General features: G+C 46.0%; 2 protein-coding genes and 1 long non-coding RNA gene across 5 annotated transcripts; 1 reads left to right on the forward strand and 2 right to left on the reverse strand.

Moving 5' to 3' along the window:
- Positions 1–24,363: 24,363 nt before the first annotated feature.
- LOC127317212 (uncharacterized) lies at positions 24,364–32,793 on the reverse strand. Its single transcript, XM_051347738.1, has 2 exons — positions 31,353–32,793; positions 24,364–27,334 (listed from the first exon to the last, which is right to left on the reverse strand). The coding sequence occupies exons 1-2, from the start codon at positions 32,791–32,793 to the stop codon at positions 27,270–27,272; spliced, it is 1,506 nt and encodes a 501-aa protein (XP_051203698.1). The 3' UTR covers positions 24,364–27,269.
- Positions 32,794–34,853: 2,060 nt separating this feature from the next.
- LOC127317197 (beta-glucosidase 22) lies at positions 34,854–40,715 on the reverse strand. 2 transcript variants are annotated; one of them, XM_051347722.2, is made up of 12 exons: positions 40,513–40,715; positions 40,340–40,403; positions 37,813–37,871; positions 37,306–37,381; positions 37,147–37,218; positions 36,920–37,007; positions 36,461–36,832; positions 36,122–36,342; positions 36,008–36,036; positions 35,812–35,914; positions 35,398–35,488; positions 34,854–35,231 (listed from the first exon to the last, which is right to left on the reverse strand). In XM_051347722.2, the coding sequence occupies exons 1-12, from the start codon at positions 40,660–40,662 to the stop codon at positions 35,000–35,002; spliced, it is 1,557 nt and encodes a 518-aa protein (XP_051203682.1). In that variant the 5' UTR covers positions 40,663–40,715; the 3' UTR covers positions 34,854–34,999. The 2 variants fall into 2 exon arrangements, with proteins under 2 accessions (XP_051203682.1, XP_051203686.1); XM_051347726.2 differs by lacking the exon at positions 37,813–37,871 and having other exon boundaries at positions 40,513–40,648.
- Positions 40,716–69,530: 28,815 nt separating this feature from the next.
- On the forward strand, positions 69,531–70,707 carry LOC127309936 (uncharacterized). 2 transcript variants are annotated; one of them, XR_007857334.2, is made up of 2 exons: positions 69,531–69,876; positions 70,264–70,707. It is a non-coding gene; the product is annotated as an uncharacterized lncRNA (long non-coding RNA). The 2 variants fall into 2 exon arrangements; XR_007857333.2 differs by having other exon boundaries at positions 70,288–70,707.
- Positions 70,708–72,089: the final 1,382 nt, after the last annotated feature.

The following is a 72,089-nucleotide window of genomic DNA, read 5'->3' on the forward strand; positions in this document are numbered from 1 at the left end:
GCCACCTATGGGTGCGGCCAAGCTATGGGCTTGTGGTAGTCAGCCCCCTCTCCTATGCCCCTCATTATATAGGTGGAAGCCCCAAGTGTTGGACTACAAGTCTTCGAATAAGACCCGAACCAAAAACCTTCCATGTGTAGGGAAACCTACCCAAGGTGGGAATCCCACTTGGGGTGGGATTCCCCCCTTCCATGAGGGGGGTTGGCCGGCCACCCTTGGGGAGTCCACCTTGGACTCCTCCCCTTTAGGGTTGGCTGGCCATGCAAGGTGGAGTCCCTCCGGGACTCTACTTTCCATGGTGATTTCTTCCGGACTTTTCTAGAACCTTCTAGAACCTGCCATAAATGCACCGGATCATTTCCAAACTTGGATTATGACTTCCTATATATGAATCTTATTCTCCGGACCATTCCGGAACTCCTCGTGATGTCCGGGATCTCATCCGGGACTCCGAACAAATATTCGAACTCCATTCCATATTCAAGTTCTACCATTTCAACATCAAACCTTAAGTGTGTCACCCTACGGTTCGCGAACTATGCGGACATAGTTGAGTACTCACTCCGACCAATAACCAATAGCGGGATCTGGAGATCCATAATGGCTCCCACATATTCAATGATGACTTCAGTGATCGAATGAACCATTCACATACGATACCAATTCCCTTTGTCACGCGATATTTTACTTGTCCGAGGTTTGATCATCGGTATCACTCTATACCCTGTTCAACCTCGTCTCCTGACAAGTACTCTTTACTCGTACCGTAGTATGTGGTCTCTTATGAACTTATTCATATGCTTGCAAGACATTAGACGACATTCCACCGAGAGGGCCCAGAGTATATCTATCCGTCATCGGGATGGACAAATCCCACTGTTGATCTATATGCCTCAACTCATACTTTCCAGATACTTAATCCCACCTTTATAACCACCCATTTACGCAGTGGCGTTTGGTGTAATCAAAGTACCTTTCCGGTATAAGTGATTTACATGATCTCATGGTCATAAGGACTAGGTAACTATGTATCGAAAGCTTATAGCAAATAACTCAATGACGTGATCTTATGCTATGCTTAATTGGGTGTGTGCATTACATCATTCATATAATGATATAACCTTGTTATTAATAACATCCAATGTTCATGATTATGAAACTAATCATCCATTGATCAACAAGCTAGTTAAGAGGCATACTAGGGACTCTTTGTTGTCTACATATCACACATGTACTAATGTTTCGGTTAATACAATTATAGCATGATATATAAACATTTATCATAAACATAAAGATATATAATAACCACTTTTATTATTGCCTCTTGGGCATATCTCCTTCAGCAAATAGCAAGGATCATGAAGCAACAGGGACCTTTCTCTTTTCCTTTGCTATAGATGCCTCAAAGAGTGCCGCAGATAGCAAGGATCATGAAACACGTATGAAAACGACCCACGGTCAAGACTTACAATCGGTTGAAAGCAAAGTTGCGCATACAACAGGTTTAGCAAAACCTGCAACACGAGCTGATCACTCATAATGATTTGCTGACCAACTAGTATACATACATCTAACGGGCAATTAAGATTTGCTCCTTCAAAATTTGCCAACGGCATTAACACGGTAAAAGTACATATACATGTATCTACCGAACAAAAGGTCTCGACTACGCAATCCAAACACTTGGATGAAGTAGCCAAAACACCTATTTCGACTTGAGTTTATTCACGGTTGCAAGCATCAGTGCCCACACTCGGGGGCTACTTCCATCGGGAGCGCTGGACGCGCACCCGATAAAAATCATCGGCTCCTATGGGCCATCATCTGAATCATCGGCTCCTATGGGCCATCATCCCAATCATCGGTTCTTCTGGGCTATCATCTGAATCATCGGCTCCTATGGGCCATCATCACAATCATCGGCTCTTCTGGGCTATCATCTAAATCATCGGCTCCTATAGGCCATCATCCCAATCATCGGCTCTTCTGGGCTATCATCTGAATCATCGGCTCCTATGGGCCAAATCATCAACCCCTCTATCGATGACATCATCAGAATCATCAGCATCATGTTCTCGGAACTCGAGGACGTGTACGGTATTTAACTTAGCATTTTTTACACCCTATACATAACTATTTCATATTTATCTACAGGCTCGGGGGCTACTCCCATCGGGAGCGCTAGTCGCGCACCCGATAAAAAAATATGGCAACCTCGCCAACAAAGAAGAATAAACTTGAAGACGTCGGCATCAACAATCAAGATCTTCAAGTAGTACAACTTGAGTCTATGCGTGGCTGCAGCACCCGCCCATAGACTCGGGGGCTACTCCCATCGGGAGCGCTTCGCGCACCCGACAGAAAGGAACTTCGACTCTACATCAAGCACAAGATTCAACAGATGATCAAGACATTCGGCGAATGCAACTTGAGTCCCTGCCCGAAGCTTCACTTCGGCCAGACACTCGGGGGCTACTGACGTGGGCATAACCCTTCGGGTACTCGACATTGCCATACCCGATACAAACTATGAAGCTGGATCAGCACAAGGACTCGACAAGATGGACCTGCACGCACCTCAACTTGGACTACAAGGAAAGAAGACTCCAACACGAATCCTACTAGGACTCTTGTAAACCCTAGCTTGGCTGATATATAAAGCCAGGCAGGGGCACCCCTTAGGGACACACAATCAGAAACATAAATCATAGAGGCGACACGCCTAGAAACCGCAACCCGCGGATTAGAACTAGACTAGATCCAACAACTCCACCTATGGCGGCCCCCTGTACCCATATATTCATATACTGGATTGCTAGCAGGACGTAGCGATCCTCCACCGCGGGGACGTGAACCTGGGTACGTCGTGTACCGCCTCGCTCCCGGAACTTCCGTCGTCGCCTTTCTCTAAAACCCAAGCCCCTCATGGTGGGCATTGCCGAGGAACCGCCTCGACAGTCCTCGATCAGCGTTGTCCCCTTTTTTGACGTTATGACGACATCGTCAATGTACACTTGTACGTTTTTCACAATCTGTGTTGCTAAACACTTCTGCATCATCCGCTGATATGTTGCTCCCGCATTTTTCAGACCAAAAGGCATTGTTTTGTAGCAAAACACGCCGTAAGGTGTAATGAACGCTGTTTTGACCTCATCCTCTTCTTTCAACCTGATCTGGTTATAACCAGAGTATGCGTCCAGGAAGGAAAGACGTTCACATCCTGCCGTGGAGTCGATAATTTGATCGATCCTTGGGAGGGGAAAGTGATCCTTTGGACAGTGCTTGTTAAGACACGTAAAGTCGACACACATGCGAAGGACTTTAGTGTTTTTCTTCGGGACCAGCACTGGGTTTGCTACCCACGTGGCCTCTGTATGCAGCTCTTTAATAAAACCAGCTTCTCTGAGTCGATCAATCTCTGACAGCATAGCTTTGCGGTTTGGTTCCGAAAAACGCCGCAAAGGTTGTTTAATTGGTCTCGCTATTGGATCCAAGTTTAGGTGGTGCTCGGCAAGTTCCCTGGGTACTCCTAGCATGTCAGCTGGACACCATGCGAAGATTTTCCAGTGCTCACGGAGGAACTCGACGAGCGCACTTTCCTACGAGAGGTCCATGTCTGTCGCGATGGACGTCGTTTTCTTCGGATCTGTCGGGTGAATCTGCACCTCCTTGGAATCTTTCGCAGTGTTAAAGGTTGGTTCTTTGTTAGGCCTCCCTACATCTGGCGGCACATCATAATCAGTCGTGAGCCTTGACGCCATGTATTCTGCTTGCATCCCGAAAGTTTCTGACAGTCGATGAAAATCCTTGTCACATTTATCGGCTAACGCGAAGCTTCCTTTGACTGTGATTGGTCCCTTAGGTCCAGGTAACCTCCATAACAAGTATGTGTAATGTGGTACCGCCATAAACCTGGCATATGCTGGTCGTCCCAACAAGGCGTGATATTGCGACAGGAAATCCACGACTTCAAACTCCAGCCTTTCTATTCTATAATTTTCTCGGGTCCCAAACTGAACGTCGAGATTGATCTTCCCCAACGGATAACTCGGGTTCTCTGGCGTGATACCATGGAAACGTGTGTCGGTTGGTTTCAGATTTGCTAGAGATATGTTCATCTTCCTTAGTGTATCTGCATACATAAGGTTTAGACTGCTGCCTCCATCTATGAATACTCGAGATACGTCGAATCCACGCAATTACTTTGGTAAGATAAGTCTTGGCCGACTTGCCCTGGTCGAGGAACTTGCTGCGGGTGATCCGCTATTGTGAAGCCAATGTCCTGTCCCGACCAATTGAGGTACTCAATCGTTGGTGGAGGCATCTTTTCTGCCATAAACACCTGTCGCGAGATTACTTTCTGAGCTCTATTGGACGGCCTAGCCTTCTGAATCATCGAGACCGCACCGTTGGAATTGGGATCAACATATGGAGGTGGGTGTGGCGCTGCCGCTATTCTGAGCTGATGCCGATTTTTGAGACCGCACCGACTGAATTGGGATCAGTCGTGAGCCTTGACGCCATGTATTCTGCTTGCATCCCGAAAGTTTCTGACAGTCGATGAAAATCCTTGTCACATTTATCGGCTAACGCGAAGCTTCCTTTGACTGTGATTGGTCCCTTAGGTCCAGGTAACCTCCATAACAAGTATGTGTACCTGGGCCCTTGGGGATTTCTATTTGTTGCTTGAGCATTGGCTTGCCCCGCAAATCTCAACATTGCTTGAAAATTTCGACAATCCTTCTGCAGATGTCCTGACTGTCTCTTCCCATTGCTGTCGAGATAAAAATGCATCTGACACGGCCCATTCATCATATCCTCGGGAGACACGAAAGGTCTCTGGAACCTTGGCCCACTATTTTGCCTGTTATTTCGGGAGTCATCTCTATTGTCGCCTCGCTGCTCGCTACTCCTTTGATATTCATCTCTATTGCTTCCTCCAGTATTTCCTCGGAAACCAGCCAATATTTGGCCAGGAGCGTCATAGCTTGAGTACTGCCAAGGGAATCTTCGTCTATTTTGGAAATTTTGACTGCGGTCCTCTTCAGGCGACCTGTGCCGCTTATTGTGAACAACATCTTCTCCATCTGCCCACCTGTTTGCTATGTCCATCAATGTTGATACTGTCTTTGGGTTGGTTCTCCCCAAGTGACATAGGCATCCCCAATGGGCCTGCCGAAGATAGTACCCGGGGTTTACTGAAGGCCCACTGCCCGAAGAATAAGAAGATTCGGAAGCCCAAGATATTATTAAGGAAAGCTAGAAGTTGTAATAGGAAGCATTATTTGTAATCTTGCGGGATGAGTTAGAAACCGTCCCGGACTCTGTAACTTGTACAACACGAATCCCTCGGCTCCGCCTCCTATATAAGGGGGAGTCGAGGGACGAAGAAAGCATCGAATCATTGTCTCTCAAACCCTAATTTTCATAATCGTCGAGTACTTTTCGGCTGAAACCTTCGAGATCTACTTGCCCTCTACTTCCAACTAAACCCTAGTCTACAGCCCGTAGGCATTGACAAGTTGATACCTTGTCAATTGGTGCCGTCTGTGGGAACTAGAGGCGTCAAGGATCTGATCTCGATGGCACGTTCAAGATCGTCGACTTCATCAACCGCAAGATCGTCGACTTCATCAACCGCAAGCAACGCGATGGATCGAGGTAAACAGATCGCAACTGGTCTTGTTGATTTTGTTCCTAACCCGCCCTCCCGTTTGGATGCATATGCGTATCTGGAGGAGCCTATGGAGATGACGTTCGGAAGATTTCACTTTCGCGTCGAGAAAGAGGGATCGTATCGTGTCGAAATTCCGATTTCGTCGGGATCGTCGGCGGTCGATTCCGATTTTTCAAGCTATACATCGTCAACCGAATCAGGAGAGGAAGAAACTTCGTCATCACACTTCATCAGCACCAGGGCAAGAGAAAAACTTGCCAAGATCTTCAGCGATATGTCGCTTGAGTCATCTGCGGACTCCTATATAAGCGATGGCTCAAGCAGTGGCGACAGCTACGACTTCATCGACAAATCTACTACAGTGGGCAAGGTCTTCGCCAATCTTCATGATGGTGTCACCAAACCCAACATAGATCTGAATGCAAAGTATCATCAGATTTATGTCATCGGAGAGCCAAGTCATGATCAGGAAGAAACATCTGAGGCTTTCGACGATTTGGGAAATCCATACGTTGATCCCTCTGATTTGTGACGAGGCCTAGGCAATAAATATATCGGGCCACAGCCGCGAGACAGAGTCCGACTCCCACAAGCAGCATGGGATAGAGCCGCAAGAGCTATGGATGGCTCAGAACCAATGGCTACCACAGCCACGCCTGAAGAATTACAAGCATATCAATATAGGCTCGCACGAGCCGCAAGGAAATTGGAAAAACAGACAGCGGAGTTAAACAGAAGAAAGGAGGCAGCCTCTGCATCAAGTAGGCGAAGGGTAGAACTGAGTCGACAATCTAGAACTTCGGGTGATAGCCACCGGGAGGCTCGAAACAGAGCAAGATCAAGGTTACAACACATACCTGAAGGAGAAAGAGAGCACTTGGTTCAAAACCTCGACATGTCTTTTATGTCGATAGACACGAGAGGGAATATCATCCCCAAGACACCAGAAGCTGGGTATATGGCGACACAAGCTTTCATTCTTGCATCCAGGCCACCCCCAGGAGATCCAAGGGAAGCACTGTACAACATGGCGATGGCAGGAGTTGGAGCCATGGGGACGGCGTTTGTGTCGACACCTCCCGAAGGAACAGCAAGGCAAAATAGTCCACGACCTGCGGCAGCAGCAGCAGCTCCCGAAGGACCAAGTGGAGCAAGGGACACGACAGCACAAGCAAGGGTCGACAGAGCGCGACAAAGCAGAAGGGAACATCGGCAGTCCCCATAGCTAAACGACGAGGATATGTGTGGCTTGCCGTGCTTCACGAGGAGAGTTCGAAAAACTCGAGTTCCTTCAGGATTCAAGTTACCTGATAACTTCAAGAAATTCGACGGCCTTCAAGATCCAGAGGATTGGCTGGTGGATTATCTCGAGACAGTGAAGCTCACAGGAGGAACCAGAGCAACAGCTATGCAAAGCATCTAGGTACATTTGAGTGGAGCCGCACGATCGTGGATAAAGAAACTTCCTCCAGGATCTATCGACAGCCGGGAGAGCTTCGAGGACGTGTTCGTCAAGAACTTCTGGTCCACGTGCAAGAAACCTGCGTCGTTAGAGGAGTTGCGAGCGTGCCGACAAAAGCCAGACGAGCCAATGAGAAAATATATCCAAAGGTGGAACATCATCAAAAACTCGGCAGAAAATATATCTGACGAGAGAGCGATAGATGCGTTTGTCGCAGGAATCAGGCGTGGAGATTTTGTCGAGGGTTTGGGGAGGACCAATCCAAAAACAGTATCTGCTTTAATGGAAATAGCAAACAGATGGGCAGATGGAGAAGATGTTGTTCACAACAAACGGCATAGGTCGCCAGAGGAAGACCGCGGTCGAAACTATCAACCAAGGCGACGATTTCCTCGGCAGTACCCGAGCTATGATGCTCCATGTCAAATTTCGGCAGGCTTCCGAGCAAACACCGGAGGAAACAACAGAGATGATTATCAGAGAAGCAATGAGCAACGAGGCGACAATAGAGATGACTCTCGAAACAATAGGCAAAATAGTGGGCCAAGGTTCCAGAGGCCTTTCGTGTCTCCCGAAGAGATGATGAACGGGCCGTGTCAGATGCATTTTTTCCTCGATAGCAACGGAAAAAGACAGTCAGGACATCTGCAGAAAGATTGTCGCAATTTCAAGGCAATGTTAAGGTGGGCAGGGCATGCTAATGCTCAGGCAGCACAGAGAAATCCTCGAGAACCCATGAGTGAGATTCACTTGCCACCTCCTCCCGCGATTACGGACGACAATCGACATCAGCTCAGAATAGCGGCAGCACCTCCACCACCGCCCTACGTTGATCCTAACTCTAACGGAGCGGTCTCGATGATTCAGAAGGGAAGGCCATCCAATAGAACTCAGAAAGTAATCTCGCGATAGGTGTTTATGGCAGAAAAAATGCCTCCACCAACAGTCGAGTACCTTAACTGGTCCGGGCAAGACATTGGCTTCACTATAGCGGACCATCCACAGCAAGTTCCTCGACCAGGGCAGTCAGCACTCATACTACCAGCGGTTATCGCAGGATTTGACGTATCTCGCGTGTTTATAGACGGCGGCAGCAGCTTAAACCTTATGTATGCAGATACACTAAGAAAGATGAACATATCCCTAGCAAACCTGAAGCCAACAGACACGAGATTCCATGGTATCACACCGGAGAAGCCAAGTTATCCGCTGGGGAAGATCAATCTCGACGTTCAGTTTGGGACCCGAGAAAATTACAGAATCGAGAAGTTGGAGTTTGAAGTCGTAGATTTCCCGTCACAGTACCACGCTTTGTTGGGACGACCAGCATATGCTAGATTTATGGCGGTACCGCACTACACGTACTTATTGTGGAGGATGCCTGGACCTAAGGGACCAATCACAGTCAAAGGAAGCTTCGCCCTAGTCGATAAATGTGATAAGGATTTTCATCGAATATCAGAAACTTTCGGGATGCAAGCTGAGTATTTGGCGTCAAGGCTCATGACTGACTACGACGTGCTGCCAGACGTTGGAAGGCCAAATAAAGAATCAACTTTCAATACTGAGAAAAATTCTAAGGAGGTGCAGATTCACCCGACAGACCCGAAAAAGACGACATCCATCGCAAACGACATGGACCTCGCATAGGAAAGCGCGCTCATCGAGTTCCTCCGTGAGAACTGGAAAATCTTCGCATGGTGTCCAGCTGACATGCTAGGAGTACCCAGGGAACTTGCCGAGCACCACCTAAACTTGGATCCATTAGCGAGACCAATCAAACAACCTTTGCGGCGTTTTTCGGAACCAAACCGCAAGGCTATACTGCCAGAAATTGATCGACTAAGAGAAGCTGGCTTTATCAAGGAGCTGCATACAGAGGCCACATGGGTCGCAAACCCAGTGTTGGTACCGAAGAAAAACACTAAGGTCCTTCGCATGTGCGTCGACTTTACATGTCTCAATAAACATTGTCCAAAGGATCACTTTCCCCTCCCGAGGATCGACCAAATTATCGACTCCACGGCAGGATGTGAACGTCTTTCCTTCCTGGACGCATATTCTGGTTATAACCAGATCAGATTAAAAGAAGAAGATGAAGTAAAAACAGCGTTCATCACACCTTACGGCGTGTTTTGCTATAGAACAATGCCCTTTGGTCTGAAAAACGCGGGAGGAACATATCAGAGGATGATGCAAAAGTGTTTGGCGACACAGATTGGGAAAAATGTGCAAGTATACATCGACGATGTCATCATAACATCAAAAAAGGGGACGACGCTAATCGAGGATCTCAAGGAAACCTTTGACAACCTCGACAAATTCTGTCTCAAGCTGAACCCGACGAAGTGCTCCTTCGGCGTTCCAGCAGGAGAACTTCTTGGGTTTCTAGTTTCAGCAAGAGGGATTGAAGAAAATCCCGACAAAATACAAGCTATCGTAACAATGAGGAAGCCAACAAAGTTGAAAGAAATACAGCAACTAACTGGGCGAGTCGCAGCTTTGAGCAGATTCATCGCCAGGCTGGGAGAAAAAGCGTTACCGTTCTACGCTTTGATAAAGCAAGGGGAGAAATTCCAGTGGAACGAAGAAGCCGATAGAGCTTTCGAGGATCTGAAACGCACAATCTCGACACCACCAATCTTGGTGGCGCCGAAGGAAAAGGAACCTCTCCTGCTGTACATTGCAGCCACACCCCAGGTGGTTAGCACGGTGCTAGTCGTCGAAAGAGAAGAAGAAGGGAAACTCCATGGAGTGCAAAGGCCGGTATATTTCATCAGTGAAGTTTTATCGCCTTCCAAACAGAGGTACCCGCAGTACCAGAAACTAGCATATGGAGTGATTACAACGGCAAGAAAGTTGCGCCACTATTTTTTGGCACACCCGATAATAGTAGTCAATGAAGCACCTCTCTCAAATATACTGAACAATCCAGAAGCTACAGGACGTGTCTCCCTTTGGGGAATAGAACTTTCCCCTCGGGACATCACGTACGAAAAAAGAAAGGCAATCAAGTCGCAAGTTTTGCCAGATTTCATTGCAGAGTGGATGGAGCTGCAAAACACGGGACCTCCAGATTTGTCGAGAACTTGGACTATGAACTTTGATGGATCCAAGAGAGTAGAAGGAGCTGGCGCAGGAGTGATACTTATATCACCTGAAGGCGACAAGTTAAAATATGTCCTACGGATGACGTTCCCAAACGCGTCCAATAATGAAGCAGAATACGAAGCCCTCATACACGGGATGAAGATGGCGAAAGCTTGCGGCACAACTCGACTAAAAATCTTTGGCGACTCACAATTGGTGGCTCAGCAAGTTATGAACCAATGTGATGCAGTCAATGATAGCATGATAGCATACAAGGAGGTGTACAATGAGCTTGAGAAGCTGTTTGATGGATGCGAGGTAAATCACATCAGTAGGTTGAGCAATGATGAAGCCGATGTTCTCGCAAACATCGGGTCGCAGTGCCTCCCAATCCCGCCAGGTGTATTTTGGGAAGAAATAGCGGAGAGATCCACAAAGCCGAAGAAGGCGCAGAAAAAAGCAAAGGAAGAAAAAACTTCGACGCCCCTCAAAGAAGTCGTGGAGGACGAAGAGGACCAAGAGCTTGTGATGATAGTAGAAGTTCCCTCGATGCAAGCCTACATATCGTATATCCTTCGGAAAGAAATACCCGACGATCCAGTTGAGGCAAGGCGAGTTATTCGACGGTCCAAAGCTTTCACAGTGGTCAAAGGGGAGTTATACAAGCGAAGTATTTCAGGCGTCCTGCAAAGGTGCGTCACACCCGAAGAAGGAAGGATAATCTTAAAAGATGTGCATGAAGGAATATGTGGTCACCACGCGAGCAGTCGAGCTATTGCGGCCAAGGTCTTTCGGGCAGGATTTTACTGGTTAACAGCAATCGAGGATGCGAAAGAAATAGTACGAACCTGCGACGCGTGCCAGAGATTTGCCGCAAAACCTCATTCTCCAGTGGCAGAACTGATGCCAATACCATTGTCATGGCCCTTTGCCCAATGGGGACTCGATATGGTGGGCAAATTACACAAAGCCTCGCCAGGAGGTTATGAGTACTTGTTCGTCGCTGTCGACAAATTCACCAAGTGGGTAGAAGCGAAGCCAATAAATTCGCCAGACGCAGCGTCGGCAATAAAGTTTGTGAAGGGCCTCTTTTTTCGGTTCGGAGTGCCTCATAGCATCGTCACAGACAATGGTACTAACTTTACGTCCAAGGAATTCAAGGAGTACTGCGCAGAAGTAGGCATTAAATTGCACTTTGCGTCCGTTGGACACCCGCAAACCAATGGCCAAGTCAAGAAATCCAATGGCATCATCTAAAACGGTATCAAAAAGCGCTTGCTAGGACCGCTTGAAAAGGCTCGACATACCTGGCCAGAAGAATTGCCAAGTGTTTTATGGAGCATCCGAACAACACCAAATACGGCGACACAAGAAACTCCGTTCTTCCTCGTCCACGGAGCTGAGGCAGTACTACCAATTGAGATAGAGCATGATTCTCCAAGAGTAACAGAGTATGACGAGGAAACATCACGAAAAGCTCGGGAGGATGATATGGACGCACTCGATGAAGCTCGAGATGAAGTACTGTCACGAGTCACCAAATACCAGCAGGACCTCAAAAACTACCACAGTCGACGGTTAAGGCCAAGATCTTTTCAGGTCGGAGATTTGGTCTTAAGGTTGAATCAAAAAAGTACTGAAAAGCTCGAATCGCCATGGCTAGGCCCTTACATCGTCACAGAAGTAATCGAAGGAGGTGCATACAGGATCAAGGACAAGAAGACAGGGGTTCCCGAGAAAAACCCCTGGAACGTGGCGCAGCTCAGGCGGTTCTATGCCTAGAGTCGAAATATAGTTCTCCTCTGTAAAATACAATGTACTGAAACGCCCGCGAGTTTTCAGACGCACTCTTTTCCTTTTCGGGGCACCGAGTGGGGCCGGAAAGGTTTTTAATGAGGCGGGCTCGCGGTGCTGCAATATAATAAAGATAGTGGAGATATACTTCTTATTCTTCGACACGCTCGGGGGCTCAACGCCTTCAAGTTACAAAATATATACAATATAGATAAACTAGACTTACCGAAATATTTCGCCTTGGTACAATAATACCTCGCCAAATAGAACATCGGAAGCTAACAATTATAAATACAGCATACTCGTCAAAATCTTATTGCTTTGGTCTGAAAACCTCGCAACAAAAATATAGAACTTCGACACCAAGACACTCGGGGGCTCGTAACCCATCGATGGAAAAATAAACATATCTTCTTGCAACAAGAAGACGAATCTTTGAGATAGCAAAACAGTATAAGCTCTAGCCAGAGGCTCGGGGGCTCCAACAATATAAGCTGCTTTACAATATAGACAAATTCTTCGGAACCAAAGAGATCGACAAGATATAGACATAATTTCTCACAATATAGTACAGTTCAGTTCAGGCCTAATATACTATCTATGGATAAACCTCTGGTTGTGTTGTGCTCAGCATAGGTCCCTTTGATGAAGAATTCTGAATCCATCCGAAGAAGTTCATCCATCATCGCCTCAGCCACAGGAGTAACCATCTCATTGATTGAGTCAATGTTATTTTTCCGCCGCGATTTCTTGGCCAAGCAATCAGCAACAATCTTCGTCAGGTCCAACTTGGGATGGCAAATGTGTATCATAATCATGGCAAACCTTGCGCCAGCAGTCAATTGAGCTCGCACAAAGTTATGTATACGAGGAGCATCTCTAAATTTCTCCATCAGTCCAAGAAGAGTTTCGGGAGCCTCATCTCGAGGAAATAAAGTCTTGTAAACAAGGGTTAAGGTTCTCGTGCAAAAATTGAGAAATTCGCGCACCTGACAAGCGCGATCTTGGAACCTGACAATTTGTTGGGTTCGTTCAGGAGTGGCCCAGAAAAGACAGCCATGGTTAAGAGAAAGATTGACGAGGAGATTCGTCCTGACATTCACTCTTTCGTCTTCAGCGGCAGCGTGGAGAACTGAGCCTATTAAGTGACAAAGCAAGAAATCTAAGGGGAGGCACAGTAACAAAAAGAAAGAAGCAGTGTGAGGTTGGAAAAACATACCTAGCATATCCGCGCTAGCTTCAATCATTAGCTCGAGCATGCTATTTTCTCGAGTAGTTGCTTTCTCAGCTTCCGACACAGCAGCATCCTTGGCAGCTATGGCCTCTTTGGCTTGTTGGAGAGCGATTTTCTCTCTCTCAGATGCTTTTCGAGATTGTTCCATCATCGCCAGAGTCTGTTTTTTCATGGATTGAAGTTGCTGTCGAAGTTCTTGCAAATCTTGCGACAGATGTTTGCTTGAAGAACCTTCGATGGGATTATCATCGACTAGTGTTTTCTTCGAGAAGGAAGAAGCAGGAGAAGTATCGGCAGCACGAGGACTGACAGAGTAGTTATCAAAAATCAACTGGAAAAGAAAATTTCAATATCAAATGATCGCGCAAGACGGAATTCCATTGATCTTCAGGAAATTTACATAGATATTACAGAAGGAGTTCTTCAAAAGGACTACTAAGGTAATTGTCGCCAAAGCTAATATGGCGACAATAGCTAAAGAAACAGAAAAATAAAAAGAAGAGGCATTCAACTAGACCTCCGGCCTTGATGAGCTAGGAGTTGCAGATGGCTTGATCCCGAGATAGGCCAAGATTTTCTTCGTTTTGGGCTTGGCTGCCTTGATCAAAGATCGCCATTTTGTTTGCTCTATCTGGTCTGTGTCGCCTACTTTCGCCCAGTCGATAGTTTGTTGGCTGTCAGCGACCAAGGCAACAGTGCTTTCGACAGCAATCTTCATGTTCTCCTGGCGCATCTTCAGTCCAAGATCTTCTGGTGGATTGAAGTCCTTGGCAAGAGCAAGGAAAGTCTTAGGCTCCTCTTTCTACGGGAAGAAGTAGGGGAACAGCCTTGATAATCCTGCGTCAGCATGCTCCATGCCTTCACGAACTTCGGTTCCATGAAACTCCAGGAAAGATAGTGCGTCAAGGAGAGGATCATTGTCGGGATCTTCAAGCTCAAATTCTTGGTTTGTTTTACCTGCCGCAGAAAATATATGTTGGTCGACAGCAGGCAAGGAAAAGCAAGTCTAAGAAAGATAGAAGGGATCGACAAAATTACCGAGGAAGCGCCGATTCTGCGTGTTCAAGCGCTTGATGATCGCCTGTTCACGAGTAGCCTGGGCGGCCTTGTGCTCATTCAAAGCAGTTTCGGCGTCATCAAGTCTTTTTTGCAGATCTTCGACACCAGCAGCTTTTGCCTTGGCCTTCTCAGCCTCTGCTTTAGCTTGGCTAGCGTCAAGTTCAGCTTTCTTGCGAGCCATTTCACTTTGCTCCAGTTTCTGAGCAAGAGTGTCGACAAGCTTGTTGGCTTCTGCAAGTTTCTCTGCCCAAATAGTAAATAATCGTCAAAATTGCGACAAAACAGGAGCAAGAAGTTATAAACAAGGGTCATCAAAAAGTCATTACCTTCAGTCTTGCTGGCATATTCACGGTACCCAATAAATTGGGCACCGATACGAACAAGCTCTTTGATCATAGGCTGTCAAAGAAGGACAAACAAAGAAAACGTCGGTATGGGAAAAATATGAAGGCATAAAGAAGCAAACAGAGGAAATATAGATAGTGACAAGCAAATTAAGAACTTACATCATCCAAGAGAGGATTGGAGGAGCTACCCACTTGGAGGGTAGGCTCCACGATCGTTTCCACCCTTGTCCTTTTTGGTGAAGGGACAAGAGGGCTCGAAGGAGGAGTGGGAGCGCCAACGTTTTGTTGAGGAGGCGAGGATTCCTCTCCTTCAACTGGCGTCTCCGAAACAATTAAAGTATGTGACGTACTCGTTCGAGCAGCCACATCAAGAGTTGGTATTTCTTCCTCATCATCACTGCGATTAAAAGTCGACAGCATAAAAAGCAAGATAGACGAAAATCTTCGAGTACAAAAATAAGGAAAAATAAAGCTGACTTACGAGCTGATGAGGGATTCAAGATATGGATCATAAGTTGCCTTCTGACGTGAAGGACCAACTTCTTCGGCTTTGGAGGTGCCGGAATCTTCGGCATCATTCCTTTTCCTCTTGTTCCTTGGGGAAACAGCAGGAGGAGGAGATTGTGCCGATGCAGTGCCTTCAGAGGCAGCCTCCTTTTCAGAAGATCCCGCAGATTTTAGAGAATCCACGGGTTCATTCACAAAAGAGGGAGCATCTTGGTTGTCGTCGGTGACAACGGCCCTTTCCTCGACTTCTCCACCTTCAGGAAGGGGAGGAAGCGAGATAAGATTTGGGTGGTTCTGTAAAAAAAAACAGGGGAAGATGTCAATAAAGGAATTACAAAAAACAAGGAGATAGCAAAGCAATAACAAATCAAGCGACAAGGTTTACCTTGGGAAGTGGATTGGTGGCGCTGAATGGTTTTACACGGCAAGAAGAAGGGACAGGATCTTTTTTGCTGAGAGACGAGATTTTTCGGACAAGCTTTTCTAAATCCTTGACCTCTAAATCCGCTGACAACCGATCTGCGTCCTTGTCGCCAGCATATTTCCAGAGAGGGTATTTGCGAGCTTGAAGAGGCTGCACCCTGGTTCTAAGAAAATACGCGGTGATCTGAATACCTAACAGCTCCTTTCCGCGAGTATTTTGCAACTCATGGATACGAGTCATCAGGGCCTCTGTCGACATTTTTTCTTCTTCGGTAGCCTCTGCGTCCCAGGAGCGGCGGCGAAGGATTTTCTCGGCACCATCGAAGGGAGGGATGTTGTCTTCAGCACATCCATGGTTTTCTTCCTGAATGTACAACCACTTCTTGCGCCACCCCTGGACTGAGTCAGGGAGTTTGACGTCGAAGTAGTCGACTGTGGGGCGAACGGAAATAACAACGCCGCCTATATTATAGGTGACATTGGGAGAGCCATTACAGCGACAAAAGAAAATGCGCTTCCATAGCGCCCAGTTAGGCTGGACGCCAAGGAAGGCCTCGCAGAGGGTGATGAAAATGGAGATGTGGAGGATAGAATTTGGCGTGAGGTGGTGAAGTTGCAGACCATAAACGAAAAGCAATCCGCGGAGGAAAGGATGAATGGGGGCGGAGAGACCGCGGATGAGATGGTCGATGAAACTTACCCGATACCCCATTGGAGGGGTTGGGTAGCTTTCCTCACTAGGGAAGCTCAGCGCTTTGGGCTTCTTGCTGATCCCTAGCTTCTTCAACAGATTGATGTCCTGGGTGGAAATCTTGGACCTTTCCCATTCCGCGGTTCCCAGATCCACGGCAGCCATTGATGATTCCGGCGTGCTGTGCTTGATCAAACGCCGCAGTGGCATTAACAATGGCGCAGGAATGCAGCTTGGAGAATATGAGCTTAGGGAATTGTGGAGCGCAGGAGGAGGTTTCGCAGAGGAGAGCAGGAGAACGGCGCGAGCGGAAGTGCTCGAGGAAGAAGAAGGAGATCTTATATAGAGGTGCGGCGAAGCGGCGGACCGTTGGATGGAAAAAGTGTGCGGTAGATGATAACCACAAGGAAACAAGGGCAAAAAAGTATTTTAACATTGAGAAGTTACGGTACGTGCGCCAGGAAAAGCAGAGGACGTGTGTCTCCCACCTGCACGACGTGTCAAGATAATGGTTATTTTGGGCCCGCAAGGCAGCGGGAGAATAATTCTCGCAATTTTCGGACTCGAAATCGTGGCTATCATCAGCAATAACGTCACCTTTGCAGGAAAAAATTCGCCTCAACAGTTTCATAAAAAAGGCGACATGGAAAAATATTGGTGAGCCTTTGATCAAATACAAGTTTTTGATCAAATGCTCGGGGGCTACTTTGAAAACATGAAAAGATCAAGACAGACAAAATAGAAATGGCATGAGCCTATGATCAAATACAAATATTTGTTCATAGCCTCGGGGGCTACTCCCACCGGGAGCGCTGTTCGCGCACCCGAGAAAATTGTAAAACTTCGGGAGAGAAAGAAAATATAGCGGCATAAGACGTGGAGCCTACACCCCAGCACAAGTCCTTGGCTGTAGCCTCGGGGGCTACTCCCATCGGGAACGCTGTTCGCGTGCCCGATGAAGTTATAAAAAAGAAAGAAACAATGAAAAGAAGAAAGATAGAAGAGTAAAAGAGTATATTTCGAGTTATAAATAACTCTGCATATACTCCCATCGGGAGAGCAATATAAGTCATCTTTGACTCAATAAAATGTGCCATTCCAACAGCCGAATAAGCACTCGACAATATATTCTCAGAACGCCAAAGTTGCGATCAATTTCTGAATGCCACAAATTTGCGAAGGTAAGACCCCAGATCCGTTCTGTGTGGCGTGGCGCCGTCTCTGACGTCGGTTTGCTACTTTTATCCGTATCAACAGATACGAAGAAAAATCCTAACGGACGCATTAGGTACCCGATAAATTTGACTGGGACTCGACAGAATGGTAAGACCTTAAGCGGCACCTGTCGAAGTTTACACCAGTATCCCGAGATCATGTCTAGGGACGTGATTTTGAAGTAGGTTTTTGCGGATTGCCACTAGAGCAGTTAACTAGTACCTGATCCGTCAGATGAACTAGCCCCAACTACCATTATCCCTGTACAATATAGAAATTTATGTGAAGAAATATAGAAAGGTTTTAAGTTGTTGAGTAAAAATAAACAGTTGAGATTTTCCCTGACTCTACGATTCAAGCAAAATCTCGGGGGCTACTGACATAGGCATCCCCAATGGGCCTGCCGAAGATAGTACCCGGGGTTTACTGAAGGCCCACTGCCCGAAGAATAAGAAGATTCGGAAGCCCAAGATATTATTAAGGAAAGCTAGAAGTTGTAATAGGAAGCATTATTTGTAATCTTGCGGGATGAGTTAGAAACCGTCCCGGACTCTGTAACTTGTACAACACGAATCCCTCGGCTCCGCCTCCTATATAAGGGGGAGTCGAGGGACGAAGAAAGCATCGAATCATTGTCTCTCAAATCCTAATTTTCATAATCGTCGAGTACTTTTTGGCTGAAACCTTCGAGATCTACTTGCCCTCTACTTCCAACTAAACCCTAGTCTACAACCCGTAGGCATTGACAAGTTGATACCTTGTCACCAAGTCTTCGACAAAATCTCCTCGTCGGATTCCTGCTACAAACGCATCTATCGCTCTCTCGTCAGATATGTTCTCTGCCGAGTTTTTAATGATATTCCACCTTTGGATGTACTTTCTCATTGATTCATCATGCTTTTGCCGACACGCTCTCAACTCTTCTAGTGATGCGGGTTTTTTGCAGGTGGATCGGAAGTTCTTGATGAACACATCCTCGAAACTGTCCCAGCTGTCGATGGAACCCGGAGGAAGCTTCTTTATCCAAGATCGCGCGGCTCCACTTAGATGTACTTGGATGCTCTGCATGGCTGTTGCTCTGGTTCCTCCTATCAGCTTCACCGTCTTGAGATAATCGATTAGCCAATCCTCTGGGTCTTGCAAGCCATCAATTTTTTTGAAATTATCGGGTAATTTAAACCCTGAAGGAACTCGAGTTTTCCGGACCCTCCTTGTAAAGCACGGCAGCCCACACATATCCTCGTCATCTATCTCTGGGGAATGCCGATGTTCCCTTCTATTTTGTCGTGCTCTGTCCACCCGTGCCTGTGCTGCTGTGTCTCTTGCTCCACTTGTTCTCTCGGGACCTGGTGCTGCTGCAATAGGTCGTGGACTATTTTGCCTTGCTGATCCTTCGGGAGGTGAATTTACGAACGCAGTTCCCATGGCTCCAACTCCTACCATAGCCATGTTGTACAATGCTTCTCTTGGATCTCCGGGAGGTGGCTTGGATGCGAGGATGAACGCTTGCGTCGCCATGTATCCAGCTTCTGGTGTCTTAGGGATGATATTCCCCCTCGTGTCTATCGACATAAAGGACATGTCGAGGTTTTGAACCAGATTCTCCCTATCTGCCTCAGGTATATTTTGCAGCCGAGATCTCGCTCTATTTCGAGCTGCTCTGTGACTATCTCCCGAAGTACCAGAATGTTGACTCAAGTTAGCTCTTCGCCTGCTTGACGCAGAGGCTGCTTCCTGCCTTCTATCCAACCCGATTTTCTGCTTCTCGAGCTCCCGCCTGGTACGTGCAAGCCTATATTGATATGCTTGTAACTCCTCAGGTGTCGCCGTTACGGTCATTGGCTCTGTACCATTAATAGCTCTTGCGACTCGATCCCATACTTCCTGCGGAAATCGCACCATCTCTCTTGGATCTCGTTAGATCTGCAGGATCGACATATGGATTTCCCGCCTCGTTGAAGTTCTCTGATGTCTCCTCTTGTGGGCGACTCGGATCTCCGATTGTATAGATCTGATGATATTTTGGATACTGAACCATGTTGGGTTTGGTGGCACCATCATAGAGGTTGGTGAAGACCTCTCCAACAATAGTGGATCTGTCGATGAAGTTGAAGCTGTCGATGTTGCTTGAGTCATTGCTTATATCGGAGTCCGCAGATGACTCGAAAGACATGTCGCTGAAGAGATTGACGAGTTTTTCGCTTTCCATGGTGCTGATGAAGCGTGGCGACGAAATCTCCTCGTCGCCTGACTCGATTGACGATGTAGAACTTGAAAAATCGGCATCGACCGCTGATAATCCCGATGAGATTGGAATTTCGAGATGATACGCCCCTTCTTTCTCGATGCGAAAGTGAAACCTTCCGAACGTCATCTCCATAGGCTCCTCCAGATACGCATATGCATCCAAACGGGAGGGCGGGTGAGGAACAAAATCGACTAGACCAGTTTTGATCTGTTTACCTCTGTCCATCGCGTTGCTTGCAGTTGACGAAGTCGACGATCTTGAACGTGCCATCGAGATCAGATCCTTGACGCCTCTAATTCCCACAGACGGCGCCAATTGACAAGGGATTAACTTATCAATGCCTACAAGTTGTAGACTAGGGTTTTAGTCGGAAGTAGAGGACAAGTAGATCTCGAAGGTTTCAGCCGAAAAGTGCTCGACGATGTGAAAACTAGGGTTTTTTGAGACAATGAATCGATGGTTTCTTTGTCCCTCGACTCCCCCTTATATAAGAGGCGGAGCCGAGGGATTCATAATACACAAGTTACAGAGTCCGGGAGGGTTTCCAACCCATCCCGCAAGATTACAAGCATTATTTCCTAATACAACTCTAGCTTTCCTTAATAATAACTTGGGCTTCCGATTCTTCTTATTCTTCAAGTCGTGGGCCTTCAGTAAACCCCTGGTACCATCTTCGGCAGGCCCATTAGGGATGCCTATGTCACCGGCCCCCTCCCCTTGTCCCTCTTTTTATAGGTGGAACCCCCAAGAGTTGGTCTACAAGTCTTCGAATAAGACCCCAAACCAAAACCTTCCATATGACATGAAACCTACCCAAGGTGGGATTCCCACTCTAGGTGGGATTCCCACCTTTCCTTGGGAGGGGGTGGCCGGCCACCTTTGGTGGAGTCCACCTGGGACTCCACCCCTTATGGTTGGCCGGCCATGCTAGGTGGAGTCCCTCCGGGACTCCGCCTTCCATAGTGATTTCTTCCGGACTTTTCTAGAACCTTCTAGAACCTTCCATAAATGCACCGGATCATTTTCGAACTTATAAAATGACTTCCTATATATGAATCTTATTCTCCGGACCATTCCGGAACTCCTCGTGATGTCCTGGATCCTATCCGAGACTCCGAACAAAACTTCGAACTCCATTCCATATTCAATATCTACTAATACGACATCAAACCTTAAGTGTGTCACCCTACAGTTCACGAACTATGTAGACATGGTTGAGACCTCACTCCGACCAATAACCAATAGCGGGATCTACAGATCCATAATGGCTCCCACATATTCAACGATGACTTAGTGATCGAATGAACCATTCACATACGATACCGATTCCCTTTGTCACGCAATATTTTACTTGTCCGAGGTTTGATCATCGGTATCTCTATACCTTGTTCAACCTCATCTCCTGACAAGTACTCTTTACTCGTACTGTGGTATGTGGTCTCTTATGAACCATTCATATGCTTGCAAGCTAATTAGACGACATTCCACCGAGAGGGCCCAGAGTATCTATCCGTCATCGGGATGGACAAATCCCACTGTTGATCCATATGCCTCAACTCATACTTTCCGGATACTTAATCCCACCTTTATAACCACCCATTTATGCAGTGGCGTTTGATGTAATCAAAGTACCTTTCCGGTATAAGTGATTTACATGATCTCATGGTCGAAAGGACTAGGTAACTATGTATCGAAAGCTTATAGCAAATAACTTAATGACGTGATCTTATGCTACGCTTAATTGGGTGTGTCCATTACATCATTCACATAATGACATAACCTTGTTATTAATAACATCCAATGTTCATGATCATGAAACTATGATCATCTATTAATAAACAAGCTAGTTATACAAGAGGGTTACTAGGGACTCATTGTTGTTTACATAACACACATGTATCAATGTTTGGGTTAATACAATTATAGCATGGTATATAAACATTTATCATAAACACAAAGATATATAATAACCACTTTTATTATTGCCTCTTGGGCATATCTCCAACACGAGCCTCTCAAGGCCTCCTTCGCCTTGGCCCAAGCCTCCAGAGGGATATTGACGTTGGTCCAGTCTCCTATTTTGGGGTTCCCATCGTCGAATCCGGTGATGGGGTCGATAATCGCACAGAGGAAATGTGTCGGGTACACACCACTGTTGCAGATCTCGTGGTCAGTGGAACTGCCGCTGCGGTCCCCGATGAAGTCGTTCGGACCCACGACATGTAGGAGTCGCAATCGACGCAGAATATTGATGTTGGGATCGATTTTGGATCGCTGGAGGAGATGGCGGTTGATGGTGAAGTATGCGTTACGGTGGTTGGTGACGAGGTTGACTCCCCAAATTCGAATAAATTGGGTCCGCGAGGCAAAGGGTGCCCATCGTGTTGATGTGGAGATGCACATCTCCAAGTGCCACATCGATTCCCTCATGGAATGAGTTGAAGGCCGGACGCGAGGCCGGTGGGTGCGGGATGAACATGAGGGAGGCGAAGTAGACATGCTCATCGGAAATAGGCGAGTCGTAGACCATTGAGGTTGGAGCCTCCAAAGCGGTGACTCCAGTGTATAGGTTCCCCTCAGACGTTGCCAATTGACGTGGTGTATCCACGACAATGTCCATGTGGATGGACCTGGGATTTAGGGAGATAGATGTTCGTTGGCGAGTTTGTCGGCTAACAAGCAAAGATAAAGGCAAAATTTACCCATGTTCAGGCCCCTGGAGGGTAATACCCTACTTCCTGCTTGTCTTATCTTGTCGATGAAAGTTACAATGTTATTGTGATGGCTATGGTGGCGTAGATTGCGATCTATGTGTCCTCTCTTTGATGACCCCTCCTAGCCTTTATATAGGAGGCTAGGTCGTATCCTGTCCAGATCGATTATAAGTTGAAGATGGCCTCTAGGGTTCCTTGTCTTGGGCATGTCCTTGTTTTGCACACCATGAACATGGGCCTTGAATGCTTCATAGTTGCTAGATCATCTTGGCTTCATGGTCCTTAGCAGGTCATCAGGCGGGCCTCCGGTTATGTCGCACCAGGTATGTTAAAAGTGGGCACCCGAAGGGTCATGCCCATGTTATCAGACTCCTCTTTGATGGCGAGGAGCACAGATTCATGGTCTTCACTGTCTTTGGAAGAACCCGAGTCAACATCAACATGGACCACAAAGTGGTGCTAAACGTAGTCAGGACTCTCAACTGGGAGGACAGATGTAGATCCAGCTGCGACCATGATCTCCTCCTCAAGAGTGGAGAGGGTATGAGTAGAGTTTTTTTTCCGATCTGGAACTCGGCTGGATCAACACAGAGAGTAGATCTAGATCTGATTTCCACTACGGTTTCCGCATCTAGGGAGGGCCAGGTGGGGATTGCTTCGTATGCCGTCTGCACTGAGGTGAAGCCTAAAAATATGTCGATGCCGCTGATCGGGATGACCGTGTAGGCGGCGATGTTGTGGGAAGCTAACATGAAGGTTTTTGCCGTGATGAATTAAGTGCCGCCGAATAAGACAACCCGACCGACCACCATGGTATCGCCGATGCCTCCAAGTGCTTTCGCTCGATACTCAACTCCTGATGTTACTTGCCCCATGGTGGGCGCTAACTGTCATTGCTTTGATAATGGTAGTGCCATGAAGGGGTACTCACGACTTAGGGTTACTAGCGGAGCTAGACGGCGGAATGCTCGGTATAGTGTAACTCAACGGTTTACCCAGGTTCATGTTTTCTCGATGGAGGATCGCTACGTCCTGCTATAATTCACTGTAACAACAAAGTACATGCTACAATGATGTTTGTCTTGTGTCATCTCCTATTGTATCGTTCCCAAAAGGTTGTCCCTAGGCCGGCTTATAATGGCGACACGACCTAGAGTTTGATGGAGGTAAACGATGACCCACAAGTATAGGGGATCACAACAGTCTTCGAGGGAAGTAAAACCCAAATTTATTGATTCGACACAAGGGGAGCCAAAGAATATTTATAAGCTTTAACAGATGAGTTGTCAATTCAGCTGCACCTGAAAATAGACTTGCTCGCAATAATTTATCAATAGTAACAGTTTTATAGAAGTGGTAGTAGGGAAGTAACAACAATAATGAAATAAAAACAACACTAGCGATGATTGTAGTAGACATCATGATTAAAATACTATAGGCACATGGATGGCTGAACGGGCGCTGCATGGATAAGATAATTTATATAATAAGCAAGACATGAGCAGTGCAAGTAATGATGATAAAAGCATCCTAGTGTTAAATAACCATAGGCGTGTGTTCCTGTTTAGTCGTGCGTGCTCGCAAGGAGAAACTTGCACGACATCTTTTGTCCTACCAGCCCGTTTGCAGCGGGGCCTCAAGGGAATCTAGTGACAATTAATGTACTCCTTTTAATAGAGTACCGGAACAAAACATTAACACTCCGTGAACACACGTGATCCTCACATCATAGCCATCCCCTATGGTTATCCCAATTATTGTCACTTTGGGGCCGGGTTCCGGACAACGAAATGTGTATACAACTTGCAGATATGATAAAAAACAATAATTATCCTCATGAATCAATAACATGTTCAGATCTGAGATCATGACACTCGGGCCCAAAGTGACAAGCATTAAGCATAAAAAGTTGCAACAATGTCAAAAATACTAACAACGGATAGTAGACACTATGCCCCTAACAATCTTATTGCTATTACATGAACAATCTCATCCGATCCCTACCATCCCCTACAACGTACATCGGGGAATTACTCACACATGGATGGAGGAATCATGGATGGTTGATGGAGAGGCGTCGGTGATGGCGATGATCTCCTCCAATTCCCCGTCCCGGCAGGGTGCCAGAACGGAGTTTCTGGTTCCCGGATTGGGGTTTTTGGTGGCGGAGCAGCGGAACTCTTTCTAGAAAAACATCGAACCCCCCTCTGTTTTTTAGGGTCAGAGGCTTCATATAGTTCGGAGGAGAGGTCGAGGGGGTGGCCTAGGTGGCCACACCAACCCTAGGCGCGACCAGGGCTGGCCCGTGCCTAGGCCAGGTGTGGGCCCCTCGTGGCCTTTCTCTGTCTCGTCTTCTGGCTCCGTGAGTCTTCGGGTGAGATAAAGACTTTGCGATATTTTCTAGGAATTTTCTTGAAAGTTGGTTTTATGCACAAAAATGAGACATCAGAGCAATTCTGCTGAAAACAACGTTAGTCCGTGTTAGTTGTAGTCAAAACACGCAAATTAGAGGGCAAACAACAACAAAAGTGTTCGGAAAAGTAGATACGATTTGGACGTATCAGTAAACACCTAACCCGCTATGGAATCCTAGTCTATTTCGGCAATTATTCCATGACTTACACTACAAGTATTCCTTCTCGAACCTTCTGGAATCCGGCTTGGAATTTCCTTAGTCAACTTGGGCCTCCATCTTCTAGCAACTGGGCCGTCCGGCTACCTTGAAGTCTTCACCACCAAAGTGGGCCACCCAGGTTTGCTAGGTTAAGCATCTGCCATGGTACATCCTATTCGTCATAACGCCAACTCATAGTGATTGGTACTTTGCATCAGAGGGCTTTGGTGGCGGAGGAATCATTCAGGGACTTCACTTTTGGTGGTGCTCTTTGAGTGCCGGGACTCGACATTCATGGTGAAAATCCAAGGTCCTACCTTAATTATTTGTAACTGGCAGTGGCCTTGTTGAAGATATTGTTTGGAGAGTTCGGATCTTTTATTGAGTGAAAACCTACAATCTATGATTGAGCAATGACGACGCTTGTGCACTGTTCCTTTTTTGAAGACATTAGTTTTGTAGAACCTCTCCTGTAGTCATGGGTGTTGTACTGATAGTTTGGGTCGAGCCATGGCGAGTGATTGATCTTTGTGGCGTGATCCCTTTTTATTTTTCTTTATTTTTCCTTTTTGGTTGTCTGTGTCCTTGATGTCTCAACTAGTTCTTGACATTATGCTGGCAATTAATATCTTCTTGATATTAATATATTTCTTTTATACAAAAATCCGTTTGAGCTCTTCATTCTTGAACACGTGGTTCTAGGTAGTATACTTCGCACAAAGTGATAAAGGTCACCACCAAAACTAAGGAATGACTCCATTTCTTTCTGTTCGATTCCATCTACATTGTTGCTTTGTTTTATTGGATGTTAGACCCATAGGGCGAAGAATCTTAGAAAAACCTTTTAGACCTCATCTATGTTGATGCTTACCAGAAGATCTATTCAATCTAAACCAAAGGGCATTTGTACCGATGTCTTAAAACTTCCACTCCTCCAAATTCATAATAAATATCGAAGATTTAGTTCTTGCTTAGAATTTCGGGACAAACTCTTAACTTGAACTTTTTTTCTGTTCCTTCTAGTACCCCGAACGGTCACTGCTAGGTACTAAAATTCAAGCTTAGCTTCAACAAACGTTTTCAAGCTTTGACAACGTTATGCGACGTCAGCCGAGAATGGACTTTTGTAGCTGGGGCAACATGTAGGCCATTTTTTGAACCTATAAAAATTTCATTTCAAACATGTTAAAATAATTCAAAACAAATTCTGTGATGTAGATAATATTGTTATCTTCAAGTGTGTAAATTTTTAGATTGAAATATGTTGTATTTTGGGCTCAGCAAAAATAACAAATCTTGATTTCAGCATTGGTGAACAGTACACCACAATCTAGATTTTATTATTTTGTGAGACTTTGTTATTTTTACAGAGGGCAATATATGATATATTTCAATCTGAAAATTTACACACCCATGAATTTCAACATCCTCTGTGTCTACATGCTTTTTTCGAAATTTTCTGATATTTTAAAATCAAAAGTTTTGAAGTTTAAAAAAAGAAAAAGAAAACCGGACTACATTTGAGGTTTTCCTACGTCAGCCCCGGCTTTTAAAAAATTTGTTTAAGAGTGCTGTTGGATATTATGAGTTTTCCTCACCCCGTATAACCAGGCAATGCCAAAGTTCAATACTAGGTAGTACTATCTTGAACAACCTGCGATAACACCCCATATTGAACTTTGCTCTGCCGATTCCAAGTCGGCCATATCCCCGCCGATGGGATCCTCCCACCATCATTGCTCCGGGAAGTTAGCGCAAATAACGACCAGGTCGTCATTCTTCAGTTCCTCCGGCCAGATTGTTGAAATTAAAGGTCAAATCCCCCTTTCAAATCCTTTTCAAACCATTTTTTAGAAGGATTTCCTTAGATCTGACCGTCAAATTTCTAGGGTTTTTTTTTGGGGGGGTTAGCTCTGTAGTTATAGTTAGTTTTTTTTAAACATAAGGCCCTACGGCCCGGCTTTATATATAAAGCCATACGGCAACCACGAAGTTCAGCAAGTACATGATATAACCACCGGCTTCCTCAAGCCCCATAACCCATACAGAGACGAAAATCCGAACCCTACAGTACCAAATTACATCACACTAGGTCCAATACGGCTAAACAAGAGAAAACATCGAGGATAGGGCAGCATCGTCCTCCGCTGCGTCCGGGTGTCAGGCTCCTGCTCGAAGTCTCGTCTGTAGGCCCCTAAGCTCGCCCATCAGCACGTCCAGCATCTCTCGGTCCCTTGGCCTTACAAGGACCCTCCACCTCTGCATGTACGTAATCATGTGGAAGAAAGCATCAGCGGGGTTGTTAATTGTTTTCCCTTCCATAGCTAATTTGTTCCTAATGTTCCACAGCGCCCAACACTGAGCCGCAAATGTGAACCAGGCTAGCCTACGTAAGGACCCCGATAGATTCTGGACGATACCAATGAAGTGTCCAGCCCCCGCCGGATTCCAATCGCAGTGCAAGAGCTCCCTAGCTCCCGCCCACATCAGCTTTGCAAGGTGACAAGAAAAGAAGATGTGGTCGCAGTCCTCCTGTTCCCCACATAGGGCACAAGCCCCGTTGGTAGGACCATTACGTTTGGCCACCTGAACCCCAGATGGCAGTCTGCTCCTGATGAGTTGCCACAGGAAGATCTTAATCCTTGGTGGTACCCTCGTCTTCCAGACCTCCTTGAAGTGGGTCACTACCGCTCCCTGCGTTAGTCGTCCATAGATGGACCTGGTGGAGAAATCCCCCGATGCCTCCAAGGACCATTTGACCTCATCTTCCCCTGCAGAGTAAGGGTGGAGGTCGAAGATCCTGCATAGGTTCTCCCACTCCACCGTTTCCGCGAGACCAAAAGTCCTCCTAAAGCGGATACGCCACCCGTTGGCCTCCCGCACCCCCGCCACCGTGGCAAAGGGGTTATCGCAGCACTGGAAGAGGCGAGGGAACATGTCCCTAAGGGGACCCCTCCCCGTCCACCAGTCCAACCAAAAGTAAGTGCGCCTCCCGTCTGCGACTTTGTGTCTTGCTCCCAGTTTGAAATACCACTTTATCTTTTGTATGGCATTCCAAAATTGGGAACCTTTGGTTGGCACCAGCGGGGAGAAGAGATCATTATCTCCCAGGTACTTGGCTCTAATTAGATCTGCCCAAAGACCCTATGCCCCCTGGTAGAGTTTCCAGATCCATTTAAGCATCAAGGAAATATTCATGAGTCGCGTGTTAATGACTCCCAATCCCCCGAATTCCCTGGGCTTACAGACTGTGGCCCAGTCAACCATATGGTATTTCCTCTTGTTGCCCACTCCTTCCCATAGGAATCGAGCTCTGGACTTATTCATTTCCCGGTGTGTCGTCTCATGGAGGAGGTAAATCCCCATTGCGAACATCGGGAGGCTCGAGAGGCATGAGTTAGTCAGTTCAAGCCTCCCAGCTGAAGCCAGAAACAGCCCCTGCCATGGGTCAACCCTATGTCCCACCTTCTCCGTCAGGAAGTGCCACTCGGCTACCGACAGTGTCTTATCCGACACAGGAAGGCCGAGGTACTTCATCGGGAGGGAGCCCAAATTGCAGTTTAGCGAGTCAGCTACCCTTAGCTTCTCAGTGTCATCAACCCCCGTGACGACCGCCTCGCTCTTGTTAAAGTTGATCTTTAACCCAGACATGTTCTCAAAACATAGAAGCAGAAGTTTCAGGTTCGCAACCCCGAGGTGTGAGGGTTCAATCATAACCATCGTATCATCCGCGTACTGTAGATGGGTGACCCCCCCGGGGATCAAGTGTGGCACCACTCCTTGGATGTGGCCATTTTCTTTAGCCCTGGTTAGGATGGCTGCTAATGCATCGACCATGAAGTCGAATAGGATGGGTGAGAGTGGGTCGCCCTGACGCACCCCCCTGGCGTTCCTAAAATAGGGGCCGACCTCACCATTGATGTTAATCGCCGTCTGTCCTCCCGAGACAAGTTGCATCAGCCTGTGTACCACACCCGCTGAGAAGCCCTTCCTCAGCAGCACCTCTCGAAGGAACTCCCAGTTCACCCTGTCATATGCTTTCTCGAAGTCCAGCTTAAGAAGCAAGCCCTTTAGCTTCTTACAGCGTAACTCATGAGCAATCTCGTGCAGGGCTAGCACTCCCTCGTGCAGACAGCGCCCTTTGATGAAGGCAGTCTGGCTCCTGTCTATCGTCCTATGAGCTATCGGGGTCAGTCTAGTCGCATAAGCTTTCGCTATGAACTTGAAAATGACATTAATAAGGGCAATAGGTCGATATTGTTTGATGGAGTCTGCCCCTTTAACCTTTGGGATGAGAGAAATGATGCCATAATTCAGGCGCGCAATATCCACTCTCCCTAGAGCGAAGTCATTCAGAATAGCCAAAATGGGGCCTTTAAGAATTTCCCAAAAATTCTTGAAGAATGCCACCGGCAATCCATCGGGGCCTGGAGCCGAGTCCGGTTTCATGCTAGCTAGCACCAGATCCAGCTCCTCGGCGGTAAAGGTGAGTTCAAGGTCCGTGTTATCCCCTTCCGAGACCCTCTCCTCAACTGTCCACAAGTCAGGCGCGAGGGAGAAAACCCTCTCCTCCCCGGCCGCCCCCATGAGCCCCTTGTAGAAACCGTAAATGTGGTCTACCAAGTCCTGTTGAACGGTGACTTCCCCGTCCTCCGTCAACAGTCGTGGAATCATGCACTTCCTCCGCCTCCCATTAGCGAAGGCGTGAAAGTAAGCCGTACATGCATCCCCCTTCAGAGTCCATTGGACCCTGCTCCTCTGTCTCCAATACTCCTCCTCCAGGCTATCAAAGGCAATAATCTGATCTTCTAGGTTATACCGGAGAGCCCAGCCCTCTTCATCTAGCCCATCAGCATCAGCCGTCACATCAAGCTGTTCAATGCGCTTAACCAGCTCCTCCCTGTGAGCCCGCCGCTCCTTGCCTAGATTGGCACCCCATCCCTTGAGGAATTGTCTCAAACATCGGGCAATGATTTGCCAGGTGTCGATGCTGGAGCAGTGAGTGCCCGCCTTCCCTAAGGCAAGCAGAAGCTTCCCTCGTACCAGCTCCCCAAAGCCAGGTACCCCGAACCACCACGTCTGGAAGAAGAAACGTGGGGATCGTTTGAGACCCTTTTCCCCGTTGTCCAGGATGAGAGGGCAATGGTCCGAGCCAATCCTGGTCACCGCCGTTAGGGTGCATAGAGGGAACCTCATTTCCCAGGAGGGGGAGACGAAGACCCTATCAAGCACCGACCTAATCGGCGAGGATTGGTTATTCGTCCAAGTGAACCGAGCCCCCGCTCGAGCGATTTCCCTTAAGGATAAGTTAGCCAGGACGTCATTGAATCGTCGCACCCTAGGCCAGTTGACCACCCCGTTACTTTTGTCCTCCGCCCTCCGGACGAGGTTGAAGTCCCCTCCCACCACTATAGGAAGGGAGCAGTTTGCTACTTCCTGTTCAAGTTCCCCCAGGAATTCCGCTGTTCTCGCATGGTCAGCCGGACCGTAGACGAGCATAAACCGCCATTTCATATTATTGTTACGTTGAAGAATGTCTGCGCTAATGAAAAAGGAGCCCTTCCTCCAGAATCCGACTTCGAAACATTCATCTCTAACCCCAAGGAGGAGCCCACCCGAGTGCCCCGCCGCCGGAACCCAATTCCAGTTAAATTGGCCCCCATGTTCCAGCCATCGCAGTTCCTGTGTGGAGAAGTCCTGCTTGATGGTTTCTTGCAGGCCAATAATGTCTACCCTACCCTCCCTGAAAGTATCCTTAAGTTGTGTGCGCCTCCCTGGCGCATTCCAGCCCCGGATATTTTGGATCAAGAACCTCATTGAGGACCTTTCCTTTTGCTCGCCCCTTTCCTGACCGTAAGGGAAGATTTCTTCCTCCTTTTCTTTGGAGCCTTTCTGCGAGAGTTATCGGCTATCCCCGCCGCGTCCTCCTGCACATCCCGCTCAGCCAGGTCACCTTCCTCCCCGGAAGGAACCGGTCCCGTCTTCTCCTCCGTGCGAGTCAGCTCCCCCCCCGGGACGGTCGCGCACTCATCAGGGTTCCCTAACCCCTCCCTCGGCATCGGACTAGCGGAGGCTCCCGCAGCCTTCCTAGCCTCGGCTTCGAGTTTAAGCCGTCGAGCCGTGGCCGCCAGCGCCGCTTGCACCTTCTCCTTAGCTCTGATAATGGAAAGGGCCTCCCCTGGGCTCCCCATCGTAGGAGAGAAGATAACACAGCTCTCCTTGACCACAGACGAAAGATGGGAATCGGGAAAAAGATCAAGGACAGAGAAATCCGTACCTTTCTCGGCGACCTTGGCGTTCTCCTTGGCGTTCTCCAGGTTCTTGTCCGCGGTAAGAAGTTGCGCCCGCTCCAGGATCGACACAGCCGACGCTCCGCCGGTGTTCCGCGCGCTCTTGCGGACGACGGACGTGGTTGCCGGCGTCGCCTTCCGCACGTAGGGGATGGCCATGGAGCGCGGCCCACGAGCCATCGGCGTCCCCACCTGCGCCTCCTTCTGCAGGTCTTGGAGCACCGGCCCCTGCAGTCGCTGCCCCCCACCCGTCTCAACATCCGACATCACCAGTTTCCCTTCCACCTCCATGCCTTGCGCCTCCCCAGCCAGCTCCTTCCCCTTTGGCTGCGGCTCCGACACAAGCTCCAGCCTTGCCAGCTTGGCCGGTGGGCCCTGGGAAGATGGGCTATCCACTGACCAGGAGGGAAGCGGGTCAGACACGGTCGAGACAGAGGACCCTTCCAGTCCCGGCAGCCCAGCCTCGTCACCCTCCGCCCCCAGCAGCACCTTTCCTCCTCCATGCCCCTCGAGCGCGGGGAAGGAGAACGGCAGAGTGTCCTTCCGCAGATTGGACCCATATTGGTCGAACGAGGAAGGGCCATCTACCCTCCCTTTCCCTGGCGGCGGCGCCGACATGGCCCCTTGCCCACCCGTGGTCGTCCCCTTGGAGCCCTTCCCCGCGGTAGTCGACGCCGGGCCCTTATCTTTCTCTTGTCCCTTGTCCTTGTCATTGGAGTTGTCCTTGTTCCGCCTCCGCCGTCCGTGCTTGTTCCACTCGCTGTCAGTCGAGAATTCATCTGAATCCTCCTCGTCCTCCTCACGAGGCGGAGGCGGTGGCGCACCACCACCCGACCCTCCCGCACCCCCATGGGGCGGCGCTTCGGCCTGCACCCCCACGGTGAAACCCTCACCGTTAACGAACACTTGGACCGATCCCTTGATCCTCTCTGGATAGCGGCAATGGAAACGCATCCTTATTGGCTCCGTGTCCCTCTTCAGCAAGGACAATTCGTCCACATCAAAAGGTCTCCCTATCATCACGAAAGCAGCCATGAGTCTCTCCTTAGTCATGAGGTCCTCAGGGACTCCAGTCAGCCTAACCCAGGTGGATGGAAGAACCACCGAGGGTCTAGGTGCGAGGAAGGCCTCCCGGATCGCCGTCTCAGTCTTGCTCAACGGCAGATATAGCTTGCCGCTGCCAGTGCTCAGCCTCAAGGTCTCACGCGACGGGAAGGCCACGGAGAACTCCACTTCCGACAGCTTGCGGACTTGCCAATCCCACAGTTCGTCCACCAGGTGTTTGAGTTCATCCGAGAGCTGCTCCTCCGACAAAGGCTTCCCCTTGAAGGTGATGATCGCTGCAAACACCTCCCCCGGTGTCTGACCACCACGAAGAGGTTCCACCTCAATGTTGTAGAAGCCTCCTCCGGTGATGGCGTGCCCCATGGACTGCAGCCTCAGTATCTTCCCCCTGGACGGGCAACTCGCCGAACTGTGCCCCTCCCCACTGCAGATCACGCAGAGCGGCTCAAAAGTGCACTCGGATTGGAAGTGGCCAGCTCTCCCGCACTTGAAGCACTCGCCGCCGATTGGCGCTCCAGCCTTGGCTGTGCCCGCCTTGCTCTTGCCTTTAGCCAGCGGTTGCGCCGCCCCTGCCGCAGCGCCCTGAGCCTTCTTGAAAGGCTTGTTCTTGGCCAGCTGCTGCCGGTGGGCAGCACCCCCTCGGTCCCCCTAACCTGAGTTGGCCGCGCGGTCTCCCTGACCTTTGGCGCGCAACTGCTCCTGTTGTTTCTGCCAACGCTCCTCCTCCTTCCTCTGTTGTTCTTCCCTGCGTTGCTGCTCCTCCCACCAAGGGGGAGGCGGCCCCCAATCCCCTCGCTCCCTTTCCAGGTACCGATACTCCTCGCCATGGCGGCGGTAGTCACCCTCCTGGCTTCCACCTGCACTGAACCTGCCACCTCCTCCCTCCTGCCGAAAACCATCACCACGCCCGGCGCCGCGCCCCACATCGCGACCGCCGCCGTCCGCCCGCCAGCTGCTTCCCTCCCCGTCGTACCGCCTCTTCCGCCCGTCGTCGAAGCCCCTCTCCATCACCGCCTCGGCAAAGGAGCGCGAGAGCGGCGGCGGCGGCGGGATCTTGCGTAGCAAGCGGTGCGGCGGCGCTGTCGGGTCGTTGAGGTGTTTCCTCACCTCACTCTGTCGAACTGGGAACCCTAAGTCCGGCTGCGTGCATCCTTTCGGGAGCCACAACCATCTAAAACGTCTGGCCAAAGGCCTGGGCCGCACCCAGCCCACTGGGCCAGCCCCAGCTTCGCCACTGTTCACAAAGCCCACCGAAACGTGGAGGTCATCCTCCTCCGCACCCCCCGCACAGACACCCCCAAGTCCCTCCGGGATGCTGCACAGGGCCAGGCAATCCAAGCCCAACAGCCCGTGTGCTGGGCCACCACTTGGGCCAGCTTCGGCCCAACTCGGGGCGCCCGGCGTAGCCTCCACTTCCACCCGCAGCGGCGGCGCCGACACAGGGGAAGCAGGCGGCTCCGGTCGTGGCTCCCCGCCGGCGCGTTCCCCCACCGGCGCAGACCTCGGGCTGAGGATCTGAAGAACTCCCCGTTCCTCCCCCCTCGCCGACCTGCGCCGCCCAGGTCCCGCCGCGTCTCCCAACCTGCGAAACCTTGGCGCCGAGCTCTGCCGGAACAGAGAACCCCTGCCGCCGGGGGCAAACGCCGCTCTCCGGCCAAGACGGAGCGAGCCGCCCAGCTCCTCCGCTCGGCTGATGAAGCTGGCCAGCCCCACCGCCGGAGAGGGCCGCCTCGGAGGATCCCGCTCCTCCTCCGCAGAAAGCTCCTCCCCCGCATCCAACTCCAGATCCGCCGCCGACGAGAACTCCCCGTCCTCGTCCGACAGCACCCAGAACCTCCCACGGCAGCCTTCCGCCACCATGGGCGGGCGAGCCCTGCCCAGCTCGCCGCCGTTCCCCACCGCCGGCGTCGCCGGATTCAAATTCAAATCGCCTCTTGCATCGCCAGCGCGTTCCTGTACGGACATCCACTCACCACTCTCTCGTCCTGCCTCGAGTTCCATTCGTAGTTATAGTTAGTTATGGACGCTTTTGCTCGGTGCTTCCAGAACAACAATCGCTGGTATGTTTTCCTCGAAACTGCCGGGTATTGCTATCTCGGAACCTCCGGGTTGTTCCCAGCAGTGCCCAGACACACCTCTCTCTATTGCTCTCGGTACTACCAGGGAACACACTCTCGGAACTACCTGACTAGTACAAAATACTGTATTTTTTTGCTTTCTATTTCAAAGATGTCTGGCCCTTTGTGTCCTTATACCAACAATCCTTTTGCAATCACATATTCACATGATTATTTATAGAGTATGTATTTCTTTATTTATCTCTGATTACCTAGGCTGGTGTAATGGGCCATGACAACAAGAACAGTATACACCTATAACCTATTGCTCATCAAAGAAACACCTGATGGTGAGCCACGATCAAGTAAGATGGTGAGCCATGATCAAGAAAGACGAACAAATATCCTTTGTAAAATGAACAAGAAAAGCTATAAGCAACGGTCTGATCTTTTGCTTGTTTTTATAGCCACTCCAACCTGATCTCTATGCACTGCTAGAGTGCTAGTTAACCTCATTCCTGAGCATGTGACCTTGCATTGGGACTAACCATGTTCTCTAAGTTTATCCCAATTTCACTCCTCAAGAACTTGGAGTACCACTTGGCAGAGAGCTTTGGCTGCCTTGCCAGCCCAGGATCCTGGAAGTCGATGTAGTGCAGTCCGTATCGCAAATAATTGCCCGCTAGTAGCTCGAACACATCCATGAATGACCAAACAAAGTAGCCCTTTACGTTGGCTCCGTTCCTGCGATGACGATTTTAAGTGTTCTTTTGAACCAAATTGCTGAACTTTTAGTAGTGACGTTGCTTAATTAGGATTGACATTATGGCTGAGTTGAGCCAAAATATTCATCTTCAGCGATGGAAAGTTTTTTGCTTTGTTTGAAAAAAAAGTAAAGAACAACACTCACCTGAGTGCATCCAGCGTGCTGCCGATGTAGCCACTCAAGTACTCCACTCTGTTATGATCATTAACCGAGTCGACCAAGAGCTGTCCATAGCCTAACATATGATACAGTGGAAGAATAAGAAAGTTCATATAGATCGGCGGAAACACCCAATAAAATTAATGTTTGACTTGACACAGAGATACTGAAGTGATCAAGTAGCAAACTAGTCTCTCAGTTCATGAAGAATTTACTAGCATTACTCGCAAAAAAAAAAAGAATTTGCTTTCATTTGTGTACAAATAGAATTTCATTACTGAATTATTCTAGGTACTTGTGAAGGATCATAAAGAGCATAAACTGCAATGTGCATAATCTGCGACAATATGCATGTCGACAGTGAAGAACATTGTAGGCAGAAAATTGACAGAGACTTGCCATTTTCTTGCACGTAGATAGGAATGCTCGGGTATCTGTCTGTGAGGTACTTGAGCATACACTGCAGCCCTTCCGGATCATTCGGCATGTTGATAGGGATAAACTGTACCAAGAGTCAGAAGGTAAATTTTGATTGGCTAAATTCCCCCAGGAAGAAAAAGGTAAAGTCAGATAAAAAAAGACTAACAAAAAATACCTGACCAGTACCACTATCATTCCTTGACTCTGAAACACAAAACAAGCAAACAATACAAGTTACACGAGATAACCGAATTTGTCATTTTTACCAGATACTTTGAACTTTGCTTACTTCTGAAGGTGGCCGACATATCGGCATTGTAGTCCCGGAGGCTGGTGTCGGCGCTGCTCTTCCTGTCGCTCACGTACACCGACGTGTAGTGGTTTATACCGACGAAATCGATGGCTCCACGGATTAGCTCGGACTGTTCTTTTGTGAATGATGGAAGCCGTGATCCAACTTTCTTCTTCATGATCTCAGGATAGTCTCCATATACCAAGGGGTCCAAGATCCTGAACAGAAAGACCAGACCAAAACATGCCATGACAATTCACCTTCAGAAACACACGCATATACAATCGACCCCATCGCGTTTAATAGAAATATATAGAGCCGTGGAGATCATCTCACCAGCCGATCATGAAGTCGAGCGATCTCTGGGTGGCGGTGATGTCGGCGGGGCTGGAGGAGAAGGGGTAGTTCCAGAAACTGTAGACGTTCATGCCGACGACGCCCTTCTGCGTGGCCTGGTACTTTTCCTTGTAGAGCCTGACGGCGGAAGCGTGGGCAAGGATGGAGTTGTGCGCCACGGTGTAGGGCTCCACGGTGGAGTTCCCCGCCGTGCAGTTGACTCCGAAGGGCGCTGAGCAGCGGCACGGCGGGAAGGCGCCGCTGTCGTAGGCAGCAACGGAGATCACGTTGGGCTCGTCCATGGTGGTCCAGTGCTGCACCCGGTCGCCGAACTCCCGGAAGCACGTATCCGCGAACGCCGTGAAGTCATCCCTGAAACACCATTACGCACCGCAAAAGTTTCAGAATGTTCTCAGAAAAGTTCAGAATCTGCGCAGCCGAATCCAATTAAGATCTTACACGACCCTGGGGCTCAGCCAGCCATGGTACTCGTCTTCCAGGATCTGAGGGAAATCAAGGTGGTACAGAGTCACATGTATCTGGATTCCTGCATAAGGTTGGACGGCATAACCATCTGAGCATGAGAAAGACTGTTCCGAATATTCTGACATGATTTTGTGCCATTAGATTTCTGAACTTGTGATGTTACACTAAAGGTTCAATTCTAATGAACCTTTGTTATATACCTCGTTTTGTTAGCTCGTTTATCAGGTTGTTGTAATACTCCAGCCCCTTGGGATTGACGGGTCCTCTTCCTCCTGTTCTCATGAAGAGAAACTCATCATTCAGGGAGGTTTGCAAGGATGATAAGTATTCCAGAAAAGGTGCAACTTGTGTGTTCTTACTTGGAATGAGCCTAGACCAAGAAATGGAGAACCGGTAGGCCTCCAGGCCAGTCTCGCTCATCAACTCCACATCCTCCTGAAAAATGCCAATATATATCCCACAAGTTAAGCGAAGAACTTACTGAAACTCGTAATTTTTCACATCAAAATCCAGATACTATTACTACATGCATAAATGGTCAAAGTAAAATTTTCTTGTCTGCACATTTTCAGTTTTTTCTGATACTCCCTCCGTTCCTATTTAATCAACGCGGGGGAGAGAAGGCTAATAAACAAATATAGTATTGATAGAAGTCAATTAAATCCGAACAGAGGTAGTATATGTCTGCACATGTTCTGACGGAGGTTGTGTCGCCATATGTTTCCATCTGTCAACAGGAAACGTTGAAAATGACGCCCACATGAGTTCCAACAAGAACGATAAGATACAGAAACAAGCGTAACGTGACTCTAATTTTGTTTGTACGCTAGCTAGCCTAGTGAAGTTCTGACGGACTATTTGCAGACCTTGTATCTGTGGTAGCCGTCTGCGGCCAAATCGCCGGTGCTCTTGTCTGGCATTTTCCCTGCAGTCACGGTCAGATCAAGAAGATAGTGTCAGTTCCGTATACTCCCAGTGCAAGTTATTAGTAGTTTTGTGCCGAGTGCATGACTGCGCGGGATATATGAGGACTGGAGGGTCGTGCACAACTTGGTATTTTTTAGGAATTGCAGCAATCGACTTTTTTTATGGGATGGCCAACAACAACAATAACAACAACAAAATCTTTATTCTCAAATAAGTTAGGTAGACTAGAGATGAAACCCATAAAATCTCGTAACCAACTCATGATTTTGGCACATGGATAGCAAGCTTCCACGCGGCTCTTTTTATGGCTTGATGATACTTCAGTCCTTCAGATACTCTTTACGGACTCCTTCCATATCAAGTTTGGCCTACCCGTCCTCTCTTGACATTATCGGCACGCTTTAGTCGTCCACTATGCACCGGAGCTTCTCGAGGTCTGCGCTGAATATGCCCAAACCATTTTAGACGATGTTGGACAAACTTCTCTGCAATCGGTGCTACCCAACTCTATCTCGTATATCATCATTCCGGACTCGGTCCTTCTCGTGTGGCCACACATCCATCTCAACATGCGCATCTCCCCACACCTAATTGTTGAACATGCCGCGTTTTAGTCGGCCAACACTCAGCGCCATACAATATTACGGGTCGAACCGCCGTCCTATAGAACTTGCCTTTTAACTTTTGTATCACTCTCTTATCACAAAGAATGCCAGAAGTTTGGCGCCACTTCATCCATCCGGCTTTGGTCTGGTGGTTCACATCTTCATCAATATCCCCATCCTTGATTCCTTGTGCAGGATTGACCCCAAGTATCGAAACGTGTCCTTCTGAAGGCACCACCTACCTATCCAGGCTAATCTCCTCCTCCTCGTGCCTAGTAGTACTAAAACCGCACATCATGTAAGTGTATTGATCAAGTGTCAGTCATCTAAAAAAAATTGGTGCCGATCGATCTTCCAGATTAAGCTAGCTACGGAATTGAAGCTACTCCTACATATTTCCACCGTCCTCGAATAAGTGCACTACTTCTAGCTCTTGTCTTAAATCAAATATTTTTATAAATTTATAGGAAAACAATAACAACGTTTATGGTACCAATTTAGTATCACAATGATTCTACCGATTTAATCTCATATATATTGGGGTAATATCCATTTCGAGACAAAACTTTAAAGCTTATTTTGGTTAGGCCACAAAAATTATATCATTGACCGAGTTAATGATCAAAGTTTTTATGAAAGTGCACACTAACCTAATAATCGGTCCTAATAAACCGGTATGGAGGTAGTAGTATAATAAAGTTGCTCATAGGTCAATGATATAAAGTTGCTCATAGATGGTGTGCAGCTTGGTATTTTTAGGAATTCCAGAAATCTGACTCTCTTTTTCGGCGGGAAGGCCATTGCCAAAAATTGAGCAAGGTCATGGATAGAGGGTTTTGGAGAACTCGCCCTGTTCTCTTCCAAATACCAACTAGTTTGACATGTGTTTCAGGTAAGTAAAGAACAAAAGGATACGATAAATGAGTAAATACGGATTGAATTTTGTATTCCTCGATCATTTGATAAATTGTTACCATGTCATCACTCATCATGCCTCATCTGGTACGTGATCATCACACGCACACGGCCATGAGCGCGGATCGGACTAACACATCTCGTTGATAAAAACTTGGTATGAAACAATCGATTATGGAACACGCGTGCGGATTTTTTTCCCGGTTTGTAAAATGTGTAATTAACTATTTCTACTACAAAATAAATCTGAGCTCAATGATTTTTGATATTGTCAGAGAATTTTTTTTTTTCTTTGTCTCTTCCGAATGTTATGGCAAACAAAACACACAAACCGGAAACATACTGCGGCTGTGCCCCAATACTCCCTCCATCCCCAAGTGACTACTGACCGCCGTCATCTAAAAAAATGGTGCCGATCGATCTTCCAGATTAAGCTAGCTAGGGAATTGAAGCTACTCCTACATAGTTTCTCCGTCCTCGAATAAGTGTACTACTTCTAGCTCTTGTCTTAAGTCAAATATTTTATAAATTTATAGGAAAATGATAACAACATGTATGGTACCAATTTACTATCACAATGATTATACCGTTTAAAGTCATATATATTGATATTCTTTACTCCCTCCATATACCCATATTGGTATTCTTTACTTCCTCCATACCCGTTTATTAGGGTAATATGCATTTTGAGACAAAACTTTAATCCTTAATTTGGTTAACAAAATATGATATATGTGCCACAAAAATTATACTACTATTGAAAACTTCTTTAAAATATGAATCCAATGATTTAGCTTTTTGTTGCATATATCCAATATACTTGTTTATTTTATTGATCGAGTTAATGATTAAAGTTTTTCTCGAAGTGCATATTATCCGAATAAACCGATATGGATGTAGTATACTAAAGTTGCTCATAGGTGCATAATGAGATTATCATCATTACCTGCATGAGTAAAAGTGTCCCAGATGCTTGGGCTTCTTCCGTCCTCATCCGTCGCCCCTTCGTACTACAAGCACCGAACAAGAAGTGAATCCTCAAATCGACGAAAGAAGAGAAAAATCGGACTCACCAAAAAGGCTTTACCCGGATGAGTAGAATAGGCAGTAGTGCAGTACCTGGTAGGCCGACGTGCCGGCCCCGAAGACGAAGTCCCGGGGAAAGTCCGCCCTGGTGTAGCTGAGAGCGCGAGCCGCCGCCGGACCGCCGCCGCCTCGCCATGGCTCGACAGAGAGCAGCAGGACCAGCAACAGCTCCACGGCCCTCATCTCTCTCCGTCTCCCAGAAATGTGACACTCGTCGATCCTACGGGCTATGCGGTGCTGGCCCAACGCCTTATTTATGAGTTCGTAGGTGGCGACGAACGACAGGTGATAGGCTGATAGCGACACGTTGTTGTTTTTGGTTTGGTAACCACGAAAGAGGGCGGTGTTGCTCGGGGTACGCACGGCATCGCCACGGCCAAAGATAGAGGCTGCATTGCACGGCCGGCTGGAGAATGAAATGGGATTCGGAAATGCCAAACAAGGGAACTCTCGGGTCTTGGTTCCCGGAAGTATGAATTCTGGAGATCAACAGTGAATTCTTATAGATATACTTTCGGAAATTTAATTCAACTCCCAGGTGCATATGATCTCTCTACCAAAAAATTATATTTCGGCATGTTGAAAAATTTTGACAAAAAATTCTACATATATATCTCCACAATATATGTGCGTTCGACAAGTTTCGCGAAGAACCAATATTTTGTGTGGCCTATGTAAAAAAGAGAAAATTTATTTTCTGGAAAACCTTATTTTTAGCGTTGAATTTTGTCTTTTTTCCAAGCGCCACACGACAAGTCAAATTTTCATGAAACGACTTTATGAGCGTGTAGCACGTGAAGATGTACATGATAATTTTTTATTTTAACTTTTTATTTTTTAAAAAAATATGTGTAACATGCATTTCAAAATAGAGGGAGCATATATACTTCCTCCATTAATTGCTCTTACAGTATCTTTGTTCTAATTTAAGTTAAAGCTAAAATCACGACTAAACTATAGACGGGAGGGAGTACGTTTCTCACTGAAATGGTACACACACGTTCTCATATTTCCTACTTGCTCGGAATTTTCCTCTCAAAAGAAAAGGATTCGTTTTTACTAATTAGATAATTTTGAATGCTCTGAAAACGGAACATTTGAAGAAATAATAATGTTTTTCCGCCCATGGCGCAACACTAAAACTTTGGATCATGAGTCCTATAAGCACACAGAACACACAAAAGGGTTAGGGCATTTATATGTCCAAATATGTAATTTTCTGACTTTTCGAAAGAAAATAAGATGCTACATATTGATGATCCACAAGTATAGGGGATCGCAACAGTCTTCGAGGGAAGTAAAACCCAATTTATTGATTCGACACAAGGGGAGACAAAGAACACTTGGAAGCCTTAACAGCGGAGTTATCAATTCAGCTGCACCTGGAAACAGACTTGCTCGCAAGGGTTTATCAGTAGTAACAGTTTTATAGCGATAACGATGGTGGAATAACAGCAGAGTAACAAAGACAGCAGTAGTGATTATAGTAAACAACAGGATTAAAATAATGTAGGCACGGGGACGGATGAACGGGCGTTGCATGGATGAGAGAAACTCATGTAACAATCATAGCAGGGCATTTGCAGATAATAATAAAACGGTGTCCAAGTACAAAGCAATCAATAGGCATGTGTTCCAATTATAGTCGTACGTGCTCGCAATGAGAAACTTGCACAACATCTTTTGTCCTACCAGCCGGTGGCAGCCGGGCCTCAAGGGAAACTACTGGATATTAAGGTACTCCTTTTAATAGAGTACCGGAGCAAAGCATTAACACTCCGTGAACACATGTGATCCTCACATCGCTACCATTCCCTCCGGTTGTCCCGATTTCTGTCACTTCGGGGCCATCGGTTCCGGACAGCGACATGTGTATACAACTTGCAGGTAAGATCAATAAACAATGAATATCATGATGAAACAATAACATGTTCAGATCTGAGATCATGGCACTCGGGCCCTAGTGACAAGCATTAAGCATAACAAGTTGCAACAATATCATCAAAGTACCAATTACGGACACTAGGCACTATGCCCTAACAATCTTATGCTATTACATGACCAATCTCATCCAATCCCTACCATCCCCTTCGGCCTACAGCGGGGGAATTACTCACACATGGATGGGGGAAATATGGCTGGTTGATGTAGAGGCGTTGACGGTGATGATGGCGATGATCTCCTCCAATTCCCCGTCCCGGCGGAGTGCCAGAACGGAGACTTCTGGCTCCCGCGACGGAGTTTCGCGATGTGGCGGCGTTCTGGAGGGTTTCTGGCGACTTCGACTTCTCTCCCTGCGTTTTTAGGTCGAGGCCGATAAATAGTCCGAAGGAGGGCGTCGGAGGCCGGCCGAGGGGGCCACACCATAGGGCCGCGCGGGCCCCCCCTAGGCCGCGCCGCCTTATGGTGTGGGGCCCTCGGGCCTCCACCTTACTTGTCCTTCTGGCTCCGTCAGTATTCTGGGAAAATAGGGCCTTCTGCATAAATTCCGAGGATTTTCCCGAAAGTTGGATTTCTGCACAAAAACGAGACACCAGAACAGTTCTGCTGAAAACAGCGTTAATCCGTGTTAGTTGTATCCAAAATACACAAATTAGAGGCAAAACAATAGCAAAAGTGTTCGGGAAAGTAGATACGTTTTGGACGTATCAACTCCCCCCAAGCTTAGCTTATTGCTTATCCTCAAGCAATTCAGTTAACAACTGAGCGATAAAAGAACTTTCACGAACACATTTGCTCATATGATGTATATATTCTCATGCTATGGCTAATACTTAAGCAGTTCATAATGAGATATATGCAAATAGGATCATCTAACAGCTATGTCAATCATGGAGAGGTACCAACAATTAATAATAAGCATCATGAATCATGTATATAAGCAAGATTGCAATGTTCATAAGAGAGTATGATAAAGTGGTATCTCGCTTGCCTGTATTTGATTGGCAAAACATAAATGCCCGGGCACCTCTGGAGTTCATAGAAAGACTAGAAGTAGTGATTGTCAAAGATAAAAGCATCAAAGTTATACCACAATCAATCATATTTTGAGACAAGCATATTATACTAAGAATGACAGTTGTGCTCTCAAGATAGTGCTCAAAGAAATAATGGAGACACAACATAGAAGTAAAAGATTGACCCTTCGCAGAGGGAAGCAGGGATTAACATGCGCTAGAGCTTTTCATTTTTGAAATCAGGAGTAAAATCATTTTGAGAGGTGTTTGTTGTTGTCAACGAATGGTAATGGGTACACCAACTACCTCGCCAACCGGACTTTCAAGAGCGGCTCCCATGAATTATTTGCATATTTATGTGGCACTCCTTCCAACCTTCTTACACAAACCATGGCTAACCGAATCCTCGGGTGCCTGCCAACAATCTCATACCATGAAGGAGTGCCTTTTTATTTTAGTTTTATTATGATGATGACACTCCCCCCAACCTTTGCTTACACAAGCCATGGCTAACCGAATCCTTCGGGTGCCGTCCATCAATCACAAACCATGGAGGAGTGTCTATTTAAGTTAATTAATTTGGGACTGGGAATCCCGTTGCCAGCTCTTTTTGCAAAATTATTGGATAAACGGATGTGCCACTAGTCCATGTGAGAGTCCGTCAAAAGTAAATGACAAGGTTGAAAGCTAAACACCACATACTTCCTCATGAGCTATGAAACATAAACACAAATTGAGAAGCATTTTGAAGGTTTTAAAGGTAGCGCATGAGAATTTACTTGGAATGGTTTGAAATGCCATGCATAGGTATTTATGGTGGACACTCTGGAATAACTTGGTTTTCATGTGTTTGGAAGCACGAGCAGCGTTCCCGCTCAGTACAAGTGAAGGCTAGCAATAGACTAGGGAGCGACAAATCAAGAGAGCAGTAACTGTCATAATCATGCTTGCGGCAAAATAAATTAATGGAGGCATAAAAGTGATACAAGAACTCTGAAGCAATATAGATCATCGAGGCTTAATTGACTTTTTGTTCAGTCATATGCATGCGTGAGCATGTGCCAAGTCGATATAAATGAATTATTCAGAGGAGGATACCACAATGCCATACCTATTTATGAATAAAACAATGCAAGCAAACATCCATGACATGCTACTCATATTAATAAATTGGAGTTAAACATGAGAGATCATGAACTACTAGACTTTCTCAAATAACATATACCTCACATGAACCAACTAAGCATGCTCACATGGATGAGTATATGTACAAAAATGAAAACAAATAGAGTTCATACCAGCCCCTCACCACAATCAGATTGTCGTAGATCGTCATTATTGCCTTTTCACTTGTATAGCTTGGATAATATGAAACGAAAACCACGCTCCAGCCACCGAAGACAATTGAACTCATAATGAACTTTACAAACCAAAGAAGAATAGCAAATATTTTTGGTGTTTTCGAATTAGAAACAAGAACAAAAGGAAACCAGCAAACAAAGCAAAATCTTTTTGGGTTTTCTTGTAGCAAACTAGCAATAGCAAATAAAGCGAAACAAATGCAAGAAACCAAAGCAAACAAATTATGAAGAGAAACAACAGAAATATTTTTGGTCTTTTTGTGTTTTGGAAAGGAAACAAAGCAAAAACAAGAAATAGCAAACTAGAAGAAACACAGAAAAGCGAGATGGCAGAAATCTGCCAAAACCTGATAGCAGTACAGAAATCGATTTTTACAAAAATCTTACGTTGCTCAGCTCGAAAAGTGTTCAACTAATGAAAGTTAGATAACAACCTGGGGAACCTGCACAAAAATTGGCAGCTCAAAATAACGTTCTGGCTGTGCACACGAATTTTTCTAGTAACAGTCCAGAATCTGTTTTCAGGCAGCACTTCCCCAAATATCATCTCCCTCTCATTAGAAAACCACTCAAAGAGACTAAACAAGTATGTACAAGTATCCAGCAACCATAATATGCAAAGAATGAGTGATGCCGGTATACCTCCCCCCAAGCTTAGGCTTTTGGCCTAAGTGGAGTTCAATCCCATCGAGACCATGAGGTAGTATCTCCGTAGTACGATGAAGATGGATCATATTCCGGGCATGTGCTAGAAGAAGCACCCGGATACGTGACAGTGTAGTTGTGGGAGGCCTCGGCGTCCTCGGAGTCATGCTGCTGGTGGAAGTCTTGTATCTTCATATGTTCGTCCACCTCCTCCTTAGTGCACGACCATGATTGCCTGTCAATACTGAACAAACCTGGTTGGGGAAGAGGGATTTCCTTCTCATCCCCGTCAGCAAACAACATTCTATAGACCATATTATCTAAAGTAGAATCAGTGGTAACAAAATGATGACTCTTCATAGCAACAATATCGAGTCTCCTAGGGGTCAATGGCACATCATTAGGATCAAGAGGAAGTCTTAAATATGTTAAAACGCGCAGTGCAATAGTTCCTCCAAAAATAGGCCCCCTATTAGACAGGCGGCGAGCAATAAGAGAACCAAGGTGATAAGATGTTCGACCAGTAAGTGCAATATTCAAGAAAGCAAGATGGTAACTAGAAATATTGCTAGTGTTCTCCCTACCAAGAATGCTAGTAGCAATGTAATATGCAAAATACTTAATGGCGGGGAGTTGAATGTTCCTTATCTTGCCACGCTGAATGGTGCGACAATCATCATCGGTAATCCCTCGATAGAGCTCCAACAAGTCCCGGGGGTTGTCATCAATCCTACTTGCTGTACCTACAGGGGCAATATCCAATGCACGATAAAAATCTTCCAATTCCATAGTAACAGGATTACCATAGATCTTGAATGCAACTGTCGGCTCGTATTGCGTGTTGTTGAACCTGAAGCTCTCGACGAAAATTTTGGTGAGCATATAGTATTGCTCCCTTTCGTCTTCCACGTAGGTGGTTAAGCCCGCCCTATTGACAAGGGTGAAGAAATCATCCAATATCCCTGCATTTCTCAGAAAATCATAGCATGGAAAAGATGAAGCATTAGAAGCCCCGTTGTCCTCTTCGGGCGCGAAGCTAGGCGCGATGATATCCTCATTGTACGATCGCCTAAGCCGGGTGGCGGCCCTAGAAGGCCTCCCGGTGCTGGTTGTTCCTTTCTTGAACAACTCTCCAAAGTTGAACTTCTTCATCTCTTCTCTGAAATTTTCAACAAGTGATATAAAATTTGATTTGGTGACATATAATCAAGGGGAACTACTATAGGAACTTGCTAGAGTACTAATCATGCATCAAAACTAGTTTATACAACTTAGAACAAGCATGCAAGCTCACTAAACATGTTACCTACAGCAGCAAAATATTCAAGATATACTCAACCAAACAAAATTCTATTTGGATAATCGGAGGAGTCACATACCGAAGAGCAAATGTGCCAAATTTCAGACAGAAATCTGGGCTGAGCAAAGAGATCGAAAAATCCTGAGTTCTTGAGCAAAAACGCGAGTGAGAGAAAGCTGGTTCGAGTTTTTCGGGAGAGAGAAGATGCTGGGAGAAAGAGATGAGATAGTGGGGCAAGGAGGGGCCCACACCACAGGGTGGCGCGCCCCCCTCCTTGGTCGCGCCGGCCTGTGGTGTGGCACCCTGTGGTGCCCCACAGGTCATCCTCTGGTGCTCCCAGGTGCCTCGTCGAAAAATAGGACCAACGGTATAATTTTTGTGAATTTTTGAAAACTTTGAAAAATACACATTTCTGGGTATTTAGTTTATTATTACTGGCCAGGAAATTTTTTGAAAACTCTAATTAAGTAAGGAAACTTTGCAAATTAAAAGTGCTACAGCAACTAGAGCAAGTGGAGGAAGAAAGAGATGTTGTTTACCTCCTCTATGCATATAAAAAGTATTTGTTAACAAGGTTGATCAAGTCTTGCCACCAAATAAATTTTACATAGCATAAGAAGAAATAAACCTCAAATCAATCATGTTACCTTGAATTGTATTGATATGGATCCAATCACGAGAGTTTGATATTCTTCTTTAGGCTCATATATAGGACAATCAATAGTTCCCACTTTGATAGTTCTCACATTAGAAATAGTATTAACTCCACACGCTTTCTCAATCCTCTTGGGAAAATAAACGGTATGCTCCCTATCATCAACATTGAAAGTAACCTTTCCTTTATTGCAATCAATAACAGCCCCTGCGGTGTTAAGAAAAGGTCTCCCAAGAATAATAGACATATTATCATCTTCAGGCATTTCCAACACAACAAAATCAGTTAATATCAAGCAGTTAGTAGTAACTTGAACAGGAACATCCTCACATATACCAACAGGAATAGCAGTAGATTTATCAGCCATTTGCAAAGATATATCAGTAGGTATCAACTTATCTAAGTAAAGTCTCTTATAAAGAGAAAAAGGCATAACACTAACACCGGCTCCCAAGTCACATAGAGCAGTTTTAACATAATTATTCTTAATAGAACAAGGAATAGTAGGTATACCTGGGTCGCCCAACTTCTTTGGAACTTTGCCATTGAAAGAGTAATTAGCAAGCATAGTGGAAATTTCCTCATTAGGAATTTTCCTTTTGTTAATAACAATATCTTTCATATACTTTGAATAAGGAGGCAATTTAATAGCATCAGTCAAAGGGATTTGCAAGAATAAAGGTTTCATCCAATCACAAAATTTATTATAGTGTTCTTCTTCCTTTGATTTCAGTTTCTTAGCAGGAAAAGGCATTTGCTTTTGAACCCAAGGTTCTCTTTCATTACCATGTTTCTCAGCAATAAAATCTTCTTTAGTGTACTTTTTATTTTTAGCATGCTTTTCAGGTTCTTCTTCAACCTCTTCTTTATCAGAAGCATCATTCTTATCATTATCTTTATCATGTTCATTACCACTTTCAGTTTCAGCATCAGAAATAGAAATACTATTAGGATCATTAATAGGTTCAGAGGATTCTACAACATTTTTATGTTTCTTCTTCTTTTTCTTCTTAGAAGGAGCACTAGGTTCAATGCGTTGAGAATCTTGTTCAATTCTTTTGGGATGCCCTTCAGGATATAGAGGATCCTGGGTAGAGACACCACCTCTAGTTGTTACTTCATAAGCATGTTTCTCTTTAGAATTATTCCCTAACAAGTCATTTTGCACTTTAGTGAGTTGATCTATTTGAGTTTGAACCATATGAAAATGTTTAACAAGCATCTTAACATCATTGGAGGTTCTTTCTACAATATCATGCAATTCACTAATAGCTCGAGAATTTTCCATTAAATGATTCTCTACTCTCATATTAAAATTTTCTTGCTTAACAATATAATTATCAAACTCATGTAAGCATTGTGCAGGAGGTTTCGAATACGGAATATCTTCCCTAGTAAAGCGTTGAAGGGAGTTTACCTCAATCATGGATGAAGGGGGAATTATCTCACATATATCTTCTATGGGAGGAAGATTCTTCACATCTTCAGATTTAATACCTTTCTCCTTGAGAGACTTCTTGGCTTCCCTCATATCTTCATCATTTAATTTAATTAAACCCCTCTTCTTTAATATTGGCGTTGGAGTTGGTTCAGGCGTAGTCCAATCATCATGATTCCGGCCTATTTTAGCCAATAATTCTTCAGCGTCGTCTGGAGTTCTTTTCCTGAAAACACAACCAGCACAACTATCCAAGTATGCCCTAGACTCAATGGTTAGTCCACTATAAAATATATCAAGTAAATCATGCTTTTCCAAATCATGATCAGGCCGAGCTCTAATAAGAGAGCAAAATCTCGCCCAAGCCTCAGGCAATTTCTCTCCATCTTCCTGGTCAAAATTATAAATTCTCTGCAAAGCAATATGTTGAGCACTAGCAGGAAAGTATTTACGGAAGAAAACATCAAGCAATTCTTTTGGACTTTTAATAGAATTAGGTGGCAAACTATTATACCAAGTTTTAGCGTCATCCTTTAATGAGAACGGAAAGATTTTAGCAACAAAGTAAGTACGCATCTTGACATCATCAGAAAACAAGCTACTTAGAGTAGATAACTCAATCATGTGTTCAACAGCACTTTCTTTTTCAGTACCACAAAAGGGTCTTTTCTCAACAATAGCTATATGAGATAGATCAAGAGAAAAATCATAATCTTTATCCTTAATGTTTATAGGAGATGTGGCAAACTTAGGATCAGGAGACAGTTTATATCTAACAACATGTTCTGCAAGCAACTTTTTAATTTTTCTTGCATCAGTAGTAGCATTGCATTTTTCAATAAAATCATCATTAAGCTCCACATAATCTTCATCAGGATCATCACTAAAATAATCAAGTTCAGGTGAATTAACAGGTGTAGTAGCATTTTCATTTGGAGTTTTAGTATTTTCAATTTGTCTAGACCTAGCAATTGTAGCATCTAGAAAAGATCCCAATGAACCACTATCATCAAGCACAGCAGAAATATTATCAATATTATGAGAGTTTTCAGATTCAGCAGAAGTACCCGCATGTGAAGCATGTGGCGGTGAAACAAGTTTATCAATCACAGATGGTGAATCAAGTGTAGCAGAGGTACTCAGAATTGTACCTTTTCTTGTAGTGGATGGTAATATGGCGACTTTAGAATCGCGAGGTTTACCCATGATGGAGAATTTGCAGCGAACAATATTAATCCAAGTGAACTTCCAAATAAAGCTATGCTCCCCGGCAACGGCGCCAGAAAACAGTCTTGATGACCCACAAGTATAGGGGATCGCAACAGTCTTCGAGGGAAGTAAAACCCAATTTATTGATTCGACACAAGGGGAGACAAAGAACACTTGGAAGCCTTAACAGCGGAGTTGTCAATTCAGCTGCACCTGGAAACAGACTTGCTCGCAAGGGTTTATCAGTAATGTGATTTTATAGCGATGTTGATGGTGGAATAACAGCAGCAGAGTAACAAAGACAGCAGTAGTGATTATAGTAAACAACAGGATTAAAATACTGTAGGCACGGGGATGGATGAACGGGCGTTGCATGGATGAGAGAAACTCATGTAACAATCATAGCAGGGCATTTGCAGATAATAATAAAACGGTGTCCAAGTACAAAGCAATCAATAGGCATGTGTTCCAATTATAGTCGTACGTGCTCGCAATGAGAAACTTGCACAACATCTTTTGTCCTACCAGCCGGTGGCAGCCGGGCCTCAAGGGAAACTACTGGATATTAAGGTACTCCTTTTAATAGAGTACCGGAGCAAAGCATTAACACTCCGTGAACACATGTGATCCTCACATCGCTACCATTCCCTCCGGTTGTCCCGATTTCTCTCACTTCGGGGCCATCGGTTCCGGACAGCGACATGTGTATACAACTTGCAGGTAAGATCAATAAACAATGAATATCATGATGAAACAATAACATGTTCAGATCTGAGATCATGGCACTCGGGCCCTAGTGACAAGCATTAAGCATAACAAGTTGCAACAATATCATCAAAGTACCAATTACGGACACTAGGCACTATGCCCTAACAATCTTATGCTATTACATGACCAATCTCATCCAATCCCTACCATCCCCTTCGGCCTACAGCGGGGGAATTACTCACACATGGATGGGGGAAACATGGCTGGTTGATGTAGAGGCGTTGGCGGTGATGATGGCGATGATCTCCTCCAATTCCCCGTCCCGACGGAGTGCCAGAACGGAAACTTCTGGCTCCCGTGACGGAGTTTCGCGATGTGGCGGCGTTCTGGAGGGTTTCTGGCGACTTCGACTTCTCTCCCTGCGTTTTTAGGTCGAGGCCGATAAATAGTCCGAAGGAGGGCGTCGGAGGCCGGCCGAGGGGGCCACACCATAGGGCCGCGCGGGCCCCCCCTAGGCCGCGCCGCCTTATGGTGTGGGGCCCTCGGGCCTCCACCTTACTTGTCCTTCTGGCTCCGTCGGTGTGCAGGAAAATAGGGCCTTCTGCATAAATTCCGAGGATTTTCCCGAAAGTTGGATTTCTGCACAAAAACGAGACACCAGAACAGTTCTGCTGAAAACAGCGTTAGTCCGTGTTAGTTGTATCCAAAATACACAAATTAGAGGCAAAACAATAGCAAAAGTGTTCGGGAAAGTAGATACGTTTTGGACGTATCACATATGTCCAAGTATGTGTCACTTCCGACATGCAAATTGTTGGACCTGCTGCCTAATTTGACGCATGTTGTATTTGTCACCGAGAACAAATTTTACAAACTCTACACGTCACTACTCATTCTTAACGACGAGAAAGACCAAAAATGCATGTATTTCATTGTATGACGCGATCTGTAGCTAGGGAGAGTGTGGCCACATGGGAGGCAAGTCCGTGCTGAAGGCCTCAAGCTTTGGTTGTCATTGTAAACGCACCAAAAATATGGGTAAGAACAAATATTTATGATTTTGTTAGATCGTTAGGCGGAATGTATAGCCCTAAGGAGACAACCTTCTGACGCCTCTATCCAAACTAAAAGTCAAAATTCAAGCATTTAGTAATCAAATTGTGAAATGAGTCCATGATGGAAAAAATCTAGAAATGAACCATTGACGAGGTTCTCTACTTCTCCCCATGCACCATTGTGGTCTATTTTGTGTTCACCCCAGGGGCTAATATAGAGCAGATAGTATTCATGAGAAATAAGTATTTATTTTCACAAAATCCTATTTTATCTATGTGTAAAATGCACTACAGGTCCTAAAAGTATTTGAGGGGTGTCAATTGAGTCCCAAATGTATGAAAATGCACATTCGAGTCCTAAAACTTTCTAAAGTGTGTCACCAGAGGTCCTAACCTCGTCGGATCAGCTACTAGCCATTGACAAGGTTCTCTACTGGTTCTGCTCCACCATCTAGGAATATTTGAAGAGTGGCTATAGTTGGGCTTATTCCCTTATGGCCAGCTAGAGAATACCCAAATGCCTTGGGGTGCTTTATCAAGACCGCCACCAATTTGATTCTTTATTCCTAAGGTCAATACTAATAATGATTATATATTTGTTTGAATTGTCTAAAAAATCATATTTTAGTCCATCCGGTAATGGTTTGAGTTCCCGTGGTGGAAGTTCTTCATCTCCCTTCCTTTCTGGTTCTTCATATTTTTCATTCATAGGGGGCTCCATAATAGGTAGGGAGTCAAGATACTCATTAAGTTACCCATTCTTTGGTTCGTCAATAACACCATCTGACAAGGTATTAACTTGTCAATGCCTACGGGTTGTAGACTAGGGTTTAGTTGGAAGTAGAGGGCAAGTAGATCTCGAAGGTTTTAGCCGAAAAGTACTCGATGATTATGAAACTAGGGTTTGAGAAACAATGATTCGATGCTTTCTTTGTCCCTCGACTCCCCCTTATATAGGAGGCGGAGCCGAGGGATTCGTATTGTACAAGTTACAGAGTCCGGGAAGGTTTCTAACTCATCCCGCAAGATTACAAATAATGGTTCCTATTACAACTCTAACTTTCCTTAACAATATCTTGGGCTTCCGAATCTTCTTATTCCTCGGGTAGTGGGCCTTCAGTAAACCCCGGGTACTATCTTTGGCAGGCCCATTGGGGATGCCTATGTCAGTAGCCCCCGAGATTTTGCTTGAATCGTAGAGTCAGGGAAAATCTCCACTGTTTATTTTTACTCGACAACTTAAAACTTTTCTATATTTCTTCACATAAATTTCTATATTGTACATGGATAATGGTAGTTGGGGCTAGTTCATCTGACGGATCAGGTACTAGTTAACTGCTCTAGTGGCAATCCACAAAAACCTACTTCAAGTTCACGTCCCTGGACATGATCTCGGGATACTGGTGTAAACTTCGACAGGTGCCGCTTAAGGTCTTACCATTCTGTCGAGTCCCAGTCATATTTATCGGGTACCTAACGCGTCCGTTAGGATTTTTCTTCGTATCTGTTGATACGGATAAAAGTAGCAAACCAACGTCAGAGACGGCGCCACGCCACACAGAACGGATCTGGGGTCTTACCTTCGCAAAGTTTTGCGGCATTCCGAAATTGATCGCAACTTTGGCGTTCTGAGAATATATTGTCGAGTGCTTATTCGGCTGTTGGAATGGCACATTTTATCGAGTCAAAGATGACTTATATTGCTCTCCCGATGGGAGTATATGCAGAGTTTCTTATAACTCAAAATATACTCTTTTGCTCTTCTATCTTTCTTCTTTTCATTCATTCTTTCTTTTTTATAATTTCATCGGGCACGCGAACAGCGTTCCCGATGGGAGTAGCCCCCGAGGCTACAGCCAAGGATTTGTTCTTGGGTGTAGGCTCCACGCCTTATGCTGCTATATTTTCTTTCTCTCCCGAAGTTTTATAATTTCTCGGGTGCGCGAACAGCGCTCCCGATGGGAGTAGCCCCCGAGGCTATGAGCAAATATTTGTATTTGATCATAGGCTCACGCCATTTCTATTTTGTCTTTCTTGATCTTTCATTTTTTCGAAGTAGCTTCCGATCATTTGATCAAAAGCTCGCCAATATTTTCCATGTCGCCTAGTGAATTTTTTCTTCTGCCAAGGTGGCGTTATTGCTGACGATAGCCACGATTGCGAGTCCGAAATTCGCGAGAAGTTTTCTCCCGCTGCCTTGCGGGCCTGAATTATCCATTATCTTGACACGTCTTGCGGGTGGGGGACACACGTCCTCCGCTTTTCCTAGCGCACGTACCGTAACTTCTTCAGTGTTAAAATACTTTTTTACCCCTGTTTCCACGTGGTTATCATCTGCCGCACACTTTTTCCATCCAACGGTCCGCCGCTTCGCCGCACCTCTATATAAGATCCCCTTCTTCTTCCTTGAGCACTTCCGCTCGCGCCGTTCTCCTGCTCTCCTCTGCATAACTTCCTCCTGCACCCCACAACTCCCTGAGCTCATCTTCTTGAAGCTACATTCCTGCGCCATTGTTGATGCCATCGTGTCGGTTGATCAAACACAGCACGCCGGAATCGTCAATGGCTGCTGTAGATCTGGGAAGCGCGGAGTGGGAAAGGTCCAAAATTTCCACCCAGGACATCAATCTCCTGAAGAAGCTGGGGATCAGCAAGAAGCCCAAGGCGTTGTGCTTCCCTAGCGAAGAAAGCTACCCAACCCCCCCAATGGGGTATCGGGTAAGTTTCGTCGACCATCTCATCCGTGGTCTTTCCGCCCCCATTCATCCTTTCCTCCGCGGATTGCTTTTTGTTTATGGTCTGCAACTTCACCACCTCACGCCCAATTCTATCCTCCATATTTCCATTTTCATCACCCTCTGCGAAGCCTTCCTTGGCGTCCAGCCTAACTGGGCGCTATGGAAGCGCATTTTCTTTTGTCGCCGCAATGGCTCCCCCAATGTCGCCTATAATAGAGGCGGCGTTGTTATTTCCGTTCGCCCCACAGTCGATTACTTCGACGTCAAACTCCCTGAATCAGTTCAAGGGTGGCGCAAGAAGTGGTTGTACATTCAGGAGGAGAACCATGGATGTGCTGAAGACAACATCCCTCCTTTCGATGGTGCCGAGAAAATCCTTCGCCGCCGCTCCTGGGATGCAGAGGCTACCGAGGAAGAAAAAATATCGACAGAGGCCCTGATGACTCGCATCCATGAGTTGCAAAATACTCGCGGCAAAGAGTTGTCAGGTATCCAAATCACAGCGTATTTTCTTAGAACCAGAGTGCAGCCTCTTCAGGCTCGCAAATACCCTCTCTGGAAGTACGCTGGCGACAAGGACGCAGATCGGTTGTCAGCGGATTTAGAGGTCAAGGACTTAGAGAAGCTTGTCCGAAAAATCTCCTCTCTCAGCAAAAAAGATCCTGTCCCTTCTTCTTGTCGTGTAAAACCTTACAGCGCCACCAATGCGCTTCCCAAGGTAAACTTTGTCGATTGATTTGTTATTGCCTTGCTATCTTTTTTGTAACTCCTTTTTTGACATCTTCCCCTGTTTTTTGTATAGAACCATCCAAATCTTGTCTCGCTTCCTCCCCTTCCTGAAGGTGGAGAAGTCGAGGAAAGGGCCGTTGTCACCAACGACAACCAAGATGCCCCCTCGTTTGTGAATGAACCCGCAGATTCTCAAAAATCTGCGGGATCTTCTGAAAAGGAGGCTGCCTCTGAAGGCACTGCATCGGCACAATCTCCTCCTCCTGCTGTTTCTCCAAGGAACAAAAGGAAAAGGGATGATGTCGAAGATTCCGGCACCTCCAAAGCCGAAGAAGCTGTTCCTTCACGTCAGAAGGCAGCTTATGATCCATACCTTGAGGCTCTCATCAGCTCGTAAGTCACTTTTTATTTCCCTTTATTTTTGTACTCGAAGATTTTTGTCTATCTTGCTTTTGATGCTGCCGACATTTAATCGCAGTGATGATGAGGGAGAAGTACCAGCTTTTGATGTGGCTGCTCGAACGAGTACGTCACATACTCTAATTGTTTCGGAGACTCCAGTTGAAGGAGAGGAATCCTCGCCTCCTCAACAAAACGTTGGCGCTCCCACTCCTCCTTCAAGCCCCCTTGTCCCTTCACCAAAAAGGACAAGGGTTGATACTATCCCGGAGCCTACCCTCCAATTGGGTAGCTCCTCAAGTCCTCTCTTGGATGATGTAAGTTCTTAATTTTCTTGTTACTGTCTATATTTCCTCTCTTTGCTTTTTTATGCCATCATATTTTCCCCATACCGACGTTTTCTTTCCGTCGTAGTCAGTCATGAGCCTTGACGCCAAATACTCAGCTTGCATCCCGAAAGTTTCTGATATTCGATGAAAATCCTTATCACATTTATCGGCTAGGGCGAAGCTTCCTTTGACTGTGATTGGTCCCTTAGGTCCAGGCATCCTCCACAACAGGTACATGTAATGTGGCACCGCCATAAATCTAGCATATGCTGGTCGTCCCAACAGAGCGTGGTACTGTGACGGAAAATCGACGACTTCAAACTCCAAGTTCTCGATTCTGTAATTTTCTCGGGTCCCAAACTGAACGTCGAGATTAATCTTCCCCAGCGGATAACTTGGCTTCTCCGGTGTGATACCGTGGAATCTCGTGTCTGTTGGCTTCAGGTTTGCTAGGGATATGTTCATCTTCCTTAATGTATCTGCGTACATAAGGTTTAAGCTGCTGCCGCCATCTATAAACACGCGAGATACGTCAAATCCTGCGATAACTGCTGGTAGTATGAGTGCTGACTGCCCTGGTCGAGGAACATGCTGTGGATGATCCGCTATGGTGAAGCCAATGTCTTGCCCTGACCAATTAAGGTACTCGACTGTTGGTGGAGGCATTTTCTCTGCCATGAACACCTGCCGCGAGATTACTTTCTGAGCTCTATTGGATGGCCTTCCCTTCTGAATCATCGAGACCGCTCCGTTAGAGTTAGGATCAACGTAAGGCGGTGGTGCAAGTGCCGCCGCTATTCTGAGCTGATGTCGATTGTCGTCCGTGATCGCGGGAGGAGGTGGCAAGTGAATCTCACTCCTGGGTTCTCGAGGATTTCTCTGTGCTGCCTGAGCATTAGCATGCCCTGCATACCTTAGCATTGCCTGGAAATTTCTACAATCCTTCTGCAGATGTCCTGATTGTCTTTTCCCGTTGCTGTCGAGGAAAAAATGCATCTGACACGGCCCGTTCATCATCTCTTCGGGAGACACGAAAGGTCTCTGAAACCTTGGCCCGCTATTTTGCCTATTGTTTCGAGAATCATCTCTATTGTCGCCTCGTTGCTCATTGCACCTCTGGTAATCATCTCTGTTATTTTCTCCGGCGCTTGCTCGGAAGCCAGCCGAGATTTGACCTGGAGCGTCATAACTCGAGTACTGCCGAGGAAATCGTCGCCTTGGTTGATAATTTCGACCGCGGTCTTCCTCTGGCGACCTATGCCGTTTGTTGTGAACAGCATCTTCTCCATCTGCCCATCTGTTTGCTATTTCCATTAATGCGGATACTGTCTTTGGATTGGTCCTCCCCAAATCCTCGACAAAATCTCCACGCCTGATCCCTACGACAAACGCATCTATTGCTCTCTCGTCAGATATATTTTCTGCCGAGTTTTTGATGATATTCCACCTTTGGATATATTTTCTCATTGGCTCGTCTGGCTTTTGTCGGCACGCTCTTAGCTCCTCTAATGACGCAGGTTTTTTACATGTGGACCGGAAGTTCTTGACGAACACGTCCTCGAAGCTATCCCAGCTGTCGATAGATCCTGGAGGAAGTTTCTTTATCCAAGATCGTGCGGCTCCACTCAAATGCACCTGGATGCTTTGCATAGCTGTTGCTCTGGTTCCTCCTGTGAGCTTCACCGTCTCGAGGTAGTCAACTAGCCAATCCTCTGGATCTTGAAGGCCGTCGAATTTTTTAAAGTTATCAGGTAACTTAAATCCTGAAGGGACTCGAGTTTTTCGAACTCTCCTTGTGAAGCACGGCAAACCACACATATCCTCGTCGTTTAACTCTGGGGACTGCCGATGTTCCCTTCTGCTTTGTCGCGCTCTGTCGACCCTTGCTTGTGCTGTCGTGTCCCTTGCTCCACTTGGTCCTTCGGGAGCTGCTGCTGTTGCTGCCGCAGGTCGTGGACTATTTTGCCTTGCCGTTCCTTCGGGAGGTGTTGATACAAACGCCGTCCCCATGGCTCCAACTCCTGCCATCGCCATGTTGTACAGTGCTTCCCTTGGATCTCCTGGGGGTGGCCTGGATGCAAGGATGAAAGCTTGTGTCGCCATATACCCAGCTTCTGGTGTCTTGGGGATGATGTTTCCTCTCGTGTCTATCGACATAAAAGACATGTCGAGGTTTTGAACCAAGTGCTCTCTTTCTCCTTCAGGTACGTTTTGCAACCTTGATCTTGCTCTGTTCCGAGCTTCTCTGTGGCTATCACCCGAAGTTCTAGATTGTCGACTCAGCTCCGCCCTTCGCCTACTTGATGCAGAGGCTGCCTCCTTTCTTCTGTTTAACTCAGCTGTCTGTTTTTCCAATTCCCTTGCAGCTCGTGCGAGCCTATATTGATATGCTTGTAATTCTTCTGGCGTGGCTGTGGTGGCCATTGGTTCTGAGCCATCCATAGCTCTTGCGGCTCTATCCCATGCTGCTTGCGGAAGTTGGACTCTATCTCGCGGCTGTGGCCCGATATATTTATTGCCTAGGCCTCGTCGCAAATCAGAGGGATCGACGTATGGATTTCCCAAATCGTCGAAAGCCTCAGATGTTTCCTCCTGATCACGACTTGGCTCTCCGATGACATAAATCTGATGATACTTTGTATTGAGATCTATGTTGGGTTTGGTGACACCACCATGAAGATTGGCGAAGACCTTGCCCACTGTAGTAGATTTGTCGATGACGTCGTAGCTGTCGACACTGCTTGAGCCATCGCTTATATAGGAGTCCGCAGATGACTCAAACGACATGTCGCTGAAGATCTTGGCAAGTTTTTCTCTTGCCCTGGTGCTGATGAAGCGTGATGACGAAGTTTCTTCCTCTCCTGATTCGGTTGACGATGTATAGCTTGAAAAATCGGAATCGACCGCCGACGATCCCGACGAAATCGGAATTTCGACACGATACGATCCCTCTTTCTCGACGCGAAAGTGAAATCTTCCGAGCGTCATCTCCATAGGCTCCTCCAGATACGCATATGCATCCAAACGGGAGGGCGGGTGAGGAACAAAATCGACAAGACCAGTTGCGATCTGTTTACCTCGATCCATCGCGTTGCTTGCGGTTGATGAAGTCGACGATCTTGAACGTGCCATCGAGATCAGATCCTTGACGCCTCTAGTTCCCACAGACGGCGCCAATTGACAAGGTATTAACTTGTCAATGCCTACGGGTTGTAGACTAGGGTTTAGTTGGAAGTAGAGGGCAAGTAGATCTCGAAGGTTTCAGCCGAAAAGTACTCGACGATTATGAAACTAGGGTTTGAGAAACAATGATTCGATGCTTTCTTTGTCCCTCGACTCCCCCTTATATAGGAGGCGGAGCCGAGGGATTCGTATTGTACAAGTTACAGAGTCCGGGAAGGTTTCTAACTCATCCCGCAAGATTACAAATAATGCTTCCTATTACAACTCTAACTTTCCTTAACAATATCTTGGGCTTCCGAATCTGCTTATTCCTCGGGTAGTGGGCCTTCAGTAAACCCCGGGTACTATCTTTGGCAGGCCCATTGGGGATGCCTATGTCACCATCTTCATTTTCTATGTTTCCTTTGGTTTGATCAATTGGAGAACCATAAATACAACAACTAGGTCTAAAGTTGTTCCCTCTTGGGGAATTAGGGCGTGTTTGGTAGGCTGCAGAGGGCTTTTTTTGCATGGGTTGGGACATGGAACGGGCCGTTTGGTTGCCTGCAGGCCGCCGCGTTGTTGCAGGAACCGGGTATTAAAGCACCCCTGGGACAGGCCCTGGAGGAATGCCCGAAATGCCAATTTCTCTTGAGCCAGGCCCGTTGTGGCCAGAAGGTTGCACGCGTGGGGAACGGAGACGGAAACGCCGCGTCCCTTCAGGAATATGCGCCATAATTAGCCTCACCGCTCCCCTCTCCTTCCTCTCACTCGCGACCGCACTCTCACCCCCCAAACTGTCACATCACCAAGCGGTTCCGCCGACCAATCCGCCGCACCACCACAAGGAGAATCACCGCTCCCAGAGGTGGATACGTCGGCGATCAACACCACGACATCGGCTGCAAACTGCTCCGCATTCTTCATCGGCATCTTGAGTTTGTCCGTGAATTCGACCTCGTCCTCGACTAGAACAATGGTGGTAACGACCACTTCTTCTCACCTTCTTACTCGTTGTGGGCCAGAACATGCCGTGCTCGGGCATTTTCTACGACATGCACATTAGATCTGCTAGGGTTTCCATTAGGATAGGGTTCAGATAGATGTTTGCAAGGTGTTCATCACCATTGCTTGTTGATCTTGTCGAGGTCTTGATGTTCACGGTCTCGGTTTGCTTAGATCTGTTACTCTAATCTCCAATCGCGGTAGATCCTTCGTAGATCGGACTGTGGATTGGTGAAACTGTCAGATTTTACTGTGCATGCTAAAAGGGGAAGTGTTTTTTATGCTAGGGTTTAGCATGTTGTGATTATTGTGCGGAATATTAAGCCGAGTCACGCTAGTTTGTTCAGACGCAAGAGGAGTGGGAGGCTCAAGAATCTGCAGAGAACTGATGGCGTGTAACTCACACGTTCGTTGGGAACCCCAAGAGGAAGGTATGATGCGCACAGCAGCAAGTTTTCCCTCAGAAAGAAACCAAGGTTTATCGAACCAGGAGGAGCCAAGAAGCACGTTGAAGGTTGATGGCGGCGGGATGTAGTGCGGCGCAACACCAGGGATTCCGGCGCCAACGTGGAACCTGCACAACACAACCAAAGTACTTTGCCCCAACGAAACAGTGAGGTTGTCAATCTCACCGGCTTGCTGTAACAAAGGATTAACCGTATTGTGTGGAAGATGATTGTTTGCAGAAAACAGTAGAACAAGTATTGCAGTAGATTGTATTTCAGTAAAGAGAATTGGACCGGGGTCCACAGTTCACTAGAGGTGTCTCTCCCATAAGACGAACAGCATGTTGGGTGAACAAATTACAGTTGGGCAATTGACAAATAAAGAGAGCATGACCATGCACATACATATCATGATGAGTATAGTGAGATTTAATTGGGCATTACGACAAAGTACATAGACCACCATCCAACTGCATCTATGCCTAAAAAGTCCACCTTCAGGTTATCATCCGAACCCATTCCAGTATTAAGTTGCAAAGCAACAGACAATTGCATTAAGTATGGTGCGTAATGTAATCAACAACTACATCCTTAGACATAGCATCAATGTTTTATCCCTAGTGGCAATAGCACAACACAACCTTAGAACTTTCACATCCTTGTCCCGGTGTCAATGCGAGGCATGAACCCACTATCGAGCATAAGTACTCCCTCTTGGAGTTACAAGCATCTACTTGGCCAGAGCATCTACTAGTAACGGAAAGCATGCAAGATCATAAACAACACATAGATATAACTTTGATAATCAACATAACAAGTATTCTCTATTCATCGGATCCCAACAAACGCAACATATAGAATTACAGATAGATGATCTTGATCATGTTAGGCAGCTCACAAGATCCGACAATGATAGCACAATGGGGAGAAGACAACCATCTAGCTACTGCTATGGACCCATAGTCCAGGGGTAGACTACTCACACATCACACCGGAGGCGACCATGGCGGCGTAGAGTCCTCCGGGAGATGATTCCCCTCTCCGGCAGGTGCGGAGGCGATCTCTGGATCCCCCGAGATGGGATCGGCGTTGGCGGCGTCTGCGGAAGGTTTTCCGTATCGTGGCTCTCAGATGCGGGGGTTTCGTCACGGAGGCTTTAAGTAGGCGGAAGGGCAAGTCAGGAGGGGGCACAGGGGCCCCACACCACAGGCCGGCGCGACCAAGGGGGGGGGGCCGCGCCGCCCTAGGGTTTGGGCACCCTGTGGCCCCACTTCGTTTCGTTTTCGGACTTCTGGAAGCTTCGTGGAAAAATAGGCCCCTGGGCGTTGATTTCGTCCAATTCCGAGAATATTTCCTTACTAGGATTTCTGAAACCAAAAACAACAGAAAACGACAGCGGCACTTCGGCATCTTGTTAATAGGTTAGTTCCAGAAAATGCACGAATATGACATAAAGTGTGCATAAAACATGTAGATAACATCAATAATGTGGCATGGAACATAAGAAATTATCGATACGTCGGAGACGTATCAGCATCCCCAAGCTTAGTTCTGCTCGTCCCGAGCAGGTAAAACGATAACACAGATAATTTCTGGAGTGACATGCCATCATAATCTTGATCATACTATTTGTAAAGCATATGTAGTGAATGCAGCGATCAAAACAATGTATATGACATGAGTAAACAAGTGAATCATAAAGCAAAGACTTTTCATGAATAGCACTTCAAGACAAGCATCAATTAAGTCTTGCATAAGAGTTAACTCATAAAGCAATAATTCAAAGTAAAGGCATTGAAGCAACACAAAAGAAGATTAAGTTTCAGCGGTTGCTTTCAACTTGTAACATGTATATCTCATGGATATTGTCAACATAGAGTAATATAATAAGTGCAATAAGCAAGTATGTAGGAATCAATACACAGTTCACACAAGTGTTTGCTTCTTGAGGTGGAGAGAAATAGGTGAACTGACTCAACATTGAAAGTAAAAGAATTGTCCTCCATAGAGGAAAAGCATCGATTGCTATATTTGTGCTAGAGCTTTGATTTTGAAAACATGAAATAATTTTGTCAACGGTAGTAATAAAGCAAATGTATCATGTAAATTATATCTTACAAGTTGCAAGCCTCATGCATAGTGTACTAATAGTGCCCGCACCTTGTCCTAATTAGCTTGGACTACCGGATCATCACAATGCACATGTTTTGACCAAGTGTCACAAAGGGGTACCTCTATGCCGCTTTGTACAAAGGTCTAAGGAGAAAGCTCGCATTTGGATTTCTCGCTATTGATTATTCTCAACTTAGACATCCATACCGGGACAACATAGACAACAGATAATGGACTCCTCTTTTATGCATAAGCATGTAACAACAATTAATAATTTTCTCATTTGAGATTGAGGATATATGTCCAAAACTGAAACTTTCACCATGGATCATGGCTTTAGTTAGCGGCCCAATGTTCTTCTCTAACAATATGCATGCTTAACCATAAGGTGGTAGATCTCTCTTACTTCAGACAAGACGGACATGCATAGCAACTCACATGAAATTCAACAATGAATAGTTGATGGCGTCCCCAGTGAACATGGTTATCGCACAACAAGCAACTTAATAAGAGATAAAGTGCATAATTACATATTCAATACCACAATAGTTTTTAAGCTATTTGTCCCATGAGCTATATATTGCAAAGGTGAATGATGGAATTTTAAAGGTAGCACTCAAGCAATTTACTTTGGAATGGCGGAAAATACCATGTAGTAGGTAGGTATGGTGGACACAAATGGCATAGTGGTTGGCTCAAGTATTTTGGATGCATGAGAAGTATTCCCTCTCGATACAAGGTTTAGGCTAGCAAGGCTTATTTGAAACAAACACAAGGATGAACCGGTGCAGCAAAACTCACATAAAAGACATATTGAAAACATTATAAGACTCTACACCGTCTTCCTTGTTGTTCAAACTCAATACTAGAAATTATCTAGACCTTAGAGAAACCAAATATGCAAACCAAATTTTAGCATGCTCTATGTATTTCTTCATTAATGGGTGCAAAGCATATGATGCAAGAGCTTAATCATGAACACAACAATTGCCAAGTATCACATTACCCAAGACATTAATAGCAATTACTACATGTATCATTTTCCAATTCCAACCATATAACAATTTAACGAAATAGAAACTTCGCCATGAATACTATGAGTAGAAACCAAGGACATACTTGTCCATATGCTACAGCGGAGCGTGTCTCTCTCCCATAAAGTGAATGCTAGGATCCATTTTATTCAAACAAAACAAAAACAAAAACAAACCGACGCTCCAAACAAAGCACATAAGATGTGATGGAATAAAAATATAGTTTCAGGGGAGGAACCTGATAATGTTGTCGATGAAGAAGGGGATGCCTTGGGCATCCCCAAGCTTAGACGCTTGAGTCTTCTTAGAATATGCAGGGGTGAACCACCGGGGCATCCCCAAGCTTAGAGCTTTCACTCTCCTTGATCATGTTGCATCATACTCCTCTCTTGATCCTTGAAAACTTCCTCCACACCAAACTCGAAACAACTTATTAGAGGGTTAGTGCACAATAAAAATTAACATACTCAGAGGTGACACAATCATTCTTAACACTTCTGGACATTGCATAATGCTACTGGACATTAGTGGATCAAAGAAATTCATCCAACATAGCAAAAGAGGCAATGCGAAATAAAAGGCAGAATCTGTCAAAACAGAACAGTTCGTATTGACGAATTTTAAAATGGCACCAGACTTGCTCAAATGAAAATGCTCAAATTGAATGAAAGTTGCGTACATATCTGAGGATCATGCACGTAAATTGGCTTAATTTTCTGAGTTACCAACAGAGAAAACAGCCCAGATTCGTGACAGCAAAGAAATCTGTTTCTGCGCAGTAATCCAAATCTAGTATGAACTTTACTATCAACGACTTTACTTGGCACAACAAAACACTAAACTAAGATAAGGAGAGGTTGCTACAGTAGTAAACAACTTCCAAGACACAAAATAAAAACAAAGTACTGTAGTAAAATAAACACAAGGGTTATCTCCCAAGAAGTGCTTTCTTTATAGCCATTAAGATGGGCTCAGTAATTTTAATGATGCACTCGCAAGAAATAGTATTTGAGGCAAAAGAGAGCATCAAGAGGCAAATTCAAAACACATTTAAGTCTAACATGCTTCCTATGCATAGGAATCTTGTAAATAAACAAGTTCATGAAGAGCAACGTGACAAGCATAGGAAGATAAAACAAGTGTAGCTTCAAAAATTTCAGCATATAGAGAGGCATTTTATTAACATGAAAATTTCGACAACCATATTTTCCTCTCTCATAATAACTTTCAGTAGTATCATGAGCAAACTCAACAATATAACTATCACATAAAGCATTCTTATCATGAGTCTCATGCATAAAATTATTACTCTCCACATAAGCATAATCAATTTTATTAGTTGTAGTGGGAGCAAATTCAACAAAGTGGCTATCATCATATATAGGAGGCGTATTGTAATCATAAAAGAAAATTTTCTCCTCAATGCTTGGGGGACTAAAAAGATCATGCTCATCAGAGCCAGCTTCCCCAAGCTTAGAATTTTCCATAGCATTAGCAACAATGGTGTTCAAAGCATTCATAGTAATAACATTCCCATTAGCATGCATATAAAGTTCCATGGGTTTTTTAATTCTCTCTTCAAATACATCATGTCCTAATTCAAGATAAAGTTCATAAAGATCTCTCATATTTTTGTTGTTTTCCATTATGCTTAACTAGTGAAATAAAAACATGCATGATATTAAGTAAAGTAAAACAAGTAACTAATTTTTTTGTATTTTTAATATGGCAAACAAGATAGAAAATAAAGTAAAACTAGCAACTAATTTTTTTGTATTTTGATTTAGTGCAGCAAACAAAGTAGTAAATAAAACTAAGCAAGACAAAAACAAAGTAAAGAGATTGAGAAGTGGAGACTCCCCTTGCAGCGTGTCTTGATCTCCCCGGCAACGGCGCCAGAAAAAGAGCTTGATGGCGTGTAACTCACACGTTCGTTGGGAACCCCAAGAGGAAGGTATGATGCGCACAGCAGTAAGTTTTCCCTCAGAAAGAAACCAAGGTTTATCGAACCAGGAGGAGCCAAGAAGCACGTTGAAGGTTGATGGCGGCGGGATGTAGTGCGGCGCAACACCAGGGATTCCGGCGCCAACGTGGAACCTGCACAACACAACCAAAATACTTTGCCCCAACGAAACAGTGAGGTTGTCAATCTCACCGGCTTGCTGTAACAAAGGATTAACCGTATTGTGTGGAAGATGATTGTTTGCAGAAAACAGTAGAACAAGTATTGCAGTAGATTGTATTTCAGTAAAGAGAATTGGACCGGGGTCCACAGTTCACTAGAGGTGTCTCTCCCATAAGACTAACAGCATGTTGGGTGAACAAATTACAGTTGGGCAATTGACAAATAAAGAGAGCATGACCATGCACATACATATCATGATGAGTATAGTGAGATTTAATTGGGCATTACGACAAAGTACATAGACCGCCATCCAACTGCATCTATGCCTAAAAAGTCCACCTTCAGGTTATCATCCGAACCCCCTCCAGTATTAAGTTGCAAAGCAACAGACAATTGCATTAAGTATGGTGCGTAATGTAATCAACAACTACATCCTTAGACATAGCATCAATGTTTTATCCCTAGTGGCAACAGCACAACACAACCTTAGAACTTTCTCATCCTTGTCCCGGTGTCAATGCGAGGCATGAACCCACTATCGAGCATAAGTACTCCCTCTTGGAGTTACAAGCATCTACTTGGCCAGAGCATCTACTAGTAACGGAAAGCATGCAAGATCATAAACAACACATAGATATAACTTTGATAATCAACATAACAAGTATTCTCTATTCATCGGATCCCAACAAACGCAACATATAGAATTACAGATAGATGATCTTGATCATGTTAGGCAGCTGACAAGATCCGACAATGATAGCACAATGGGGAGAAGACAACCATCTAGCTACTGCTATGGACCCATAGTCCAGGGGTAGACTACTCACACATCACACCGGAGGCGACCATGGCGGCGTAGAGTCCTCCGGGAGATGATTCCCCTCTCCGGCAGGGTGCCGGAGGCGATCTCTGGATCCCGAGATGGGATCGGCGTTGGCGGCGTCTCTGGAAGGTTTTCCGTATCGTGGCTCTCGGTACTGGGGGTTTCGTCACGGAGGCTTTAAGTAGGCGGAAGGGCAAGTCAGGAGGGGGCACAGGGGCCCCACACCACAGGCCGGCGCGGCCAAGGGGGGGCCGCGCCGCCCTAGGGTTTGGGCACCCTGTGGCCCCACTTCGTTTCGTTTTCGGACTTCTGGAAGCTTCGTGGAAAAATAGGCCCCTGGGCGTTGATTTCGTCCAATTCCGAGAATATTTCCTTACTAGGATTTCTGAAACCAAAAATAGCAGAAAAAAGAATCGGCACTTCGGCATCTTGTTAATAGGTTAGTTCCAGAAAATGCACGAATATGACATAAAGTGTGCATAAAACATGTAGATAACATCAATAATGTGGCATGGAACATAAGAAATTATCGATACGTCGGAGACGTATCAAGAACACAAGCACAAGTGATGAGGGCTAAGAAACAGGGATGGGAGGCAGAAAGAAAGACTTTGGAGGCTGAGAAGAGAAAGCTAGAGTATGACATATACAATCTGCTCCAAGTAAACTTTCCAATCAAGGATAAGCTTAAGAGGATCAGGGCTATTTCTGATGAGTGATGAGTGATGAATGCGTTCTAGATGGACTATAGGAGATCCTGCAGATGATTGAGCTAGGGAGAATTTGTAATGTATCCTAAGTAGAATTTGTAATGTACCCTAAGTATCACTCGTAATGTACTCAATTTGAACTGATATTTGTGTTGTTTCTGATTGAACTAGGCCGATGATTATAACCGGGGATCATAGTATGAGGACATGATTGATCAGAATCTTTGTCATGACTGAACATGACCATGTCATTGGTTCTGATCAAACATCTCCTCCATATGTCCTCATAGTATGAGGGGTATGCTACCTTGCTTTGCATGTTTGTACTTCTTCAGTTCTGCATTGGCCAATGATTCAAAAATGGCACAATGTAAGGCAGGGTGCTACCCTCAAACTTAGTCATATGTGTCATATTACTTGCACACTAGACTTAGTTTGCGGATATTTCCTTTGCCTGCCGTGTGATCCTATATATGGGACAGTTTTTCTAGTGCATTGATCAATGATTCAACAATGGCACAATGAAAGGCAAGGTGCTGCCCTCAAACTTATTCGTGTGTGTGATATTACTTGCACACTAGACTTAGTTTGAGGGCAGTCCCTTGAGCTGTCGTGTGAGCCAATGTATGAGGCCTCACTAATGTTTTCAACGTCCATTTTCATCTATTCTTGTGAGGAGGCACACCTCTAATGGCATGTGTTCTTGTGGTAGACTGAGAAGCTCAAACTTGGGTCACCTACTGAGACCCCCGACGAGGGACCGTCGAAGAAGCGAAGGGCGGCTAACATTGGCCACTTACAGGACGACGTAGGGCTAGACCAGTTCCTGCGCATCGTCTTCAGGCCCACCTTCATCCGACTCCTGATCCCTCAAGATTTCACCAAGTGGTTCGGAGAAATCCCTTCGAATATCATCATCCGCACCAACACTGGTTGCAACTGGAGATTGACTACGATGAGAGAAGACGTTGACGCATACATCGACTAGGGGTGGGCGAGCTCCCATGATCTCAAGGTAGGCCAGTTCCTCATCTTCAAGAAGGTGTCCTCCTTCGAGTATAGTGTGGTCATCTTCGACCACACCTGCACTAAGGTGATGAGTAGGTGCATGTACCATGGCGATGCCACCAGGTGTGTCGTCTTCGAAAATCATCTCTGAAGCTTACCTGGTTGTGTCTACCATGTCGTGTCTAGTTGTTGTTCGTGTCGTGTGCTGAACTGTGATCGTGTCTGCTGTGTCCTGAACTATGATCGTGTCTGAACAATGGTGTGTCGTCAACTTGTGTCATCTATGATCAGTGCTAAGTTTGTCTGAACTGTAATTGTGTTCTTGCTTGTGCTGTTGTTCGCTGGTAACCTCACCACTAAAGGGAAGATGTAAGCAGAAGAAGATTTTAGTTGCAACCAAACAATAGGGTCGACGTTCTGGGCTACTACTAGGCCTGAAAACCGACCTACCAAACGGGCAGAACCCAAATCTCCACGGGGCAAAAAATAGAAGTCTATGCAGACCGCCAAACAACATGATTTTTCTAGCCCACACAGGGGTCTTCTCCAGGCACACGGGGCGCTCGCGGGACATGTTTTGGGCTGGTTTAAACTTCGTGTGGTGCAGTGTTTCCGCGCAATCTAGACTACCAAACAACTGTTTTTTTTTTTTACCCAACCGCATGCCAGAAATGGGTTCAGGAGCAACCAAATCAAAGCCCTAAGATTTAACTTAACTTGCTGGAACAGCTCACGTGGAAAGCTGCCTCTTTTGGCATCTACGTACCACAAATTCACATTAGCAGGTGAACTCCGAGAATAATTAGCACCTTTCGTGTCGTTGTCCACATATCTCGATATGTTAACGTTGAGGGTGCCGAGGATTCGTGAAGCCGCGAGAGATTTGTTGGATCCTGACGGAAGCCGGCGGGCTGACGGAGACCGAGTGGTGGCTAGCTGACCGCTGCTGACAGAGGTGCCACGCACTCGCTGCTGTCATCGCGCGAAACGGGACGAAACTGCCAAGCCATCGCTGGTCGCTCTCCGAGCCTCAGACGCCGAAGGCAGCGGCCGGTTTAACTTCAACAGCCTTGTCCTAGGTAGCTTGCTAAGTTTGTCTGATCTCCTCGGATTGTGCGAGAGGAAGAAGCAGGTCCCAGCACGCACGCACCGAGGTTCTGGTCTTCTGGAAGACCTGGTAACTGAGGAGGTGGCTACCCGAACAGGTCGACGGCGGCAACCGAGGGAGGCGACGACTGACGCAGGTGCATGCAAACGAAACAAGAACAGGAGAGGAGATAACTGAAGCGCTCAAAAAGTCGAAACGAACTCGATTGCTCCATCTCACTCACTCCCCATATGGCGATATCATTTGTTCCACTACGGATCTTCCAGGGCTGACCGGCGCAGAAACACCAGCCGCAAACCGACCTTTCGGCGGCGGATTAACCGGAGATGTAGCCTACACACGTACGTAAACCAGTTCTCCACGGCTGCGCCTTGTTCGCTTATAGGGACGGTTTGGTTTGGAATGCGGTCGCAAGAGTGCTCTGTTTTGTTTGCGCTCTGCCTCTGTATCCTTTTCGAGTCTGCTGCCATGTTTTCGAGACTGCATATTTTTTACAATGGCTAGCTATGCCTGGGGCTGTACAATGTGCTTTTGATATCAAGACTGATTTTAAATCAGTTTCTGACGTTATAGGTTGGATTTTTATGTTTCCGCCTAGTGTTAGAGGTTTAATGGCAATCAGTGTTATTGCGGTAATGTGGGCTTTATGAAAAACAAGAAATGCTGCCTGTTTTAATATTATCTTTCCGTATGATCCGATTAGTGTAATTGCTCAAACGGCTCATTAGATGGATTCATGGGCTATTCTTCAGATCAAAGGTCGACGAGGCTTGCAACGCAGAGGAGCAAGAACGCTGCTGTGTGTGGCAGCTGAAATCTTCAGTAAGAAGAAGGGATGGGCGCCGATGGTGCTCAGACTATCCAGGTGAAGTGTGCGGGAAGAAAAAGAAGTAGAAGAAGAAGAAGAAAAATACAAGAAGAGTATCAGTAGGGGGAGGACCTTGAGGAAGAGCATGATGGTGGACACAATTTGTTGTTTTTAGTTGTCTTTATATTGAGGTACAAGTTTTAATTTTCTATATGTTGCCTGGAGGTGAAAGATCTAGTTGTGAGCTGTAGAGGTTTTAATTTTCTGTATGTTGCCTGGAGGTGAAAGATCTAGTTGTGAGCTGGAGCGCTTGTTCAAAAAGTTGAGTAGTGTTCTTAAGTGTGCGGATTGGAGGAACTGTAAAGCTTCAAACAGATGATGATCTGGTTTCATTTCCAGCAATGAAATCGGGGGCTATGCTCCTTAATTTGAAAAAATGTTTTCGTTGAGCTGGTGCTGAAACTTTTAGTACCTAGTGTAGCCTGTTGGGTGTGGCGTTGCCTCGCTATTTTGTTTGCAATTTAGGCAGGATCTTGTAAATTTGATTTCTCTCTTTTATAAAATTATGGTAGTGGGTATGTCCTTAACATATATACCCCTCCTTCCTTTGTATCTAGCCTTTCTTTCCATCTAATCCCTCCGGCACATTAAACTTGTCTAACATTAGTCAAAATTTAGATGTATCTTGATGTAATTTAGTGTCTAGATACATCTAGATTTAGACAAATCTTAGATAACATTTATAGGACGGAGGGAGTAATATGAATAGGCAGAGCTACTTTTTATCTTGAAAAAAATTGGTATACATTCCTGTAGTCTTGAAAAAAAAATGCATTCAGGACCTGAACGGGCAGCCAAACTGAACAAGAACGCAGGCAGGTGAAGCCGCAGAGAATACTTTTTATCTTCCCTCCAATACATCAAGGCAATTCAACCGACATTGATCTGTCCATCAACATTGCAGTAATGCCCACAGTGGAAGAGAAATGTCGTTATTTCTGACTCGGACTACGGCGGCCTTACACCGGTCTGAACATTTCATATAACCACCAAACAACCAGAGTTACAACGGATCATTACAAGTTTTCAGAGGAAGGAGAGGAGAGTGGGCAGAGACCTCAAGGCGGGTCAAAACTATTACACCAAAAAATAAGGTTACCCCAAAGCCTAATGTCCTCGAGGCATCTGCGACCAACAACGGTGAACTTTTCATCCAAACCATCGATAATGATGGCATTTCATCTCTTCCAAACATTCCAGGCGATGGTGGTGCAGATGGTAGTAGCCTTAAAGTTGCAGCACCTTTTTTCGATAAAGAGAATATATTAATATCAAGAGATACCAATTACATCCAGCCTCTGCAACAACGCACCACCCTAATGGCACTACGGATGCACACAGCCAAAAAAGAAAAGAAAAAGAAAACTAAGAAACAAAGTCCCGCTACAGTATCTCGGGCCTAACAACAGCCACACATCCACCGCCATGACAACACCTGAATTACAGACTCTCCAAAAAAGACACCTCCAAGAAAGGAACGGTGCTCAAACACCGTCGTCGCCCGATCAAAGATCTTAGGTTTTCACCCTGAAGATAGTCCCCGCTCTCAAAACAATACCTGCACCAAGGTCACTGTCAGGCACAACCAGTTAAGGTCAGACCTAGGGTTTTCACCCTGAAAGGTAGGACTCTGCGCTTCACCTGTGTTGTCGCCCCTACTTTCATACCGGTGCTGTGAAGTCCGGA

This window comes from Lolium perenne, chromosome 1 (genome assembly GCF_019359855.2).
Source record: "Lolium perenne isolate Kyuss_39 chromosome 1, Kyuss_2.0, whole genome shotgun sequence".
NCBI lineage: Eukaryota > Viridiplantae > Streptophyta > Magnoliopsida > Poales > Poaceae > Lolium > Lolium perenne.

Bases quoted from the DNA above. Each gene is read 5' to 3' on its own strand.
- LOC127317212 (XM_051347738.1), bottom strand. From the start codon at position 32,793: ATGGGGCACGCCATCACCGGAGGAGGCTTCTACAACATTGAGGTGGAA. The intron at 27,335-31,352 runs GTACGGATTTCT...ACGTACATGCAG, and splicing joins CGCCAAGGTCGCCGAGAAAG to AGGTGGAGGGTCCTTGTAAG.
- LOC127317197 (XM_051347722.2), bottom strand. From the start codon at position 40,662: ATGAGGGCCGTGGAGCTGTTGCTGGTCCTGCTGCTCTCTGTCGAGCCA. The intron at 36,037-36,121 runs GTAAGCAAAGTT...TTTGTGTTTCAG, and splicing joins TATGTCGGCCACCTTCAGAA to AGTCAAGGAATGATAGTGGT. The intron at 35,232-35,397 runs GTGAGTGTTGTT...TCGTCATCGCAG, and splicing joins AGCACGCTGGATGCACTCAG to GAACGGAGCCAACGTAAAGG.